The sequence below is a fragment of the Neopsephotus bourkii genome, unplaced genomic scaffold (genome assembly GCF_033783945.1).
Source record: "Neopsephotus bourkii isolate Nb327-2 ecotype Australia unplaced genomic scaffold, CSIRO-AGI_Nbou_v1 NB_1248, whole genome shotgun sequence".
NCBI lineage: Eukaryota > Metazoa > Chordata > Aves > Psittaciformes > Psittacidae > Neopsephotus > Neopsephotus bourkii.
In genome coordinates, this window is record NW_026901733.1 from 3990473 (window position 1) to 4057806 (window position 67334).

The 67334-nt window shown below is 39.8% G+C and overlaps 3 protein-coding genes across 4 annotated transcripts in view; 1 reads left to right on the forward strand and 2 right to left on the reverse strand.

Moving 5' to 3' along the window:
• Positions 1–45374: 45374 nt before the first annotated feature.
• TDP2 (tyrosyl-DNA phosphodiesterase 2) lies at positions 45375–54067 on the reverse strand. The gene is made up of 7 exons (XM_061364729.1): positions 53810–54067; positions 53639–53730; positions 49472–49639; positions 48056–48147; positions 47152–47270; positions 46614–46784; positions 45375–45782 (listed from the first exon to the last, which is right to left on the reverse strand). Exons 1-7 carry the CDS (start codon positions 54065–54067, stop codon positions 45501–45503), a joined length of 1182 nt encoding a protein of 393 aa, XP_061220713.1. The 3' UTR covers positions 45375–45500.
• Positions 54051–60735, forward strand: ACOT13 (acyl-CoA thioesterase 13). 2 transcript variants are annotated; one of them, XM_061364739.1, is made up of 3 exons: positions 54051–54247; positions 58630–58814; positions 60023–60735. In XM_061364739.1, the coding sequence occupies exons 1-3, from the start codon at positions 54167–54169 to the stop codon at positions 60174–60176; spliced, it is 420 nt and encodes a 139-aa protein (XP_061220723.1). In that variant the 5' UTR covers positions 54051–54166; the 3' UTR covers positions 60177–60735. The 2 variants fall into 2 exon arrangements, with proteins under 2 accessions (XP_061220723.1, XP_061220722.1); XM_061364738.1 differs by having other exon boundaries at positions 54074–54204.
• Positions 60736–67169: 6434 nt separating this feature from the next.
• Positions 67170–67334, reverse strand: part of CUNH6orf62 (chromosome unknown C6orf62 homolog) — a 7630-nt gene continuing 7465 nt past the window's right edge. The window contains exon 5 of the mRNA XM_061364737.1: positions 67170–67334. This exon is cut by the window's right edge and continues 1135 nt beyond it. The gene's annotated coding sequence lies outside the window, so the exon portion shown is untranslated.

A 67334-nucleotide genomic window follows, 5' to 3' on the forward strand; every position in this document is an offset into this window, starting at 1 on the left:
CAGTTTAAGGAGGTGAGTTAGAAATGGCTGAAGACTATGTAACTGCTTATAAATACCACACCTTACACCTATGGCATTATACAAGATGTGAGTTTCTTGGCTCACATACCTCTCAGCAGCAGCTTTGCAAAGTGGACTCATCCATGTTTTGATCCAACCCTGATTATGTCTCTCTCATTTTAAGAGAAATACTGGAAGTGGATTTTTATGGCTCACCTTCATCATTTACTGTCTGAGAAAGATCCAAGATTGACATCTGTGACAATTCATAGTCACTCCTTCCCTTCATTTGCTTCAAAAATCATAAACACCAAGCAACAGGGGCTGATGTTGCTTTATCCGGTTGGCATCGTCTACAGAAAGAGGCCCTGGAAAGACGAACAACCACTGTATATAACCCCTGTGTTTCTTAGCCACACTGAGAGAAGCAGCAGCAGCGGCAGCCGCCACTGCAAGAACCAGGTCAAGTTTCGCTGGAGTGTCACAGTGTGCTGAAAACAGCAGGGAGCTGTGGAGGCATTTTGAGATTTCAGTCCCATGTCAGCTGTACCCAGCTAGCAGAAGTGCTCTTACCAGAGTTAGTCGTCGTGAAGCACCTGGCAAATGGCTACATGTGAAATCACTACACGAGAGAAACCTGTATTGGCTGAAGAGCATTGATTACCAAAAGAGGAGGTTATCTCACTCAAGGATATTTCCTTGTGATGCTGCTGCCAATGCAAAGGCACAAAGGTGGCAGCAGCAGCAGCACCATTGCCTTGCTAGCCCAGTACAGCATCCTTCCTGGGGAATACTCAACACTTAACAGCATCATTGGCAATCTGAAGAGCTTGGCTGAATGAATGGCAACTTGCTGCTGTCATTGTGAGCCTGCTGCTATCACCATGGCAAGCAATCTTGTGCTTTTGCATATGTGTGTTAAAGCTATAGTTCCTCTTTCTTTCCTCTTCCACCAGCATCTGCATTCACAGCTAGCAAAGCACAAGGCGATGCCTGAAAATCATGTTCCCACACTGGCTGCAGCCACACTGATGATGTGTTCCCAGAGTACTTAGATTACTGAGATGCACATTACTATTTCCAAAGAAAGGCTCAACACCCTGCATGCTGAGAGGTAAAATTGTGGTCTTTCTTCCTTAACAGATTATATTGACTTTATGCAGCTTAAGGGCTGTAAATTCCTGCTGAGGGTGACATCTATTCAGGAGTTTTCTAGGCTCTCAGGCACTACCATATGTCTCACACATGACTGTCTCTCTTGAACACCAAACTGGACTCCTGCTCTTACAGAGCTTCCTCCTGCTGTGGTTACCACCTCTACTATCAAATTCAGCCAGGAGACCTCGCTAAGGGTGGTCCTTTATCCCTATATTCACCTGCAGCTTGATTAAAATATTTGTTATCAAGCATACATTAATAAAGGGAATTATCCACATCATGGGAAACATAAAAATTTATAATGTGGTGTTTTGCGTATGCCTAAAGTCTTAATATCATCAGTAATATCCAGAACAAGCATCCTAATCTGTGGAAGAGTGGGCGCACTAAACAGGGTCCATTTTCCTATTTCACATTTTGGTTATTTTTTCTTTCAGTAACTACAACTAATTCATCAAATCCTACTGCTTGTTTTAGCAATGAAAATTATGAAAATAAGAAGATTCTTTGTCTTTCTTTTGTGTTTCTGGACATTTTTTACTCCCGGATGACAGCAACTAACCACTGATAGTCCCAGTTATATGACTATTTCATAGCAACACCTGCTGCAGAAAATGAGCATAAAATTAAATGCCACATTTTGTTGCCATACCACCTTATCAGGCAAATGTATGCTATTTATCAGACAGCTGGAGAACGACAGAGATAAAGCTAATCAGTCACCAGTAAGGATCCTGGATATAGCCTGTCATGCTGCTTAAGGGCTATAAAATCTCTGTAAATTCTACCCTGTTATCAACTGTACATTATAAATTATAAATTATAAAACTGTACATTATAAATAAAATGTACATACATTATAATTTATAAACAATTTCCTTTAGTGCCTATAGAAGACCTCCAAAGTTAATTTCCTAGAACTGGGAAAGAGGTCCTGACTTATCTTGGATCTTTGTTGTTTAGCTCTATAAAGCTAAACTGTGTCAGAGATCTCTGATTTTACATTCCTATCTGTGGTGCTATCCAGTCCCACAGGTCAGCATTTACACCCTCCAGAAGTTTTTTGCTTTGCTACCTTTTGTGGTAGCAAAGACCCAGTTATGTGCTAACAAGAAAGAGCTACAGCTGAAGTACTTTTTTTCCCTTTCCCTTAAGGCTTACAAGCTCAAATGAAGGAATGAGAAGCACCCAAATACAGAATCATTTTGAAGAACACTTTTCCATTCATGCATTGCTATTATACTCCCTGCTGTGGCTTGTTGCTTCTACAGTGCAACATCACATCCTGATGTGCTGCATCATCCCTTAAGTGACTGCGCAATGTGAGTGATCTAACACACCATTAAAACAACTGGAGTACATTAAGGGCTTGCAACAGGGTTGTCTTTACCTACTGGCTGTGTTTATATGAATTTGTTGTCATCATAATTGTTTCCTCCCCTCTCCAAACGATGTTGAATTTGCACTCATTTATGTCAAGTCAGGTATTCTATTTCTCTTCCTTGTGCAGCTTCACTGTTTAAACCAATGCCCACAGAGACAAGTGGGACTCGGGTGGCAGCATTCTTCTCCCACCTCTCCAATGATGAAACCTTTCTATTCCATCTTTCCGTAGCTATATTAAACCTGCAGTTATTTATTCAACTACTTACCAACGGCATTTAAACAACAGTTATACAGTCATGGTATTATATACTAACACTCTTTAATACGCATATATTATTTTCTCTCTCTTCTGCATAGCAGTTCTGAGGCTACAGATTTAGTTACCCATTTTACGTGTCAAAATGAACTAATGTCAACAAGAAACAGCAAATTGCAAAGGTCCATGCCAGAAGATTGCTGATGACTCATTATGAAATAGACTTTCTAATATGTCTTTATTTAAAAAAAAAAAATTCTTCATTTTAATGCCATCTTGATGTTTGCTGTAAAGCTTTAGTTGCCTTTTTGTCACTGCAAAAGAGCAAGCTGGCTGTACTAGACATTTGTAATCCCAGTGGGGCATGTTTATTGATTGCGTAACTGTCAGTTTCTTGCTTTCAGTTCTTTGCTTTCATTTCTAATATCAGAAATTATAGACTTTATCTGGTACGGATTTACAGTCACAGACTTCTGCAAACATTCTTCTGAGAGTATTTCTCTATTGTCTTTCATTATTAGCTCATTAAGTATCATTCACACCAGAGAAAAAAGCATTGTAAGGACCTTTTTGTTCGGCATCTCTGGAGAGACCACTTGTACCTCAGAGATATTTAGCTTAAGCAAATTGAAAATCATTACTTCATAGCACGTAAGTGAGGCATGTACAATGCTTAGGAATTAGAGATATCTGAAGTTTTACAATTCTCTCTCCTGTTTAAAGGAAGCAACAGAACAAAGGGAAGGGGGGAGACTGCCAGAAGAGAGAAAGGAGGTGAACAGAAGTAAGCATATTGCATATGGTTTTAATCATTTATTTTTCACTGAAAATCCATCCTTAACCACTGAACTATAGCAAAATGCCCTTTTCCACAGCATAGCATTTCTACTTTAAGCCTGCAATAAGAAGGTTGAAACTATTTGCAGGTTTCTCACAAAGGAAGGAGCAAAAGCATGAAGGGGTCCAACTTCCACAATGCTTCTGCTTTTTCCTCTGCCTAATGGATGATAATGGCCTGTGAAGTGCAATAAGAGCACTCTAAAAGGCCCTACACAGGTGATACTGAACTGTGCTCTGGGCTCAGACATCATGCTGTAAAAATATAAGCTACTGACAGGCTGTTCAGAGGTGTAAGCTATTTGATCAACCCAGATACGGCTAATATTTTTTTCATATGCTTTGCCTATTTCTTATTTTCATGCTTTATTTAATAATCTGTTACCATACCTACAAATACAGCATTTCATCCCCAAGGAGTATGTAGACCTTCCAGCATTCCTGAAAGCCTCCAAGTTTATCTTTCCAATAGGGTTGTGGGCAGTGAATAGAATTGCAGCAAAATGTTCAAAGTTTGATTGTATTCCTGCCGACAACAGGTATATCTCATTGCAATGGTAACAGCAAGGCATCCGGAAATTTCACATGGGAAATTAATCTGGCTCCACTCTGCTATCTCACTGAGTAGGTTTTGGAGCAGAACAATGCACAGAGTTGTTGTTTGATATGAACACGGTATCTGTTTTCTAGTGATGGAGAAGTCAGACTTCCACCCAACTGCAGTGCTGCAACTCTGCCTCTGACAGTAATTCACTAACCACCCTCCCACAGTGAAGAACCCCTCACCCTGTTCCTGCTTCACTACCTCTTCTTATCAGTGCAATACACACTCCGTTAGCACCATGGCTACAGATAAATTTATTCACTAAACTGCTTTAAAATACTGCTTCTTTTTAATGCAAATCCTACCCCATGTCTCAGAGCCATTTACCCCTTCACCTGTAGCTGGATTACTGTTGTAGCAGTGGCAGTAAATCTTAGAGAATAAGATCCTAAATAGCTCCATATGCTATACACCCCAGATAGGTCTTGCCTGAAGAGGGATCACCCTGGTGCTCCTACAGCCCCAGTGCTATCAGCCTCCTCATGGCAGGTGTGTGTTGAAGAATGAGTTTACAGAGTAGTTGCTGGGAGACAACATGTGATGAGCTGACTGCAGTCCCTATTCCCCATCCCCCTGTGCCACTGGCAGGAAGAAGGTAGAGAAACTGGGACTGAAGTAAAGCCCAGGAAGAAAGGAAGAGTGGGGGGAAGGTGTTTTTAAGATTTGATTTCTCATTATCCCACTCTGATTTGATTGGTAATACATTAAACTGTTTTTTTCCCAAGTTGAGCCTGCTGCCCATGACAGTAACTGGTGAGTGATCTCTCCCTGACCTTATCTCAACTCACGAGCCTTTCATTATATTTTCTCTCCTCTGTCCAGCTGAGGAGGGGAGTGATAGAGCAGCCACAAGTTACACCAGCTGTTTAATCAGCCAGTCCTTAATTAGGTTCATCTTTTGAAGCAGTCACATCAAAATTGGGTGAAATCAGTGCAGGAATTACTGTACAGTAGAAATTCAAGATATGTTTTAACATTCCTTCTTACAGCATTGCAGCTGTTGATTTGTTAGAGTATTATGGTGATAACATTAGCCTAACAATTTGTTACCATGTTTAGTCTATCTGGCTTTGTGGAAAATGAACCAAATGAACAACACCTACCCGCTTTTAGCAAAAGAGGCATTTCTTCACCAGAATAAACCCCTCAAAGCTGCAGTTTTTAATACCTGATCTATCCAATTCACTTATGCATCTACAAACTCTTGCATTTTACCTAATAAAACACAGAACATGTCTTTTTCTATTGAAAAGTACACTTATATCTTCCTTATAATATCATCAAGATCACAGTGACATCAGATACTAACTTTGAAGGCACCTTAAATGTCTGTAAGGACCCTTGGTGTTGAAACAGATTTGTTACCTGATGTGCATGTGCTTTGAACCTGACATGAATACCCAGCAGCGTAATGCTGTTGTTATGCTATTAACATGAATCTTGTAGCCTTTCTTTTTATATATATCATCTAAATACATAATGTATTAGTTAAGAATTACCACTTTCTTAAATCCAAAATTTCAAATACTCTTATATCTGTTATTAGAAACCGAAAAGCTAATCCTCTCAAATCCTAAAATCCTTTTCCATATCCATTTTTATAAAAGGCTTTGAAAATGACAACAAATATCATACTACTTAGATCTGTATTATTTAAGTTTTCATATTGTCCGCACATTAAAACTGATATATGACAACTTTAGGAAGTAAAAAAGCCAGAGTTTTTTTTCCCAGTGATATGTTAATAAAGTTTCTGTCTGCTGTTTAAATCCATTCCCATGCCTATCTTCATGCACCAATCTCTACACAGCATGCAGGGTGAAGCAGCACTAGTCAACATGCTGCTGGCTGTTGTATGGCATGATTAAGCATATTATTTGGGATGGAGGGCAAATTGTTCTAGCAGCAGGCAGGCATTTAGCATCCACTTGCATCTGTCGAGTCTTTTTAGAAAATAAATTCTAAGTAATACTTTGTATTAACCCTCATCTATTTTAAACAATGAAGTTTTCTACTAAAATGAAAGCTAGGAGGAAATACACATGTGTGTGTATATAAATTGATATATATATAGACCCATATATGTATACATCCATATATATATATATATATATATATACACCCCATAAACTAAAAAAAAAGTGGGTAGGTAAGGGCCATAGATTTTAGGACAACATTGTCACAAGCTAAAGACATCCAACTTCGTGTTACAAGTGAAACATAGAAGACTGGAGACCTTCCTCATGATTGGAAGACTCGTCTTTCTTCATGCAGTTTATGTTTTTTAAGTAGTAATTTAGTGGTAAGATCCAGTGTCTGCTTTCTGGTTTTCAAAATGGACAGCATAAGCTAAGATTTTGATTTATTGGTGAAAAACTCAAAAATGGAGCAGACATGGCTTCTGGAAGAAGCTGTTGTGAAATGTCCTCAGGAGAAAAGGTGATGTCCCAACAGGCTCTTGCAATCATCTGAATCCAGAGAGATGAGCAACTGGAAGAATGAGCTTAAGAGCTATTGCAGATGGAATGCAATGTGTGTACACACACCACTCCCTGTACAGACATAAGAAGAAACATTCATTTTGCTGAAATGGAAGACCAAATTCACATAGGTATGGCACTAAAAAATGTGCAACTGTATATTCTAATAATATTAACCAGGGAATACCTAGTCTACATCCAGGATTAGGTGGAAGGGAGAAGTCAAGGTCAGATTAAACTGAAAAAACATACCAGAAGACCAGAGGGGAAGGTCTGTTGGATGTGCATTCCAAAATACAGCAGGAGTCTGGAAAGGCTCATGGAAAAGTATTGACCTACTGAGTAGAATGAGAACTACAGCAAGTGCCTATCTCAATGGGTTGCAGATTATTGCTCCTTTTCGGCACTGAAATTTTGTTGCAGAACTCCCACAAAATTTTCAGTCCAATAGAAGCAACTACGCAAATAGGAAAATATTATTTAGTGAGCATTAAATAATGGGATGAACATCAGAAAATCAGAAAAACCACTGGATCTTGGTTTGTATGTGAGGGGAAAACATATTTTTAACTCTTTCTCTTGGATAGTGTGCTTACAAGCCCGCCTTCCCATGACCAAAGATTCACATTTGCCCTATTCCCTAAAAAAAAAAAATGTCTTATAGTCCCAGGGGCTATAAAGATAATAACTTCACTACTAATAAAAAGTGAGTATCCATGTAAATAAACATCACGCTAAAGAGAATTAGTCCTAGTTGTAATAAGTCTTAACTTGAAGTGCACCAGGGAGACACAAGAACAGTGTTAAGCTTGCTTTCCTTCAAATCTTTCTTTTGTGCTTTTGTTCACATTGTAAAAACCAATCAGCTGCTGCTGAATGACACTGTATTATATCACAATAAAGCATAAACAAAATAGATGCTTCCAGAACATTCATCCTATTATACCTATTTAGAATCTGAAAAATTCAATGCAATACAAACATGTATAAACCATGTATCACAGAATACGTGATATAAATCACATATCACAGAATTCTCCCCTATTTGCTCCTGGCAGTACATGCTGAACTTGCTTAGCAAAGCCCTGTGTTATTTACATATAAAATATAATTTTGGATTTTCAGTGGACATTAATATCCCCTGACACTGTAGGGTTTAAATGATGAGTTAATACTGCCCTCTGCAGTTACTCTGGAGTCACAATCTCCCACAGCTCTTAACAACATCGGTAACAATGCTGTGGCTACCTTGATGGTCTAAAGAGCTAAGAAAAGCTTTTTTTAATTATTATTATTAAATTCTTGTATCTTGGAAAAACCCCTAGACATCAGGTCTGGGGAGGAGGGCATAAGTTCTTCTGGTCTAAAACAGAAGCAGGGAGTGTCTTTTTCAGGATGGGGGAAAGGCTGACATGCTGAAATCTCCTGTTTCTTCCAACCTGCATGACCAAACTAATTAAAGATATCACCACTCCCTACAAACCTTTCTGACCTGAATAACTGCAAGCGTACCTGGGTAAACACAGTCCGGGAGTGCAGCACAGGCTAGCATCTGCCCAGCTGGGGAGCAGCTCTGTGGGAAGTGACCAGGAGCTCCTAGTGGACAGCAAGTTCAACATGAATGAGCAGTGTGCAGCTGCAGCAAAGACAGCCGACAGGATGCTGGGCTGCATCAACAAGGGCGTCACCAGCAGAGATAAAGATGTCATTATCCCACTCTATTCAGTAATTGTAAGGCTATACCTGGAATAATGTGTTTGGTTTTGGTCCAAGCTGTACAAAAAAGATGTGGACAGAGTAGAGACAGTCCAAAGAGGAGCCACAAAGGTGATCAAAGGACTAGGGCATAGGGAAAATGCTTCTAGGCTTACCTAACTTCTGTTTTCTCTTGCTTGTCAGCCTCCCCTCACTTCAGGACTATAGACTTCAACTACACCATAAGAAAGTCATAAGTAAGCTTTAAGATCTTTTTACAAGAAAGATGCATGTTTTACAAAGTGGACAAAGAAAAAAGCAAAGACAGGCATGTTGATGGTAATGTCACTGCAAAAGGAGCCATTGCTCCTTACCCCTGTCACTTAGCTCTGCAGCCTTTTACAAATATATATTTATAATCATACATCTATTGACTGAAATCAAACCTTACAAAATATTTGAAAGAGAAAGCATGTTTTCAGCTGCACTATGAAGAAGCATTGCTACAAAGAAATTTCTAGACACCACATTGCCTTTGTTTGATGTGACACCTTTTTGAGTCTCCTTTATTTACCATTCCAGTTTTCATGCACTTCATAAACAGAGACAAACCATCTCCAGTTTGATACTTACTACAACCGTTTTCTTTCCATTTTGTTTCTCCTAACTCATTGCCACAACTGGGCACAGTGAATCCAAATACTCATTTCATTACACTTCAGATTTATAACTTGTTATTCAGGATGCATTAAAATCCTGTTAAAAATTTTCCTTCTGCTATTCTGAAAACACCACTGGAGCTGTACAGGAGGATATAAGAAAGTATTAAAAATGGCAAATGTAGTCATTCTCCAGCATAGCATGGAGCTACTAAGCCAAATTCTACTCTGACAGACTCTGATAAACCTTTAATAACTCATTGAAATGCCACTTTCTACACCTCTTGCTCTGGTTAATTAAAGTAGAATGTTGGTGTCTGTTGGCTGTAAATCAGTTGGGATCTTTGCCACTGTCTCAAATAAAGGCAGGATTTTACCCAGTTTCAGTTTTATTTCCATTATAATAGCTCCATTTTAGATCTCTAATTCACTTGATCTGTTCCCTAATGCATCCAGTGATTCATTTTTAATATTAATTTTGTTCTTTACCTTTCTTTGAAACAAATGCAAGCAACATTATGGTGAAACACCTAATGAAAAGATTTCATGAAACCCATAATGAATCACAGAAGATTTAAGACAAGAGCAATCCAGACTGTATTACATCATTACAATACACTGCAGCAATGGCATTGAACATCTTTCTGTTAAGGGATTTGCATCCTTCATTGTTTAGATGTGGCTTTACTGATAAGGCTAATTGGAGCTCTTTCTGTCTGATACCATATTCATCCTAGCATAATGCCTAAAATCCATTACATTAAGCTCAGTATTCCTAACTGAGTTAAATAGAAGCATTAAGATTTCTAAAACACAACATTAGAGAAATTTTAAAATATAACCCTATGATCTAATAACTTTTGAATTATTTGCAGTGAACAATACCAAAAAATTCTCTGTAAACTTTATCTAAATGAAATATACTCACTCTCCCAACAAGACTGAAAATGAATGCTTATTAACATATGCAGAGCACTAAATCATATTTTGTCTCTTCCAAAAACTGTTTCTGTAATTTCTGATCAGTTAATGGCTTCAGGACAGCTCTAGAGAGCATTGCTGTGATCATTTGTTACTTTGTTTTTGTTTCTAAGCTGGTTTTGTTTCTAAGTCCTGGCATACTTGTAGCATATCCCAACCCTGAAGAAAAGACTGCTGCCAGCATTTATTTGCTTTACATAACCCTTAATGCAGGCCCATGCAAGAACACCTATGAATATGCCTGCATTGTGTAAGGTCCCTTAAAATTAAATGTTTTGCTGCATAGTAGCAGTTTAGATTGGATATAAGGAGGAAATTCTTTCCTGTTAGGGTGGTGAGGCACTGGAATAGGTTGCCCAGGGAGGCTGTGAATGCTCCATCCCTGGCAGTGTTCAAGGCCAGGTTGGATGAGGCCTTGGGTAATATGGTTTAGAGCGAGGTGTCCCTGCCCATGGCAGGGGGGTTGGAGCTTGATGATCTTGAGGTCCTTTCCAACCCTAACGATTCTATGATTCTATGATTCTAGTAGAGATAGAGGGTGCAAAACAGTGGTTAAAAGGATTTGCCATTTATTGAGATCATTAATGAAGAAGTATTTAATTCAAATTTGCTGTCTTTCATGCTCATTTTTCTAGTGTGTTTAGTTTAAGTATCTTATTGAGTTAGCCAGAACTTACTTCAATAGCTTGTAAACATTGTCTAAAGCAGTCACATTCGCATCTATAATGCTATACTGTATAATAGGTTTTAATAGTTAATATTTAGTATCCAAATAAGGTATTGACCTGCTTTGCAAAAGTATACCATATGGAGAGAGACACCTATTATGACGCAGATATAAATTTACAGATAGGATATCACGTACCTGCTCTTTTTTGGAAATGGACATAAGTTATAAAAAGTGAATACAAGTGTGTAAACAAAAAGCTGTTCTCCTCCTTTGGATGTTCAGTTCTTGGGAGGAAATGTCCTTCTCAATAAAATACAAAATAATGAAAGGAGATGTTATTAGACATAATTTAGGACTAGAGCTATGGTTATATGGCTATTATCCTTCTTTTATTTTTTGTGATTGTCATTTAGAAAATCAAACAAAAAAGGCTCCAGAAGAAAACTGCTTGAAATAGAAAAATTACACAGATGTTTTCCAACATAATTAAAGCTGATAGAGCTCTGAATTTAATTAATGGTACATCAATTAGTCTAGGCTAGCCTGAAACCTCGCATTTGAGAAAAAGTAATCTTCAAAAAAATTGCTTCCAAAATTAAAGCAAACCATAGAACATTTCTAAAATGTCTCTTGCCTCTCTTTGGCTTCTTAATGGTCAAAAAAAAATAAAATATTTCTTGTCAGGAAAGCTCTTCCCACAAGCATAAATATCTGTGCAGTGGATATTGTTTGACTAGTGTCATGACCCTATAAACCCACTGATTCATATCCTACTTTGTCACTTTTAAATGGGCTTTCAACTTTGGTTTATGTCCTGAATCAAAATTAATCTAGTTTCTATTCTCTTTCATGAACCATCCCTAATACTAACAATCTTTTCAAAATACTAAAATCTACAGAGCTACAATGTCAAACTTTAAGTAAGGCTGAGGATGCAGGAGCTTTTTCTAAATAATAATAAATAATTCCTCACTAAAGGCAGAGCTTAAGCCTGGCATCCCACTTCTGAGAGGAGCCTTAGCCTCTGAGCCACAGCTGGGGGCAGAAGGGCTGGTTCACTGCTTTAAGTGGGGTTTACCATTTTTGGAATGCATTTGATGATAACCTTGTGGAGGAAGGGCTGTATCTGAAGCACACACCTAGCTCAGCCCCAGCTAATCCAGGAGCTGTTGTACAGGGATGCTGACAGTACCTGGTGGCAGGACACAGCTGAGACATCGAAGGGATCCTTGCAGAGTGGGGAAGTTAGTTAGAAAAATCCATCCTTGCAAACTTGAACTGAGCAGCATCCAGTTTTGTACCCACATCCTCTCCCGCTTGCCAAACTTTACTATTTAGTGTTTTAGATGTAAATTACCGGGTGCGCACAGAACTACTCAAATTGTGCAACCATATCATGAACTTTCATCATCTTTTCGCATAGTTGTTTTTTTTTTCCTATAGTTACTTTCCAGAACTAAAACTTCAAGCATCTGTTGGATTTTGGTGGCCTTTGATGGAGCTACAGAACTGATGGATAGGGCCAAAGCAGTTGAAATAAAGCCCATTTACAAGTAAAAGCTATTTTAAATAAAGTTAGTGCACTGTATATATTTACATCAAAACATCTGCATCTGTCATTCAACTGGATGAGCTTGTATTTCTACAACAGCTGGCACTTTCAGTACTGAGGAGACAATAAGATAGCCAGGGACAGATACCTTAAGGACTTGCACCTTAAATATGTTTCAGAAGCCAGTAACTAGTTTTACTTGCTGGAAGTTAGATTAATGTTATTATAGTTAATAAGGTATTGCCACCCTATTGCTGTTGCAATGTATACAAGAATGGCAGAAAAACAGAAAAATCACTGACTTAATGTTAATTCCTCATACTTCAGGCTTGTAATTTGAGGGTTGTATCAGCTCAATTTACATTTACATCAATTTTACATATTACATAGTATTGCAAATATTGTAGATATTTACATCAATAATATTTTTTACATATAACACAACATTTTTTACATTTACATTTTGCTTATCTTGAACTATGGGTAGTTCTTTGCAATTGTTGGTTAGTTTGAAGTTTATTTAAGCTCCAGTTAGCCACACAGTTATCAGTTCCAAGGGTTCTTTTCCAGGTTGATGCTGCTTACCAGCAGAGTAACGGTAACCTCTGTTTTGTTAGCCAAGTTGTCAGTTGAAATACTGAAGAATACCACACCCAAGACAGTAAACTGGGGATCTCCCTCCTTACATATCCTGATGTTCCCTTGGAGTGCACCTATAGCCCTTAGCACACCCATCATACCCATCATATTCCACAGTACTTACATCTTACTGGGAAGAAGTAAGTCATCAAGGAACATATGTTCGTGTTGGTACATGCATTTAAACAACAAAACTGTTCATTTGTTGGCTTTTTTGAAATCTATTGTACCAGGAGCTTGCTGTATTTTATACAGTTTTAAAGCAATCTTTGTAAAGACTTAACTTGGATCAATTTGGGGGTTGGAACTTGATGATCTTAAAGTCCTTTCCAACCCTAACTATTCTATGATTCTATAATTGCATTGTTGAAACACCTAAATACAGGTAAATTTCCAAAAGATTTTTTTCCATAGCTGTGAATGCAGGTAAAATGAGAGACTTTGTTGCCTGATAGAAAACAATTAATTGGAATAAAAGAATGAAAATAAAAGATAGCAAAAATGAGTGTGTCTGAAGATCGTAGTTACAAGTCCAAGATTCTCAGCTAGAGGATAGTTGGAAGGAGCAGAGCTGATGATAGGCAAAAAGGATTGTTGTTAGCCTTGAGGTATACCAGGCTCCGAAAGTATCCAGATCCCATAATTTTCCTGTGTTTCAATCAACACTGCTTGGTAACTGATCCAAACTGAAACTGAAGTGTCATTCCCATAATTCACACAAGTGCACCTTGAAATAGAAGTTTGTAAGGAGTCTCATCAAATTAAAAGCTTGATGTCAAATATAAAATACTTAATCCCTTCAGGTCTTCTCTTGGCTCTGTTCTCACTTCAGGTTCTCTGTTGTTTGTCACCATAAAACAGGTAATTCCCATCAGTGGTGACAGCTTCATCAGCTACTTGTCTTTCCATAAAAATTTACAGAAAAGGTGCATCTTCCTTCCAATAATCTTTACTTAAAAGAAAATTTGCAACTTCTGTAGGTAATGTAGACAAATGGAGATGAAATGTTTTATTAAGAGCCGTGCAGCCAGGTCAGAATTAGAAGGAGGATTAGACCTCAGACTCAGGTTTGAGGTCCCATGCCCTAATGTGTTTGCATTGCTTTCACAACAGCACCGTGTGGAAGAAGGCTTGCATGGCACTTCATGATGTATTCTTCAGGGGACATTTTTTTCCTAGCTTGACAAATTCCAAGCATCAGTAGACTGTTAATACGGTTTTGCTTTGAGCATAGATTAGGCAGCTAATATAACCTCATGAGTTTCTGAAAACATCAGTGCGCTTTGATGTCACTTCACACAAAAATAATACTGCAAAGTTTATTGTGGCAGATCCAGTCCTACACTGCACTTTCCTTGAACCACAGATGCAATGCTAAGAAAACTGAAAGCTATAGGTGACGTTAAGCTGGTAAAAAAAGGAATGGCTGCCTCCAAGTTATTAAACATCATTTCCCCATGTTCTCGCTGCTACTTGATAACTTGCCCTGACTGTATCCATGATTGCTTTTCATCACTTCCAAAGTTGCTTTTCTGCTTTAATTAGATAGGGAGAGTATAGATTATATGAGTCAGCCTTCATTTTCTTGAGCAGCGTGAAAGCAAAAGAGAAATGAAGTGGCTCAAGAGAAATATTTATCTGCAGCAATTTAGCATGCACTGTGAAAAGGAAGATGGAAATGTTTTGAAGGACACATGTCAATGAGTTTAAGACCCACTTGCCTGTACTTTCCTTGATAAAAATCTTTTCCTGGTACAAACGCCCATGCACCAGTGTGCAAATGGGTGGTTTGTAGTAGCTGTTAAGCGGAAACCTTCAATCCTTTCAGATTTGTGGCCGATCTAACTCACTCTGATTTCTACAGCTGACATGGCTGCCCACGTAATTTTTGTTTCATTGCTATAAATACGTATTTCACCTAGGAGCGTGAGGGGAAGGATAAGAAAAAAGCATTCCCTTGACAGGTTCTTGTTTATGAAAAAATATTGTAATGTTTAACTCCAGTATGCATGAAATGCAGAAAAGATACATGTGCTTCTTAGCAGAAAATAAGTGTAAATTCAACTCTCACCACCTCATTATCTGAGTTCACTGATTTCTGAAGGCTATTGTGTGGGGTCAGAGAAAACATCTAAGGCAAGATGGGAAAACATGGGTATTAAATAGGGCTTTTTTGTCTCTAAATTGATTACAAATTGCTGAAAGTGAAAGGGGAAAAAGAGTTTTCTTAGCTTTCTGTAGAATAATTTTGAATGTGTTTTAGAACAAATATGTTTTGCCACATCACTGATGCTAATTCATTTAAGGGAAATAATAGAGTGCTAGGAAGGAAATAACACTGATATTTAGTGTTCCTCACCCCTATTATATTTTTTTTATGAATCAGGGCTCTCAAGAAAGTCCTAAGGGTTATTTGGGAGTTAGGAAACGAAGGAAGAAGCTGAAAGCATATGCTAAAACCTGTTAAGATTGTGATCAGTTCTTACTCACACCAAGTTCCCTAAATGAAGCTGAGTCGAAGAGAAGCGAGATAAATAGCATAAGATTACAGCTGGAGGTTCTGGTTTCAGTCCCAAACATGAATCCAGATTGCTTCATTCAGTGCTGCCAAGTTCAAGCTTTCAAATTCGCTAGTCAACCACCCAGTATCACAAGACACCTTAAGAGTGCTGAGGTGCCAGAACATCCCAGAGATTGCCTTTAGCTTTATTTAAAACTTCCTTTGGGGCATCCTCTTCAAATCCTTCTGAACACTTATCTGTGCCAAAACCTTCCTTAAATGTTCAAAAATATATTGCTCTAAAATACTTGGTTTTACAAAATAAACATTGTGTTAATCCATTTTTGCACGCTAAAAATGTCAGTCATTGCTATCTGACTTCTTCCTAACTACTTGTGAGTAAGGATGGAGTTTTCAGGTACATAAACTGTCCATTTCCACCTCTTTTTTGCACTTTCTTAAATTCCATTTAGTTCTTACAGGTAATCTTCTAGTGTGCTAGGAGGCTCCCTAAGTCTTGCGTTTGTCCCCAGAACCTTCCAGAGTGGGTTCAAGGCTCCTCGTGAAACCAACAAAGGAATTTTAGAAGAGATCTTAGATGTGGCCCTGGAATTGATATATATGAAATTGTTGTCCAGTCTCTGACATTAAATCTGAATGCAGCCCTGAGCTCCATCAGTTTCTATTGTCAGTCTGGTCTTTCAGCTAGGCATTTCAGGACACCAGACTGTTGTGGGACTGTACTTCTCTTCTATAGCCTGCAGCGTGTCCTACTTAGCACTGACAAAATGTAACTAGTGCTAAGACCATCATAAATACTTACAGGTCATACGTAGTATGAACATTCAATTCCTGCTGACATCATATGTAAAGTCTGGTAGTTTTAATGTATGTAGAGTGGTAACCTAAACTACTCCCTTAAAAAAAAAAAAAAGTTGTTTAAACAAAATACATGCTTTTTCCCTGGTTTCTTTATTAGGAAAATGATTTCCTTATTTCTAGTTTTCCATAGTTCTCTCAGGATTCTGTTAAACCACAACAGAGTAGCTGGGGAAACGTTGCTTAAGAGGAGCAAATAACACTAACATGTGCAATTGAGAAGATTAGTTTGCTCATGGGAGTTTCACAGAGCTTGTATCAGCCCTCCCCCAGCTTCATGAGCCAAGACAGTGCAAGTGCAACCGTTTAACCAAACTGCCACATTTACAAAACACAAGGCTGGATTCTTGTAGGCACACTTGAGGAATTTGATTTGATGCGTACTAAAGCATATAATAACAGCCATCACTTTAAATATCTGTAATTTCTTCCCAGGTGTACATCACAAACACTTTGCTTTTAGTTATGACTGTGCCATTGCATTACTTTTGAGACAACGACACAGTGTTTGACTCTACCTAAGAGGCACAGACTGCCCTGTGGTTTGCTCTTGCTGCAAGCATCTCACTTTCATGATGTGCCTCTCTTTCTCCATATCCTTGTGCAGTGCTCATATTACTGTATGGGTCTTCAGCTTCAAACCCTAAACTCCTGCTCTGCCGGAGGAACTGAGAGTCCCTATATTTCCTTACTGATCAATGCATTCTTGACTGTACTTGAATTTTCCATAAAAAGAATAAGACCTAATTATGTAAGAGAATGCTGGGGTTTCTGTATGTTCCAGTATGGTTAAAAAGAGCTGAAAATTTTTCCCTTATTACAGAACTAGATTCAAAGGTAGATCTTTGCTGTTAATTCCCACAGGTTTTCAAAGCGACCTCTGCTCCACTTCCACATAGTCCATTTACTGTAGATAAAAATTAAACTGCATAGGAGGCATATCAAGTTCACCTACCTACTGGACTTGCTCCAGTTTATCAGTGTTTTCTCTTGGTCTGGGGAGACTAACCTGGAGACAGATAGTAATTCAGAGGGGACCTCAAATGCCTGATAGAGGGAAGTGATAGCAAGGGCTAGCGGCTAGCTAACAATCAACAAGGGCTATGCTCTTGCTGACGCAGCCCATGATGCAGCTGGCTTTCACCTCTGCAAGGGCACGCTTGGCTCATGTTCTACTTGCTGTCAGCCAGGGCTCCTTCTGTGAAGTTGGTTTCCAGCTGGCTGCCCCAGCCTGATCAGTTGCGTGGGATTAGTCTATCCCAGATGCAGGACCCTGCAGTAGCTTTTGAAATTTCTTATGGGATTTGTCTCTTTCTACCTAAGCCTTGACCTCCTGCCTGTACGCTGCTGTTTGGCATCTGTGAATATGCTGAGGTTGTGCTACTTCCCATTGTCCAGGTAATCAAGATATTTAAGGTACTGATGCCAGTAATAACTGTTGAGGGATACCACTAAGGACTGACTGCCGGTGGGGCTTCCTACCACCGGCTGAAAACCTTGGAGCCTGGCAGGCCAGCTGATTTTCCATCCGCCTGTCAAAACCACGTGTCACCAATTTGGTTGAAATATGAGCGTGTGAAACTGTAAAAAGCCTTGGTATAGTCAGGGTGAGAAAACAGCCACTCCTGTCCTCTAGCCAACTGAACCAGTCATTTCTTCAGGTTGGTCAGATCCAACTTGCCTTTAGTGAATGCAACCTGGGTGTTCCCAGTCATTTTACTTTTCTTCCTGTACCTATTATACATGACTTCTAGGAGGATTTTCTCCATAACCTTCCTGGGGACCAAACCTGGTCTGTAGCTCCCTGCATCCTCACAAAAGGGTAGTTTCTGCTGTCTGCTGATAAGGAAGTAAAGGAAACTTCAGCTTTTATTCACCTACTACACTAGCAGCAAATGCCTAAGAAACTATATCAGTTTGCTACTTGCTCCACCAACTCTGCACTGTTGCACAGTGCAGAGGGTAATACATGTATATGTTCTCCCCTGGGAACAAGGGCTTAATGCTCTAGGTCTGTATTTGCTTAGATTGCCTGACTATGTTTGTCCCTTCCCGCTGTTCCAGGTCTATTGGAGCTGAACATCTGCCTGAAAACAGCCAGATGGGTGTGAATCTGGACTTCATCAGTCTCTACTGCTGTAGAGCAGTGCTACTGAAAATTATTAGACCAAAAGTCTTCTGTTGCCGTAGAGCCTTCGTTAGTTCTTCTAAATATATGGGTGAATGTCGGAGTGGGAGTCGGGCCCGGAGTAACGACGCAACCTCAATATGAGTATGATCGTCCTCCTCTATTGTCTGCATACGCAGTGCTTATATAGGATTTAAAGTAAGCCGCGCCTAAAGCAAAGTTATCATTGGTCCCCAACAACTGTCACGCGCCACGGTCTCTCTTCTGATTGGTGATCGCCTGCTGTCACACACCACGGTCTCTCTTCTGACTGGTGATCGCCCGCTGTCAAGCGCCACGGTCTCTCTTCTGACTGGTGATCGTCCGCTGTCACACGCCACGGTCTCTCATCTGATTGGTGATGGCAAGCTGTCCACAGGGTTGCTTACATTGCTCAAGCAAGATGTACTTCTGGAAAGTCCCCGGGGCACTTCTGCAAGAGTTGTTTACTGTTCTCAGCTAAAGGCGTTCAAGAAAGGTCAAGAGCCAGGGCTAGGCCCTGGCCTTTTCCCTTACACCCTAAAGACTGGGTTGCTCACTCCAAGGAGTGCAGGTCTTCCTCTGTCATGCAACCATCCTTCCACAGGTGAACACTTAATTCTTTTGTCTTTGATGCAATCTTGTTCTATTAATTTATTTCTTAAGCAGCTTTGTAACAGGAGACTATTTCCTTACTGCCATTCAAAACCACCACCTTACACAAGCAGCAGCTGTCTTGATGCCAGAACCACAGGGCCACATTAAGTTGCATTGCAGGTGGTTTCAAATCTCATTAAAACAGTCACCATCATCTGCTGACCCTGAATCTTCTAATTTTGGGCTTACTTTAAAAATGGTAATCAATGATGTTAATTATAGGTTGTCATAGGCACAGGGAATGCACTCATCTCCCACCAGACCATCCTCACCATTGGCAATAGCTTAGGGATGTGAAGTTTTTAGACTTTTGAAACTGGGTTCTGAGGGGGCTTCTTATGATTTTGAAGAAGTCTGTAATGCCTTTTATCATCCTCATTGTAGTTCAGTCCTGTTCTAGACATTCAAGAGGATTTAGAGAAAGAAATTGGGCCTTTCAGTCATTTTTGCAAAGATAATGAAGATGTATTCAGCTCCTGGCAGCCAAAGTACAGGGGAAGGATTTGGAATTATTCTGAACACATTTTTCTATTTCCCTCAGAAACAAGGTCAGGAGAGATTATTGTTTTATTGATTTGTTCTTTACTCATCTTTGAAGTAGTGTCAAGTCATCACGACAGAAACGCAACAGAGTTTGGAGAACAGAGAATGAGGAAGAGAATCAGTCAAGGAAGAACTTGCTAGGATTTCACCATGGTAATTTCACAAATGCCACTTTGCAATTCATCTATTATTCTCAAAATAGCTCTAATGTACTCTGTAGTTCACACAGAGAGCAGGAAAAAATTGTATTAATCACAATGCAATGAACTGCTGGCTCCTAGATTAAAAAAAAAAAACAGAAACTAGAGACTGAAAGACACTGGGGAAGAAACTGGCCTTCAGAAATGCTGAATATTAAAGTCATGTATTACTTTTAATTAAGATCCAAAACTGCCAATCAAGCTCAAGTCTTTGTTGTGTAAAGTACTGAGAAGATACACACCAAGAGATGGGGCATAGTCTCTGAAACACACAGGCAGGTGTCACTGAGGCTTTGACACACCAGATACAGTATTTTGAACTCAGTAATGCATACGTAGCTCAGGAACTTCTACAGTAAGCAAGAGGCCGTAAATGCAGTAGGCAGTGTCTGTTGGAAAGAATCCATCCATGCCCCTATCCATCCATGTCCCTGTGCTCTCTTCTATGGGATTTGCAGCCATGTTAAGCCTCAAGCCACCGAAATATGGTGCTGCTGCCTACCTACAGATACCAACCTTACAGTTGCCACCTGGCATTAAGTTCTGAAGCTTCATAACTTCAATTTCCTCTGCAACAACGGTATGATAGACCTTTTTTCAAAAAGAGAAGCTGGTGCTTGCTGTGATACAATTCCTCTTTATGGGGTCTAAGAGAATGCCGTATACATTTCTAATGAAGTAGAGAATCCACAACACAAACATGAAAATGGAAAAGCTTTCCTCTGTACCTCAGTTTATGCAAGAGCAGGCACACATAACATTTGCTCAAATGGTTAAGTCTCCTCATTGCTTTGGGCTGCAATTAAACTAGCTTTAACTATCATTGGCTTACTAATGCCTTAGCTCAGGCTTGAACTGACAGCACAGATTTCTGCTCTCCAATCTGAGACAGAACAGATTTTAAGAGCTCCATAAAGTCAAGTAGTAAATGCATAGTGCTGCATGACTTTTTAGATGGCCTTTAATAAGGCCTTTTAACACAAAGGTTTTTATTTTCATTTTAATTTTATTTAGAATTAAAAACCAACAAACAACCAACTCTGAATAGGTACAAACTGTCTGTTAGCACCAAAGTAATTCTAATGAGTATTTCCTCCTTAAGTGGTAAAATAGAGAAAGTTGTAAAAAACCCCAGCCAGCCTGGAGAGGAAACAGCTGCTACATATCCATGAAATATTGTGGGACTACTGCCATCTTCTGGGACATGAAACAAAGGCACATCAATATTAAACAGTATACTCTCATTTGCAAGAACAGACAAGGTTTAGGGTTTAAGACTCAGAATAGAAAGAAATTCTTGAGGGCTGGCACATTTGCCCATATCATATTCCATTTCTTCACAATTTACATATTTGACTCCTAAAAACTAGTTTTATAAACACAGGGAAATTATGCTCCTTTAATGTCAGTTGCAGGGCAGAGAGTTGTAAGCACTTGTTGCATTCTACTTCTGAGAAGTTTCTCAGAGTGACTGCATGGGAATAGTGTAACATTTGCATTTATATCACACTGATTGGAGTGCCTTGTTATGGTTCACGATAAGGGCTTCCTGAAGTATTGTTATATATTATACACACTTGTAACTCAGTAGATGTGTTTCTGTGTGATGCGTTTTGTGGTAGCTTTATTGCATATTTCAGGCTTTTTCTTCTTCATGAAGGACTCTAAGCAGTAAGAGAGTTGGATTCATTTATTCATTTTCATTTTCTAACTTACAGCATGTTCCATGGGCTTGTTGAGGCCCTGGATTGACTATGAACAGAAAAGTCTGTCATAGGAGCTCAACACTCAGTGTATAAGCTATGAGTGGTTTTGTCATGGCTGACCACAACGGACTGTTCCATATTTCAGCATGGGAGCATGATCAGGAGGCAAGTAAAAAAAAAATCACATAGCACCAGGCTTCTCAGGGATGAGTTAGACTTTAGGACCACCGAAAATAAACACTTAATAATGAATATATAATTTTCAAAATTAGAAGTTAACTAAATGAATAAATAAATAGGACCCTTAATTCTCCAAGTGATACATCGCTCCCTTTCAAAACAAACTGCAGCTCCTGCCCAAGCTGAAGTTCTCAAACAGCCACCTATTAGATTAAGCTATTTAATACACACACCTGATACTGAAGGAATATAAAAACACTTCTGCCTACCCTCTTAAATATTAGCTTGTTTCATAACTCGACTTGTGATGTTTTTATTTATTTCACCAATTTCTCCCCAGTCTCTGTCCACTTCATGTTGGATGCCTCCCAGCCTGAAATTACAATTGACTTCTGGGCTGGTTTTTGCAGGATAACACAAGCAAAGAAAGAAAAAATGTCACCTGGTCAAAAGTGCTGCCCTCTAGGGGTGTGTGGCAGGAGAATAACTGCTGCCATCTTCCCACAGCCCAGCAAGATATATGAGATCTCCGGTGGCCTTTGGGACAGGGCTACCAAATGCATGTCATGTGAGTTGTAGAATACTTGGCACCCTGCCTTGGGTTTATCTTTGCTGTTAATACCAGCCATCAATCTTGTTCCTCCCGAGGCTGACTGTTCCTATGAGAAATTGCTTTACTTCTGCTCACTCATTACCTCTCACTCATAAAGGACGATTTTATACTGTCGGCACAGCTATATCAGCCTGTTGGCTCAGCAGAAACCACATATGTCTTGAAGAAGTCCTCCACATTAAGATAAGGCAGCAAAGGAAAGATGCTGCAGAGCCTTCAGGTAATCTGGATGTGAGTTTATAATTGGCAAGTGAAATACACCACTCTCCAGTAACAATTAACAAATAAAACATCTGGGAAAAGACCTGTGCAACATTTAACTGTTGCTAAGATCCCATTTTGTTAAAAACCCCAGCATGTTTCCACATTTTATCATGCCAACTAAAATGAGATACAACCTGGCAATTCTGAGCAAGGTAGTTTATTAGTTACATGATGTAGTTTCTATAATATGAATCTCGTTCCTGTGATGTCCCACTGTTCCACCATGATGTTTTTACTATGACAATCCAGAGAAAACAAAATCCATGTTCCATGCTTGTCCTTTGGCACGATTGAGTAGAAATTGTGTTTAATATTCATAATACTGCATTTATACTACTTGCTTCATTTTCATCTCTGTTCAACTGGGGCTGTTTAATGTGAGAACCATGAAAAAAAAAGTTTCCATCAGTTTTTATATCAAGCACTGATTTTGCTTGTGGTGAATAGTACTTTTCAGAGCATAAGTTCCATAAAACTGTGGAGACAATCTGTCCTCTATCAGTAAGTGTTAGCCAAGCTATGTTGTGTCCCAAGGAGACATGAAATACAACTTAAACAACTGAAAATTATTTATTGACTTGTTATCTCTGCATCTTATGCAAAACTGTTCTCTGCATTCCAGCATTAATATTTTGAACAGCTACTACTATGTTGGCACCATCGTTATTTACATGAAGGAGGGGGGTTTATTGCTTCAGGCTGATCCAACACCTTCTCATGTGTTTGCAAAGCAAAGTTATTTCTCACTGTGCCTCTGTTCCCTAGTGGAAGACATACAGTCTGTAAGATCATTTAGGTATGACCTTTGAGCTGTTAATAGGAGAACAGTGCATAGCACAAGTATGCATAAAAATAAGCCTGCTCCTAGAAAGCCTACTATGTTCTAAAGAGGCTGAGATGCTCATTTACTGCAGTGGTAGAGAAATGTGTGTGGTCTTGCTCTTACTCAGTTTTGTATAACAGGAAAATGACACTGGAACTGGCAAGCTGGTTAATTAAAATTTACTGAGGAGCTAGGAGTACCCAAAAGGAGCAAATCCTCAGGCGTGCCACCCTTTTATTGTCTGCTGCCCTACAAAGCATTTGTACTCAACAGGGATGGTCCAGCTGATGAAGCCTGTGCTGCTCATATAGGACGTTTCCCAACAGTGATCCTTATTGTCACTAGAAGTTATGTTCAGGAAATGCTGCAAGGTCTTCTCCCATGAAAGGGAGAAGGCAGTTTTCTATAAACAGCTCCTACTCTTGGTTTACTTGGTTGAAAGAATTAAAAAAATCAAGAAAAATGAAGGGGGGTTGGTAATGGATATAATGGGCTTTATTTCAGACTTGCGTATCTGCTAAGTTTCCAACCAAGGTATTTGTTTTGAGCAAGGTATTTTGAGATACACAAAATAGTCCATTTAGGAAATGTGGAATGTTTTAACTAATGTTCTTTCTTTGGTCTTTAAAAAATTCAAAGTAAACTTTGATGTGACTTTCATGTGGAAATTTTTTTAAGTGAGGGAAATTTTGACATCAATTTTGATACTTAAAAAAAAACAACCAAACCCAAACTAATGAGACATCACATTCATAAGCCATTCTAAAAGTAATCAAAATACAAACGCGTTGTCTTTTCTGTAGTGTGGTAAAAGCTCCTATGCCCACCCACAAAGGAGCATGGAGAGACAATGGCAGCTGGAGGAGCCCAAATACCTTACCCTAGTGGCTCCCAGTCCCACTGCAGGAGCCATGAGCCACCTCCAGCAGCCCAGAGGAGCACAGGAACACAAGCATACAGGAACCCAAATCAAGGACTCAGCCTCAGCCCCAGGGTCCAGGTGTGACACCCACCATTGTAAGGTAAACCTGGCGCACCTTCTGATCTGAGGGAGGCTGCTGCCTGCCCAGGGGTGTGAGGCACTTGGTGGGATGCAGTAGAAGAGCACTTTGGAAGAGACTATTTAGGGAGAAACCAAAGAGGAGAGAAAGGAGGGATTTAGGTGATTTGGGGAGAAACAAGTACGGGGAAATTAGGTGGGTAAGGGGATTAAAGGGCTGATGATGTGTCAATAGTCAACTGGTCAGGTCACTTGTCTGACCATGTTTTGTGCTCTATGGAATACTCCTGTAGGGTGCTGAGTGATTCCAGTAATGTCCACTTGTATCCCCAGATAAGTCTGATTAGCAAAAGCCTAGGCTAAAAGCTGTGGGTAAATCAAAATTTGCCTGAGGTGGGTTCCTCTGGTTTTATTATTGCTATAACTCCAAATGAAATGATAATCATGAGTATTTTACAATGATCATCAGGAGAAATCTAACCATCCTTTACTGACTATACATGTACTCATACATTGCCTAGAACCACAAATGACATCCATTGCTGTCCTCAAAGTCAAGCTGAGCCAAAATGAATTTAATATAATTGCAAAGACAATTAAAAGCCTAAGTTGTGTAACTATTAAATTATGAGTGTTTTGTGCTCTGATTCAGCAAGGTTAAACCTAGTTCTAACTAAAAGTGGTTGCCTTGTTCTATTGATTACCAACAGATTTAAAGTAAACGTAGATTAAATGTTGCCCTGAAATGAAGCCATTGAGCTGTATCTATGCACTCGAGAATGTTGCAATTTTTGCAAATAGCAGCGAATTCCTCTGAAGATACAGAAGTTGTTTTACATCACTTTATCTGCAAATTTTGAAATGTCCTATAGAGAAGAATTATGCAATATCTGATGCAGAAAATAAAAATCCTTCTGTTGCAATATGCAACATTTCTCCGTTTTAAATATTACCTTTTAAATGTGCATGCAGCACATCTTTTTTCCCCGTTAATGAAGTTTGACAGTTTGTGGCAGGATAGAAAGGGAATTTATTATATTTAGCACAGAAAACTCATTTCTCATTTTTCCAGTGCCAAGCAGCTGCAGCAAAATTGCCTAAACCACTGTATCAATTCCTCACCATTGTGGTTCTTCAGGTCACCCTCAAGGGTCTTCAATTTCCTTATGTTCAGAGCTTGGCACCTGGTAATTTTCAGAAGCAGGAAATATAAATAAGCTATATATTTTTATTTGGAGAAGGATTTTTCTTTATTTAAGAAGAAATAAAACTGTCAGGTTAAAAATATTAAAAATCAGAAGCTTGACTGCAGTAATCACAGCAGCGTCAATGCCAATCTTGTTGAGCAAACTTGGGAATGAAAATTTTCTGCATGACAAAGAAACCTCCCCTCTCCCTGAAAGAAATTGTCCATGTGCAGGAGAAATTGAATTTTTAGCTCAACAACCAATGGAGTTTAAGAAGAAGTTATGGTAATAAGGCTGAAATGTACCCAGCATTATTTTTCCTTTAAAACTTACTCAGTATTCTTGCTGCCTGTGGTCATATGCTTTGTATACCAGCATTAATAATTGAGGAGATGCTACAGTAAGCAATAGTACAGAATTCAATCTATTTCCTTAAGAATGGCTTCAGATATTTGCTTTGGGCTCTTGCCATGGGTGAAAGAAGGGTTTCCTTTAACTCTATTTCTACTAAACATATATTTCCTAAGTCGTTATCGGTGTATGACCTGAAATAAAGTACTTTTTCTGTTCCAGTTAAAATCTTGCTATTAATGGAAATATAAGGTTCCTGAATATGAAGACAGAAATTAAAAGCAATAAAAACACTAGACAAAAAGCATGTTGAGAAAAAAACTACTTCATATTTATTCAAATAAACCCTCCAAAGTCTGACACTTTCATATGTTCTCAGACTAATTTGTTTTACCATGGTAAATGCAGGCAATCAAATTCGCAAATTTAATACTGCTGTCACAAATTTAATTACCATGGTGTCATAAAAACATCAGTTTTGTTCTCTGCTCTGAGATAATCTCTCCTTCTGAGATAATCCTTCTGGACCAATTGTGGAAGATTTCCCACTGTTACGTCAGTAGGAAAAAAAGCATGCTCATGATGCATCTACAGATTTACTACTGTATCTGGTTTTAGAGCCTGCATTATGAAACAACAGTTGTACATAAGCAAATGTATGTCTTCTTGGACTTTATGGCTAAGAAAATATATAGGTCCTTCCTAAACAGACATCTTTTATAATATACTTTTTGTAGTCAGTGGTTGACTGCTTTCCTGAATTATTTTCATAGCTTGACAACTAATTTTGTTTTATTTTTTAAGATTTAAATGTGGTATTTTGGATCTCTGAAAATTGCATGAATGGAGCTGTTAATGGCTTCATGTTGTCTTTGTTACTGATACTTATTTTATATTAGTGAAATCTGTCAGCATTTAACTTCAAAAAGCTTGTTTTGAAAATTAGGTGGTTGGATGGCTGTTGTTTTAGCTGTTGTCTTAGCAAAACCCCAAGACTACTACTTTATAGCAAAGCATGCCTGCACCCCTCTTCACTGCTCTTCAGAAAATGCTGTAACTGAGCCGACTGGCTCAGTTGAGCGAGGGAACAGCCAAGCATGCAAATACATATGAGATCGCTAGATGTCCTCCTGCCACAAAATTTGCTCTCATTCTCAGTTAGCAGACTGCTAACATTCTCTTAAAACCTGCAATCCTGCATAGCACTAAAAGATTGCTAGTGCAGATTTGTGCAAACAGCCTCAGGGTAGGTCAGAGCACTGCACTTATTTTTGTTACACACAGATTACAACTTTAAGGGATACAGAGGAATTTTCTCACATTAAGTATTGCAAAAGCAGAGCTTTATGACTAATTGATCACACAGCAGCCATGGTCTTAGCATGGTTCCTAATTTCTTTGCCTTTTTCCATAGCTTCCAGGTTCTTAGATGTTTCTGTAATGCTCTTAACACTCCCCAACAGGTAAAACAAGAACGTGGTTTTTGCACTCGCCTGCTCTTTATGTCTCAGAAAAAAAAGTCTTTCAACTATATCATTTCAGGCAGCATTTCTAAACCAGCCAGATAATTTTCTTGGCTTCTACTTGTTCGTGTCCAGCAGAATTGTGGAGCTGTATTACAAAATGCTGAGCCTGTAGTGCTATGGCTCTCTAAAGCCTTTTACTGAAAATAAGGAACACAGCAGCACTAAGAAACACATCACTAAATCATGTATGTGGGTTTGGGAATTGTTTCACTGCTTTTACCCTATTGATGTGACAGCATATTTAGAAAGCCAAGGTATATTGTCTTTGCAAGGAAGCAGAGCATTCTGACTATAAAATCCTTATGTGAAACACAACACTTTTTTATATCAAGTAAGACTTTTGGTTTCTGATCATGTTTCTTATTTGAATTCATTCGTGTTCTAAGAACAAAACTACCTGCATATTTGTTACTTGGGGTGATGGTAAATCTTCAAATTGGACAGAAATGTGTAGATTGCCAGTTTATTTATCAAGGGAAATAAAGATTTTGAGGACATGGAAAACTGTTGAAATGTTTACCAAACTGGAAAGGCTTTCAGCTGAAGTAGAAAATAATGTCCAAATATTTTGTTTGACTTAAATCTAACTTTAAAAAAAATTACCTTGTATATCTTTTTTGCTAAAATAAGTGAATAAGCCAAAACCAACAAAAAACTTTCATGTTGGGTTAAATAACACACACTGGCTGACAGACATTTGTTGCTCCAAAAGAATAAGTATTATCTAACAATTGCTTAGAATTGACTCCCCTCTTCTTTGTCCTGACTTTTGTATTTGGTCTACTACACAGGCAGTACTATCTATTGTTAGGTTCTGTGCTATGCTGGGACCTCACAGGCACTTCAGTGCTGTGTTTCATATTTCCTAGAATTTACTGGTCCAATCTTTATGCTTTTATTCAGGGAAGAATTCCCTCTGAAGTCAAATGGGATATTCCTCAAATTAAAGGATGCATGGGTAGATATCAGTCTGTCAAAAGTAATTAAAGCTTCCATACATGGGAAGGTGACCCACTTAATCCTGTAACCAAAGACTGTGCACTGGAATATGGGTGGTGATGTGACTGTTCCAGGTAAGTGTTGTTTTCAGATAAGCATGAGGAGGTTGTTTGCTTGTTTTAGAATGCAAACTTCACTTTAGAGGGATAATAACCGTTCTTAGATATAATTCGCATGTGGGTCACATGCGTATGATTTCGTTCAACAAAGGACAGATTCAGCAGATAGTGACTTGCAAGTGTAAAAGATAATAAAACAGTACTGATGCAGTGGGGGTCCAGAAGGCACTCACATTTCATGCAATATTTAGGTGGAATGCATGATGTTCTAATGGGTAAATAAAGCCTTGTCTTAAACAATGGCATGCTTCTGATTTCTAAGGTTCATTTGAAAGCTAGAAATTTTTTTTCTGACTTGAAGCTTCCATGGTACTCATGTAGTAGTACCGAACTGGCTGAGAAGAAGCAGATGGTGTTCAACACTCCTCCCAGGCAGATTCATGTTTTATCATGCCAGTTTTGTCATCAATTATATCAGAGTATTAAAACAATGATGAATCTCGTTTGATTAAGGCCTATCACTGGAATCATCCATGTGCTAGCTATGTATGTGATGATAAATTTATGCTTGGGAAATGATGAGCTGATCATACATTTCAGTGTATAAAGTAAGGTTACTACAATCATGCACCAAAAGTTTACCAAAAGCATTAAGTTTCATCAGCATATCACATTTTTGGAAATTCTTCTACCATGCCCAAATCCAAGGTCCTGATCCATGTGGAACAGACTAAGGAAGTTAACCCGTAAGAGGCAAACAGCCCTTGATCAGATCATGTACACAAATAGGATATGAATGTTATCATGTCACATCTTTTGTACTTAGCAAAGTTAAATAGAAGCATTGTCCTTATTGCTTACTACTTATGCACTTTTTTCCAATTAATAGTTTGTCCTTCTAATTATAGAAACATTCATGTGCAAATCACAATTTGGCAATGCAGGTTTAAGTAGCTGTTCTGGGGTACAGTAATGCTTCAGATGTAAAGAGCTCATGAAGCATTTCACAGCTTCATGCCTTTTTCTTATCCTAACCACTAGAGGGCAAAAGACATAGAAATTACTCGGACGTGGTATTCTTTCATATGGTTTTATGAGTATTGCACACTACAGGAATAAGTCAATGCTGTATAAGAATCTACAAAGGCTTTTTGCTTAGTGGACTTCAGATGTCTTATATGGGACACAAGTTTGCTATCTTCTCACAAACTGAAGAGATAAAGAAGTAATAATTAATGGGCATAATGAACTACAAGAGACAGAGTTCAACGCTGTGGGTATAAGTGAAGCTTTCATTAACTCAAGAGTGATCTCCTTTAGGAATGTGATCAGGTTTTTCAGTCTCTTCTTTGCTAACTGCCTTGAGGGGCTGTGTGGCACCGACCGGCTCCACACAGCTGCCTTGCTGCCATGAGAAAACTGAAAAGCAACTGCAACAACCCCAGAGGGAGCGCTGAGACCCAAGGAAACCTTACATATGGTGGGAAATGGAGCAGATGAGAGTGCTCATTCACTGTGTAACTCCACTCACTTTGTCAGTTATGTGAATGACATGTGGAAAATAATTCCCTGCATCTCCAAGGCTTTAACTCCAGTAAACAGTAGTAGTTCCATTGCCCACCTCCTGACTTTCAGTATGGCCTGTCCTGGGCCATTGCACTGCAAACATGGAGAGAAGACGGAGTAGCTGAATATTAGTAAAATATATGTATATATCTATCTTACTGGCAGACATTCACGAGCCTTTGCTGTATATTACATTGTAAGCTCTATGTTCTAGTCTTCAAATTATAATGACTAATTAGAGGTATGTGAACACTGTAATTATCTTCTGGCAATAAATTGCAATACATATTCATAGTTACATGGATTTTATCTTCTGTGAAATGGTCCTTATAAAAACAGCATATCAGAAATTAATCCTTAAAGATGAATGGAGAAAATGTCCTTTTCCCTTTGTCTCTGGTTTATATATGTGTTCCCATTAATTATGCCTGATTTTCTGTTGGCACTTTTCTTCTTAATGCGATTCAGTTTTACCTTATCTTTCCATAGACTTGTTAGTAGGTAGGATCATCATTTATACTATGTAGCACAAATACTTTATAATCCACTAATCTTGACAAAAAGGCAATGCCTTATCAATAAAAAAATCCATGAGGCATAATGATTCCCTGCTAATAACTTACTAGGTCAGATCACCCAGTTTGAAGTGTCTATTACGCTTTAATTTCACCAGATTTCTTCCTTTGGAAGCTGCTACTCTTTGTCCTTTATTGAGGTTATTTTTATACCAGCAGCTCATCCCTTGCCAAAAGCAACTGCACAGTCATAGGTCAAACAACAGACACAAAGAAACAGCAAGGAAAATTCCTGGATTAAGCTAGAATTTCTCCATTATTAGAGTGGTCACACAGTGGAACAATTTGCCCAGAAGCTCAGTCCTATTCAAAACAACTGGAGAAGACTCTGGTCCAGCTCTGAAGAGAGCTCTGGCTCATGTGGCTGCTGATGACCCAAGTTTGCTCAGCAAAATAAGTGATGTAGAGCAAGTGTAAGGAGAAAAGGCTATGGTGAGAATAAGAAAGTACTTTAACCAAAAAGCTCTAATTCTCCTGCCTTTAGACCAGTGTCATACCAGTCCCCCCCGTCCGTATTCCAGTGCATTTACACATAGCCTAGCCAAGAGGAACTCCAGCTGAGTCCATATTGGTGTCATGTAATTTGTGCATGTATAATTCCCAAATTTCCAGAGCTTGTGCTAGGAAACTGGTAAAGTTGCTGTACCTTACACAAGCTTGCACTATTTAATTACATTTAGAAACAAAACAAGCAGTGATCACAACCAGATGGCAGAAAATGACAGGATAAAGTTAAACTTACTTCTACACAACCTCAATTTTTTGTCTGGTTAATCACTGATCTTAATATAAGTTTAGGTGAAGACAGTAGCAACAGGTAAATTAAACATTGTGAGTTGATTAATCAAAAAAACATTGATTTATAACTATTATGGCTCTTTGGAAATTCACTAAAAGCTTTGTATGATCCCTTGTATAACTGGTTGATGAAGTCTGTCATTCAATACATTAGGTACATACTATTGATAGTTTCTAGCATATTCCAGTGCATATTGGTGCTTTCATTCAATATAACAAACTACATAGCAAATAAGTGCAAAAAGGGATGCTTTCCTTCTAGCAAAAGAAGCCATAAACTAATTTATATAGAGTGTAAAAGGTAGTAAATATTTATATTTTGTTATTTTATACTTAAAATGTTAATTTGTAAAATCAGTGATATAAAAGACGCTTGACCTATGCTGAAGCATGGTGGGCTCATAGAGATAATGCATGTAATGAATATAAGTAACAAAGTGGATGCTACATAATTTGTCTATCTTACTTCAGAAATAATATTTTAGTACAAATATTTGGTGGAATACTGCCAAATGCTCCAACCACCTGCAAAAGATTTATAAAAGCCGTACCACATTAACTGTGCCTTTAAATGCACATCATCTGTGTCTCAGCTGTGCTCTAAATATGTCTGTGGAAGTGGTTTAGAAATCTCAGAGCTCACCATCCAGTTGTTCTTTTACCATTCACTTTTTTCAAGACTTAATTAAAGCATCAGCCATGACTAGAGAAGAAGGACATGTCTTTATTTCTGTGGTCTAATGATAATCTAGCATTCATTATAAGCCACATAGCAAATTATAAAAAATAGCAATGCCCTGAAGTATTTATCACACAATAACAGTCCACAGAGCAATAACACCTTATATATTCGCATCTGGCGGACCCCCCACCCTCACTCCAATTGTTGCAACCTCTCTGCTCTTTGGATGCTCTGTTCTACTTCCTCTTTGCTTGTTTTCAATGGCACTTTTTCAAGATATGACTTTTCCGTTTTTTGGAACTATAAAACTACCCTATCAGGTGGGTCCGTTTGGAGCTGATACCTAGTTTAATGACAATGAACGTGAAAACTTCTCAGCACTATCTTTCCTCAAGAATACAATTCAGTTACCTAAACAGATAATTCTCATTCACTTAAAGTGAGAAACATTAACATACTAAAATAGACTATCAATGCCTGCTGATTCTCAACACTTTTTTCTCATTTCAGACATAGTTTTTGACTGTCATATGTTTTCCATTTAAAACCTTGCCCCGCTTTGCAGCAGAATTAAATTTGGCTTTAATGATTGTCTTGCTGTAATCGGTGCTGCCCAGATTCTTCTTTCCAAAAGCTACACCCTAGTGGTGCTTTCTTACTTGCCCTGCACTTAGACTAAGAAAACAAATTTCAACTCAAAAGATCAGACTAAAATTATTCCATAATATTTTGATGTTGAATCGGGTATTTCTTGAAACCGACTCATTTGTTGGCAAAGCACAATAGCGATAGAAAGCCAGGAACAACTTCACTGAATCATCAGGTTGCTTGGAAATCTTTACGGTATTGTCAAAAATAAGCTTGGAGAAATGAAAAACATTCCTTGGAAAAAAAAGAATCTGAATATTTGTGGAAAAATATTCTCATTGCTCAGAAAGGCAGACTCTGTGTCTCCTTTTGCTGATATATCACTTAACTGATTCAAAAAGCAAATAGGCCCCAGCAGTAGCCTTACTGAAAAGGGACAGCAAAGCATGATGCCTCATCTAATATTTTTACAACCATCTTATATGGGCTGCCAAGGGCAGCATCTGTCTCATTATTGCCATAAAGCTGACTGAACAAATCCTTAGGGATTAGTCTTAAAGGATATTTTTTGTGTGTGGGAGAGAAGATGATATAAAGTACTTTATTCTATTTTCCCTCCCCTGAGAAAGATTAATAAGAACAATTCTCCAAATGTCACTTTCGGACTTTTTGTGATGTATATGTGCATTTTAAAGATAGGCACTAAACCAGATATGTGCACATTTCCTGGTTTATTCAGAGAAACCAACATTGTTTTCTGACTTCCATCATTTTGTGATAATATATATCCCCATTTATGTTCTGGAGTTCACTGCTGAGATTTGGACACAAAGTGAAATACTATCTTAAAAAAGCTCATTTTGTAGGAGTCTTTAGCTACAGTCAAATGTCTTAATATATCTATGAGCTTTTTTTCCAGTCCAGAATTTTGCTCAAAATGCTCTCCCTTTATCAGTGCAAGTGCATACAAAAAGCAGTCATTTTGCTATACATTAGACTACATAATTCTCTGTGGTAGTGTTATCACAGATAACTTCAGGTGGCTAGACATTCTTCAACCAAACCTCCACATTCTGATGGGAAAATTGCAACTTCAACTTTCATCTGGGTTGAAATGTACTGCAATAGTAATAACATATGGGACAATTTACACAATTAAAAACTTCTGGGGCTAAAATGGTATAAAACATTGTTAATATTTTAGTAATATGGAAATATTTCTGGTCTGCCATTTTAAAACTGTAAAGAGTTCATAGTTAGACATCTTTGCCACCTTCCAATGTGTGACTCCTTCAGCTGCCATGAAATGTACCTTTGTTTAATCTGAAGATGACATTGCCGTTAATTTCTAAACAGACATATTTTACAAACCCAGTTTTGAAGTAGCTCACAACTACATGAATGGGGTTATGAATACCTGTAAAAATAATGTGGTTACTTTCAGGATTAGGCTAGAGTAATTTATGGTATTGGTGCATGAAAAAGTTGGGTTTTTCCTCCTACTTTAAATTTGTCAGTAGTAGCATTTTTAAAATCTGTGTTGTGCTCTGAAAACCTATTCGTCCCAGAACCATGCACCAACCAAGCCAATATAACTGTCTTGTGTATGCAGACCTTCACTTTGCATTCACAAAGGGGAAGCTCTACGAATTACAGAAAACTGAAAAGAAGTAAAGTATCTCTCTCTCCAGATCTAGGGTGGGGTAAAATATGAAATCACTGTGGCTTATGTGTTGTTTGCCATACACACAAGCTGCCGCCTGGAAAGCTAACAGCTGGTAGAGAAGGTTTGTTTTTCCTTCACAGCCAGCAGTTGCTTTTGATCAAATAAGCTCAGAAATGTTTTGAATAATGTAGAAACACCCTCTGAAGGATACAGAGTAAATCGTTCAGTCAAGCTTCAACAACAACCACAAAAAGTGCTAGCAGATTCTTCTTCAGCAAGAAGAAAGATAAGTTTTGGTGCAGCTATTTCTGACTAAATTCTGAGTGAAGTAGTCTTAAGAGAAAGTTCCCAGTTACGGGTTACCTATAAAAGATTGAGAGATTAACACTGAAGGCATTTCCTGGTTATAAATAAATAATTTGTGACCACACTGTGCTCAGAGCACAAACAGGACCAGGAACTGAAAGTGCCCCTAGCTCTCCAGTATATACATTTATCATTGGTCTGGTGCAATGAAGATAACTTGATAAGGATCATACTGTGACAGTTTTTCTTTTGCACTGGCTGCTGAACAGACAGTAGCTGCTTCCTGTGGCCAGCCAGCTATTGATCTAATTCCCTTCTGCCAGTGGTGCAGTTAATGGAAATTCAACAGGCAAATGAAAGCTACATTTTGTCTTCGTTTTCATCTGAAATAGAAGTTGATCTTTTGTACTCTAGACTGCCATTTACCAATCATTTTCCTTCATTGATGTTTATGAGCAGAGGTATAAAATGATTCTCAAATGTAGTTTAACTGAGACAACAGTTGACATTGTGACCGTGACTACTGCTGCACCATCAGCGGCATTAATTCAATGAATCAAGGTTTGCTTCTCATTCACCTTTGTGGCAGCACACAGCAGAAAGTATCCTTAAAAGGCAACTATGCTGTAGCTGAAGAAATGCAGCAGTTTGTCAGCATAAGGACTGAGGGGAGGAAAAAGTGCCTAAAGTCTTCAGCAAACAGCAACAGAACAGTAAAGTCTTTCTTATTACTTTACATTCAAGGGCCTTTCCCCACATCATGTCTCAGAAATCATTTCAAAATGCTCATTTTTACTTACTTCTTAATATTTTTCTCACTAAATTATTCGTAACAAAATGAATAGAAGGAAGAGCTGTCATACACAGCAAGAGGGAAAGCCAAGGCACTCAATTCATTTGTAAAATGGTAAAGGACACCAATACTATGGGAAGCTATTTTTTATATGCAATTATCAGCTCATAAGATACAGTATATCTCATCTCATTTCAACAACAGCTGATGCCTCCATTTCCCCCTGGAACCCCCTGCAGTTGCCATTATAAAAATCATAAATAATATGTTAATGAGATATAGATTGATTATGTTGGAAAAGATGACATTTTCATCCATCGTTCTAAATGATGTTTAATGATGGATTACCAACCAGTAATTCCTCTGGTACAAGATTAAGTAAAATAGCAGGCTGTTTCACCAGGCAAGTCCAAGGAGATGGCAATAAATCTGCTCAATTATTGTTATTACCAATCCTGTTTTCACTGCTAAGGATATTATTATTTCGTTTAGACTTGTTCATGCATCATAGCTTATTTCAGTCAGTAAATGGGAGAAACTGCTCTATTTCATTCTCAGAGCTGCAAAGAACTGAGCTTTGAGAGAACACAGTGTATGGAGATCAGCAGGCCTTAAGTAGACATAAAAAAGCTAGCAATCTATCAGACCAAAAATACACCGTGAAAAGCACATTTTAGAAAGTAGCATTTTGTTTGCAACCCAGCTTACTTTACTTATGTGAAAATTCTCAATCAAAGCATACTGCCTGAGAAGCTGTCCCATTGAAACAGAATTACTGGATCCTCCATGATTCATACTTCACCTTGGTCCCGCAATATATTGAGAATTAGGTCATTCAGACTATCTTTTGGGCAGGGAAATTAGACTGCAAATAAGCATAACAAAAAATGTCCCTTTTTTTTCCCCTGCCTCATGCTCAAGAGGGGAGAAAGCATGCAAAGAACTAAAAGAAGTCTACCACAGAAAGTTATTTTCTTTGCCAGCCAGCCTGGCCTTGCAGTTCTGAAAAGCTCCCCCTCCTTGCAAGGAAATCAAAAACGTTGCACTTCTCTCGGTGCCCATGTTCTCCCTGGGATGTTTTGTAACAGCAGATAAGACTACAGTATGGAGCATATCTAGTGCCTAGCTAACCAACTCAGATGTGAGGGAACTTCTAGATAGATGAGCAAATTTTAACCATCTATCCCAGACTGCTTATCAGTGGAGCAGGTGGTCTGTGGAAACACATCACACATAAGTGTGAATGAACCCTGTTACTTCAGCACTTAATTTTCTGTAAAAGAAGGGAAGATGAGAGTAATGGCTCCTCTGCTCTCCAAACATTAGAAAGGCAACAGCCTTGCAGTAGCAAGCTGTAACCTGTTCCTTGCAGGAGGGAATTTCTCCAACCCTGATCCAAAACTTGCTTCCCAAGTTTTCACAGACCTGACTCTTTCCCTGTGCTTATGGGCATCCCCAAAAGAAAGATGTCAGTAAAGTAAGATTTTCCTCAAAGCACAAGATCATTTATACTCTAGCTGTGGAAACTACTGAAGCAGCTAGATGAACAGGAGAGATGCATGGAACATAGAATTTATTTCTCTCCTAGTTTCATCTCTCAGGAGTCAGCAAATAAGGGAAAGCTGCTGAAGTGCAATGGAAAGTTTGCTTCAGGAAAAAAGTTTCCTCCCTGACTTGTTCCTGTTTCACAGCCCACCAGATAAGCTTTTATCTGACCAAAACAAGGGCATGTTGCAGAATAGTGCCACCATGGAAGCATAATTATGAGTATCTATGCAGTGCTGGACTAATTTAGCACTAGGGAAAGCAGTATGACTAGGTCTTAGAAAAAAATCGTTAGTCAAAAAGGCAATGAGAATTGTTAGGAATTATTGGGGCAGGAGTGGAAGTAAAATAAGAATATAATTGCAATCACTGCATTTACTAACATGACCTGTTCAAAAACAGTATAGCAGAGTTAGAGAATGCAATACAATCAAGAGGCAGACCAGCCTAACCTTACCCTGCTAACAGAGCAGCAGCTAAATGCTGATTTTAAAAGAACAATGAATTCACCTCAGATGTTGCACTTCAAGGATGCACAGCATTGTAGAATTTCATCTTGGGCACCTTGACAGTGTTTGATCTGTACAGAACTCTGAATGTATCCATGTTATCAATCTAGAACGATCACTCTGAAGATAAGCCCAAAAGCCAAATAACTCAGTTAAGGACAAATTCCAAAGCCATGTATAGAACCCCCACACACCTGAGTACACTTATGACAAGGATACATCCCAGGCACAAACTCTCCAGACTGCATTTGTTTGGTCTTGTTTTTTAAACTCTCCCTGCAGGCCTTGGCACAAGGAGCAAGCACCCAAGAACGGTGCACACTGCTGACTACTGTGAAGGGAGGGAACAGGGTATTTCTGCCATCATGGTCTGTCTTGCTTGTCAAAACAGCTTTGTCTGGAAGTTGCATAATGAAGGACGTCAGCACAGACCTAGGAGCAGAGCATGTCAGTGTGGTGGCAGAACAAGCGGAGGGTAAATAAAAATTGTAATTCATGTAATATGAACAGATGGCATTTCATCAAAGTTACTAATAAAAATGGTTCAAAAATGTTTATATTCTCTTAGCCTACACAATATCTACCCATATCTATTTTTCACCTTGAACAGCCAATAGATTCTGATTATTTCTATTTTCTCAAACCAATTTTTATCTTTCCAGACTACTATCCTTTTCTTCCATGTAGAACAGACAATGGCATTTGACAATTCGTACTTTCTCATGATGTTTCCTCCCTTTTCCAGACTGTTTTTCACTTTTCTAGATGATAACTTGCTGTTATAGCTCCTTAGTTTTGTGATGTCTCAGGATGTCTCCAGTTTTTTGACACTCTGATGCACTTCAAAGATGCCAGCTGAGTTTCTCCAGGATGCTTCTGGTTTACAGGCTGGCAGGCATTTTCCCTGTCAGTATTTCAGCAGGCATCTCCTGTTCTGCAGTTCTTCCTTTACAACCAGGTTGCCTTTATGGCTGCTCCCATCAGTTGCTGAGTTTGCTTAGTCTTTAATAAATTGACAATGCTTGACTGAGGAAAATGGTAGTTTGCAGGTGCTACAGGATGACTGGAAAGGAAAGGTGTTCTGAAGATGTAAAAATGTCATCTCTTCAGCATACGACTGTTCATACCTCCTCTTTTTACTTTCTTTGCTATTCCCCCCTTACCAAGGCTTTCAGCAATAGGTTGCATGACATTCCCTCTAGCTACTCAAATCTGCCTTGATACAAGGAGTCAGTAACCAATGTACCTGCTGTGTAACACAAGGAATTCAGCCTCTGAACTGTAATACTGGGTGGATATATATGAAGGAACCTAAAGGAATTGTCTGCTGGCATTTTTTTAATTTATTTTTTTTTCATGCTATGTTTTTGTATCAGTTTTGATTCCTCAGTTTCTGTGATTTCCATGTTTAGGCCAGACTTATGGAGACTGAAGTCTGCTTATTTGATGTAAATCCAATTATTCTAATAACAAGCCATAAGGATCAGTAAGAATGTTATAGTTTTTTCCGATGCTGACTAAGACTGCTTGGCTTTGAAGAGGAAGTGTGTGTGGGGAGAGGAAGCCTGGCTATCTTTCCATGCCTTGTAGCCTTCCTGTAAGCACCGACGCAGTGCTTATTTACAGACCCAGTGGGGGAACATGCTTTGCATGGCTATCCTAATTTTACTGACTGTAAGAGCACCAGATATAGCTTCACTTTTTTATTATTATTATCTTCTGCAGGAAAGATTATTCACTTCTATACTTGATGCTAGTGCTTTTTGAACCACCTGAGCAAGTATGCAAAAGTCTCCTAGACACAGCACAGGCTTAGGGAGATAAGCCCTCTTCTTGTCCTGTTGGGAGGTACTTCCCACCATTTTAGTGAAAGCAGGGGGAAAGGATGAAAGCAGCAACTATCACTGTTTGCGTTCTCTGCATGGTCATAGCTGGTCCAGTGCCCTTGACTTTCTTGAACAGACTTCCTTCTCCACTGAACAAACAGGATGCAGCTAGTCCCATGCAAACACAAAGGTGTCAGCAAACAGCTCCCACTCCAGAAACCTAGCAGCAGCAGCTATTCCCTACTCACTGCCTGAAAGACACTGTGAAATGGAGAAGCAGACCAAGAAAACAGGATTACCACAGATGGCTGAGGCTTAAGTGGTATTTTCTTGCTGGACCAGTTCTTGCTTTTCATAACACTGATGAGCTGATAGGCTTAACATTGATGAAATAATAGGCTGAGTGTGCTGTAGTAAGCTATCTAAAGATCACTAAAGCTTCCAAACGTGGTCAGTAGGTAAATATTAATCTGGTTACCTACAGCTGTTTTCTGCTGTATGTGCAGTCAGCTGGTCAGAAACCAGCCCTGCTAAGCTGTCATCAGACAGGACAGCTAGCTCACTGACACACATCCAGTGGATACCTGAGAAGCAGCCCCCCTCTCCCCACCAACTCCTCATCACTTCCAAATGGCCGTTCTGCCACACACTTGGTGCCGGTGGCAGGGAAGTCCTGACTGGAGGCATGACATCGGTGCAGCTTGCAGTGAAGTTCCTCTCATTGCAGGGGACTGGCACAGCCCTCTGGGTACCCCGCACCCCTTTCCCCTTCTCACCTAGTGTGTTCACAGCTCAGCCTACTGATTTGAAGTTTTCCATGTGACATCTGTTCCAAAGAGCTCTGGGAGATGCACTCTATTGGTTACCAAACTTCTGTTAGGTTGTGTTGTGCTTTTCCAGAAATATCCTTTCTCCACACTGCCCATCTTGACTGGATAAAAATCTTGACCTGTTTCAGTTCAAGGAAGTGTCTTGCCAACACTGGAAGAGGGTTGCATTCACCTCCGCAGCATCTGAGACAGACTTTTTTTCAATTCTTCAATAATTGGGAGAACTTTTGAAAGCCACTTTGAGGTGAGTTCCCTTTCTTGCTTGTCCAGCATTGTCAGTTGTACTCGCACAAAGTATCTACTACCATGTCCAGGTAACGCTTCTCCCTCAGCAAATGATTTCTGAATGGGTTTTCACTGGATTCTGTGCCCCACCAGTAACCGTATCAGTTATGTAAGTGCAATGACTGTCTCCTTATGTTAGTAGGCCGATTTCTTGTAATACATTCATAAATACATAACGGTAACGCACTAGTGATTTTACAGTGAGTTGTTGCAGGTACAGTATTATTTTCATTTCAGTTGTTGTAATTTAGCAACATTTCTGCGTGCTGCAGCTCCTCTTTAGGCCTCCTATTTTGTCAGCCGTTACCAAAATGGCAATGGTGCAGTGACGGCTTCTCAGTTGCTAGAAGTCTCTTCTCTGAGCTGATGTTGCCCAACAAGCCTTGTGTCCAAGAAATAAAAGGTGTTATTTATGAGTCTTCATTAATGAGTCCTTATTATACTCTAAGTGAACAAAATCCTGGCAAATCTACCCTAATGTTGTTAAGTGAAGTCATTGTAACCCCTGCTTGGGGTTTACCTTGGGTATTTCAAGATAGCACCCACAGGCACTATGTCTTCAGCAGGATTTTGTACCAGATTGACTGCTACTGGGTAAAAACACATCAGGATATGCAGACGTGATAACACAACCTTTGTGGAGTTTTGCAGCCATGCTGAGCTGATGCAACTGAAAACCATGCCACTTGTCCATAAAAACAGTCCATTTGTTTGTGTAACTGTTCTAATGTTTCACTTTGTACATAACAATAGGCTTTGCAGGTGTTGACATAATACAGGTTATCATGTTTCTATTTTGATTTAGTAATTTTGGATGTGTCTTGTCTGTTCTTGTATCAAACTAATGTCTAAGCCTGTACAGGATGTGTGATCTTAATAGCTTTAGTTTTCTATGCACTTCCTCATTCTAAAACGAATTTTTGTTAGTTATAGTTTCAGATTACTGCCTACAACAAATAGCCTCCATATTCTTTAGGTATACACTTCCTGTCATGATAACATAGCTATCTGCAGCTATTGTGGGTTTGCCTGTTCCTATCTTTATTTTATTTTTTAAATCCATCTCCTTATTATGTGCAACCCTAGATGGTTATAATTCATTTTGTTGCACATATATCTCTTCTCTTTCTGTAAATTCAAGCTCTTTGGGCGTAGAAATACTTAAGACTGGCTGCATCCTCAGAAGAAACTGCTTCTCTTGATACCTGAGTCGAAGTATTACTAAAATAATGCCTCCAATAGTGCCTGATTTTCACAAGGCCCATTGTTGCTGTTGGTTATTAATAGGAGACAATTATTACATTTTCTCACATTCACATGTTTGTATAAGTCTTTTGGGATGTATAGATGCCATAATATCACGTTCTTCTAGGCCAAGAAATCTTTTGATTGGTTTAACATTGTTGTTTCTATCCCTTTAAGTTTCAGTTGCTCTGTTCATCAGATCTTTTACCTTTTACAGCACTGATTAGATTAAGATGCAAATTAATTTAAGGGCTCTGACTGCTCTTGTCAGTAATTTGGATCTTATTAAGTGGTTTAAAGTATAATTAATTAAGGATGTATTGCTTCATATCCAACAGTCAGAAAAATATTCAGCATTTACATCTTAAATTTATTTAAGCCTTATCACTTTTTCTGTAGTTCAAGAAGAGTTTTAAAGGCTGTATTCATGATTTCCACATTCTGAAAGAGAGACTAACCACTAATTGCACTGAATAGAGTCTTCCTCTGGCCTTTTATAATTAGAAAATTAATTGGCCTTTACAAAGTGCTACATCTTTGCTTGTTCCTAAGGAAAAAATTATGTACCCACTCACTATCTATTTCCCAGGTTAAGAAAGACTGCCGATCGGTAAGTCAATGACAGAGATGGGTCTGGAGTTTAGGCACCAATCTGAGTCACACACTGCTCTGAATCTTTTTTTTATTCTGTTCTTTCTCCCCCATACTAAATCCCTATTCTAGAACAGCAGCAATCAGTCTTTTTTTACTATATGCCAAAATAGTCCAGAAGGCTTAGCCATACAAACAAAAGCAGACATAATACTGAATGCCACATAAACGGATGTTTATTATGAGTTTATTGTGCTTTCTCCTTCTCCAACACCTTTATGAAAGTTAAACCATTATGCCCTGCCTTCACCTTCCCCATAAATCCTTTGGCTGTAACTATGAGGGTGGGGTAGGAGGGGTAAGTGGTTAAAACAAACCCCATATTTCTTTAAAGGCTCTTGGTGAAGAAGAAGAGAGCATGCAGCAAGTCAAAAGCAGTGACTGGACCAGCCCCATTTTAAACCTGAAAGGAAAATCCTGGCTGCTGTAGATATTTTTCACATTTTTATATAAAAAAAGAGATCATATGCTCAACATGAGTTAAAAAAGTACCAGCGACTTCTCTCTCCTTGTTTTTGAAGCTGAATTACTCTAAAATAAGGGGGTATGTTGAGAGTAATCAGGACAGGAGGATTTGGACATCATTCCCAAAACAGGCCAGACCCTTTCACCTTTAGCAAAAAGAATTTGGTGTTTAAAGAAGCAAAAGCAGAAGTGGAGACTTCTGCAGCTGATGTCGGTGGAGATTAATTAAGCTCCTGAGGTTTATTTGCTTGTTTAGTAAGGTCACCTAGCACTCCTGTTGAATCAACAGAAAACCACACCTTCCACAGGCCTCCCCACTCCTGGGAGAAGGAACTGGTTCAGGATCCTGACTATTCAGCATCCTGTTGGAGGGAGGTTTATATTGGACTTTAGGAAGCATTTCTTTACTGAGGCGGTGGTCAAACATTGGAACCTGCTTCCTAGAGAGGCGGTTGATGCCCCAAGCCTGTCAGCATTTAAGGCGTTTGAACAATGCCCTTAATAATGTGCCCTAACACTTGATCATCCCTGAATTGGTCCATCAGACTGGATGATTGTTGTAGGTCCCTTCCAATGGAAATATTCTATTTTATTCTATTCTAAAGACAGGGACCCACAAATACATCTTCTGCTGCCCTGTATTGCACCGAGCCCCACCTGCCACTTTTGCAGGGTGCAAGACAGAGCAATATCTGGACACATTCCTCCTTTCCCAGCACTTAGCTGGCTGGAGGCAGAAACATTAGGCAAAGCAATAATGGCATCAATGGACTTTTCCTTGCTGGGCAGGTAGGGCCGCAGGGAGGGGTGCCAGCGCTGTTGCCTATATGTGAGAAGCTTGCTCTTATTTCTAAGTTACATTGGGTGCGGGTGCGCAGGCACTTGCAAGGGGTGCTGCAGGGTGGCCAGACACAGACATACAGTTCCAGCCGGCTCAGATGGACCCACCACAGGACACAGCCAAGCCCCACAGTCAAGGTGGTACCTCCTCAGAGAAAGCTTATGTAAGACAGAGCAGAAAATGCGGGGCAGGCAGATGAGCAGGGCACACCAAGGTCAGAGGAGGTGCTTGATGGCAGAGCCTGTGGAGGGCCCACCCCAGAGCAAAGGAAAGGGGAGAGGCAGGGCACAGCCAAGGTGCATTTGTGTGCACCAGTCCTTCCCTCCTCTTGCCGCTCCTTACTTTGCTGAAGGGACAGAGCATGACCTGTAGAAGTAACATGGGGGAGGAGAGGAGCATGGGGTGATGCTGAGCATGGAAAAGAGGAGAGGAAAGGTGTTTCCCCCTAGCATGTTAATGTTCATCTTCTTGCTTCCCAATACCCAAATCAGTAATTAAACGCACAGATAAATAACTTGGTCATAAACTAATTTCCCCAAATCAAGTCTGATTTGCCCATGACGGTAATAGGTAAGTGATCTCCCCCATATGTATCTTAACCCATGAGCTTTCTTGATTCTGTTTTTCCCTTTTCCTCTTCCCATCTCACCATTAAAGGGGATACTTGAATCAGGCAGCTGGGTGGGAGCATGACTACCCGCGGAACCAACCCAGCACAGATGTTCAGCAACAAAAAGTTGTTTGTAAACTCTGGACTTAAGACAAACAAGTAATTTAGGCTTATCAGTCTCTGTGTTCACTTTGCATCGACTTGAGTTGTCTGTGCTTCCTCACTGTAACTACAATAAACTTCACATGAGAAAGACCTTTCCTTTTAAATCAGCTTATTAGTTTGCACATCTATAAAATCACTGCTTCAATGAAATTGGCTATACAATTCTTTAAGTAAGAAAGTCTGTTTGATCTTTTGCAAAGTCAGTGAGACCTAGAGCTGCTCAAGCTTTGCACAGCAGCTTGAAAGAGCATTGTTTCTAGAAGCTCACTGGAAAGATAAAGCTTTTTCATCTGCAACTCATACCCAAGTTAATAAACAGTTAATATAAAGTAAGGTATATACTATCCCAAGTGAATAATTTCCATGCATTTGCCTATAATCCTTTTCTTGTCAAACAGAAGTCACATTGTTCTTAAAACTGTTTCATATTAGTTTAATTCTTACTTAAGAAACCCTTTTCTGTGAAAATCTAGTCATTCTTCCCTCAGGTACTTTACTATCTTGCCTGAAAGGGTACGTATTTTCAGGGTACTGAAAGGGTGTTGTACATCAACACAAACTTCAGAAGCTAATACAAAACACCCTACATAAGACAGGGTTGCAAAGGACAGTGGACATGGTTACGAATGAAACAACACAAACACAATAAAAGTATTCTTAAAAAAATAAGAAAAGCAGCATTTATTACGAGATTATAATACATGCCAAATAAAAGGGGCTTTTAGACCACCAACTGTGTTTATGAATTGTCTTTTTCCTCCCATTTTAAAACTGGAATTGGTTTATTGTATTTGCATAATTATTAAAAATAAATATTTTAAGACGTGATTTGAGAACAGATGCATACAGTAAGGAAATGGTTTGAAATGAAGCCATTCCAGCAAAAGCAAGAGCAGAGGATGCATTAGGGTAGAAAATTTAAATATGCCCTACTTAAACTGAGAAGGTAAAATTTTGTGAAAACAAGAACAAATCACCTAACAAACTAACAATGCCAGCCTCTTTCATAGGATCACATCAAAATTACACAGAACTCCCCAGTGATCACTAGGAAATCTGCCACAGTCTAGTTTTTCCAATCCAATTAAGTCCATACTTCGTGGAATAATATGACCCCCTCCCCCTGCAGGCCGAAAGTAGATGCGGTCAAATCTCATCTTGCACTTGTACGCTGCATGCAGGTTGGTATTGGAGTTGGTGTCCCAAGTATAGCGGCAGTGTTGTGGTTTACCCAAAAACTCCCACATATCCATAATGTTGTTAGGTAAGCTTCCTAGTTTAGCAACCTGAAAGTAGAAAGCGGGGGGGGGGGGGGGGATACACAAAACCCTGAGTTCACAAATTTTCCCTTCAAAACCAGATCTGAGTTGTCACAACATCACTTTTTCTGCAAAACATAAGTTGTGGAAAACAAAAGGAGTGGGGACGTTTCTAAATAGTGGTATTTCTCAGGATACTCTAAAGCATGACCAATTTCTGTAGTACTTTCTAAATCCAAAACGTGTTACAAAATATGCATTAAAAAATACCTCTGAAATTTCGAGATATGGGGCTCAACACCAAGTTCTCTGAATCAATGTCATTCCAGTTTACTGCAAGGGAATTTTATGGCAAGGAAAGATGAAACACTGACCTTTTATTAATAATGCTTAAATTTTACTTTTAATATCAGCAGCCAAAAATTATTTCTAATTTTAAATGTCTCGATGATGAGGGATTAATTCTGAACTCCAGAGATCTATTTCTCCAGAGCATTACCCCTCTGAGAACTGGAGAGTTGAGCAAGTAATGATCAGGTTCTCAAAATGAGAAGATGCTTTTGAAGTCGAAACTTCAGCAACTAACCCTGCATCTTCTCAGATATAAATATTGCTAATAAAGCATTTTGTTATTGGGGCGGTGGAGGGCTCCTCATATGTATCACCTCAACTATAATAATGCCTCAGCATAGCAATGCCGCAGCTTCTACTTACTCACACTTCCACTTTTTAAGAATAAATGTCTCTTAATCTCTAGTGTGTCTAAGGAGGTCATTTCTCATGAAAACAACAGAAAAGCTTGAGAAGATTTTGTCAGAATACCTTCCCAAAATAACAAGGTTGCTTATTTCTATTTACCTCACTGTCTCTAAGGTTTGTATCCCCTCCAAATATAACAGTGGTGGACTCAGACTCCTTCTGCATTTCTTTAAACACTATTTGTAGTTGCTTCATACGCTCGTTGGAGTGATCTTTAGTGCTTTCCAGATGAGAAGTCATAAGGCAAAGTTCATTACCAGATATGCTCACCTGTGTGTGAAATGAAGAGGCAATGTTACTATCCACACTACGATAAAAAGTTAAAAGTCTAATATTGAAGTATATTACTGACAGAGCTCTGGTCAATACTAATTTTACATTGAAGAAAAGTGGCTTACAGTAGGATAAAAGACTTTTTGCCTTTTTTTCAGACATTATGAGACTTGAAAACAAAGTATGACCAGTAACTTATATAAAAGATTTAAGTTTGCTAGTACCAAATGAAGCCGAATTTGAACGTTTGAGTTTTGAACTGTTTGAGACTGTCACAGAGTAAAGCCAGTCCAGTCTTTCCCGAGATATTTTTTCTCTTTTGAAAGCAGAAATGTAGCTGTTAAGTACATACTGTCTCACTCACATGCACAACCAAAAGGTTCCTCATCATAGAGGTTGTTGGAAAAGGTATTATGTCATGTTTCAGTAGCTTCACTCTTGATTTCTTCAACATTATGACAGTGAAATAGCCATCTGTGTTACCTAAAGAGGAACAAGGAAAGACATGGTCAAGGGTATCTTCTGCTGTGCCATAAAAAAGGTTCTGAAAGAGACATTTTTGCCATGATCCAGGAGAATCCCATTAATTTTAATATGCACAAAGTCATTAGTTAGAAGTTTCACAATAGGGGTGTGACTTTTTTAAACTTTGTAAATGCAAATATTTAACATATTACTTATCTATGGAATTTTTTTCTTTTTTTTTTTTTTTGTTACCCTTGCCATCAGTTTCTCAAAATGCAGAAAAAATAAAAAGAAATCTGGAGAGAGATTTTTACAAAGGTGACAGGAGAAGTGGAAATGGCTTTAAACTTATAGAGGGGAGATTTAGATTAGACATTAGTAAAAAAATTTTTACTATGAGGGTGGTGAGGCACTGGCACAGGTTGCCTAGAGCTGTGGCTGCCTAGAGCTGTGGCTGCCCCATCCATAGCAGTGCTCAAGGCCAGGTTGCAAAGGCCTTTGAGCAACCTCGTCAAAACACTAGTGGAAGGTGTCCCTGCCCATTACAGGGGGGTTGGAATTGGGTGATCTTTAAGGTCCCTTTCAACCCAAACCACTTTGATTCCAAACCAACAGGCAAGCAAGATTTTCACATGCATAACTTGCATTATATCCTGACAGTAAAACACAGAAAGTAATTTAAGAGCTTCTTTCTTGACTTTATTCCTTTCATTCCTGCAAATGGTCAGAGATTTTAGCAAAGGAGACAATAAAACTGAACTTACTTCTTTGGTTTCTATCTGAAAGTGAGGGTTATTTCTTACCTGGAATCATAATGTAACTGCCTGCTTTCATCTGTAGAAGACAGAGATACTGTGGGACAACCTCTTGTAAAAACACAACATCTGGACTGTATCTGAAATCGGCAAGATGAGATTTTAAATTAACTACTGAAATGTAGTACTGTTACACTCTGAGGCCAAATGGAACAGGGTCGGGGGTTCCGGCACACTTTGTCCTCCGCTTTAGATACTTTAATAATCTGTTTTTTTAAAAAAGAAAAATCTCCATCTTATTTAGTAGCATGTAAACATATCACAACTGCTAAAAGCTGACATGTACTGATGTTGTAAAAGAATGCACTACTTCCTTTCACCCTGATCTTGCAAACATTTGCACAGGTTTCGTACGCTGCATACACAAGGAATTCAACTTCAGGAGCTGCAAAGTAGCTTTGGAACATATTCTACAACATCTAAGTTCTCCAGGAGATTCCAGCTGTCACCTCAGTCCCTTACAACAGATCCTCTCAGGTAACCTTCCATGCATTTTCTCCAGTCTCATCAATGACGAGCTCTTTTATTTCTTAAGAGCTTTCCAGTCAGTAACAGTTTGTGTGAGGCAGCAGTCCTGAAAGTACTGATTTAGATATAACTTTACAGCTGTCCCTATATTTGCTATACTGCTAACAGCCCTACTGTAAGCAGGTAAAGGACAACCCTATCACCTTACTTACAAAACAAAAATATGTCACCCCAGGTTAAAAAGTCAAGTGGGAATTTATTTAGTTAAGGGGTTTCTGCTGGTTTAAGAGGAACTTAAATTATTACTTAATTCTATTAACAATTACTTTATTAATTTACACTGATAAAGTTACTGTGTTAAGATAAATCAATTTATGTAATCATTAAGTTGCTCATAAATATATTCATGAAAGGTTTCCACTGGTGGAACTATAATACATAATCACAAATTCTACTGCTTTTATCTTACCTTGCACATTTTCTTTTTTAACAGACAAGTAACAGTTACAGCAAGAAACCCACTTTTCAAATTTTACTTAAAAAGTCTCATTTTTTTCAGTTTGCTCGAGAGTGAAGTTATTCATACTACTGGAATGAGACAAGTGTCTTGCAGTTTTACACTTCTCATATACAGGATGGAAGTATGAAATATGCTCTTGATACATGACTACAATTTGCACAATACTCATTATAAAAAAGGCTTTTAAAAATAGGCACCACAAAATATATAACCTTTGGGATGCTGCATGGGCTCATACCTCTTCCAACCAGTATGTCACTGTTTCTTCAGCTGTTTAGGATTTATAAAGCGATTGTATTGTTTTATCTAATGTTAAGATAATCTGGGCACGAAGATTTGTAAATATCTAAACCAAGAAGCCTGCTTTTTCTTTTAAAGCTAGGTACATGACAATACAGAGATGAAGCTGTACTTACAATGCCAGGTAAGAACAAATTCCTCTAGCTCGTTCTTTTAGATTTCCTGGATCCAACCCATCAATGTTCCAGGTTATCACTGAGAAGCTGCTGTCATCTTCTTGTTTCCTTGCGTCTGCACTATTGACACTGTTATCACTAGTAGTTGCATCTGCTGTGAGGTCAATACTAAAGAGAGAGTTTACTTGTTTTACAACATGCATTATACTACTCTTCCTGCAATTACCTCCCTTATCTTCTAAAACAAAATGTTTTAGACCCATCTAAATATCCCACCCATATGTGGCCATTAAAATTTTCCAACAAGTAAGTTAACATGTATTGATCTCAACATTATTTAAAAGCACAGTAACATACAGACCTCAGTCATCCATAGCCTTAGTACACAGGAGAAGTGGATTTTCCTCCTCCTTATACACACAAAATAACATTTACCGTTCTGATTTAAGTTAGTCAGACAGCCACCAATGTAATCCAAAGCACTTGAATAATTCAACTCTTTCCCCGTGCTAGAGACAGGCTGGGTGTATTAGTTTTTGAAACACTTTCCAGCATACTAGAAACGAAGGACTGCAGCCAGGACTTGCTTTTATGTGCTCATCTTTGTAGTACAGCCAAGTGTGTTCAATTGCCAAACCCCTGGGGAGATAAATGTGTTAACTCATTACGTAACAAATTGATAGCCCTTTTCTTTGGGAATATTCACATCAAAACGCACCTCAAAAACATAGACCCTGTCTACCCTGTGACCAAAACAGTGTTGATATCACAGGGATGTGTTAGCTGTTGTGAACAGTGTTTACACAGCATCAAGGCCTTCCCTGCTTCTCCTGTTGACCCTCCAATAGGCAGGCTGGAGGTGCACAAGAGGCTGGGAGGGAACACAGCCAGGACAGCTGACCTCAACTGACCAAAGGGATATCCCACATCATACAATATTGCGCTCAGCAATAAAAGCAGGGGGAAAGGAAGAGGAAGGGGGAACATTCAGGGTTATGGTATTTGTCATCCCAAGTAATCATTACATGATGGATCCCAGCTCTCCTGGGGATGGCTGAACAGCTGCCTGCCCATGGAAAGCACTGAATTACTTGTTTTCTTTTGCTTGCACTCACAGCTTTTTTTTTAACTATTAAACTGTCTTTACCTCAACCCATGAGTTTTCTCACTTTACCCTTCTCATTCTCTCCCCCATCCCACCAAGGAGAAGTGAGTTAAGTGTGTGGGTCTCAGTTGCCCACTGGGATTAAATCACAACAGTGATCCAAAGTAAATTCCTTGAGTAAAGGTAAAGTCTGTAACAAAATACATTAAACAGTATAGCTAAGACTAGATAAACTGTATTTTGGCAAAGTAAGGATACCAGAATTTTCTTTTAAACATAGAATTTGTATGCACACATGAAAATAAGGCCTGGAACCAAACCAAATCTATTCCCTAGATCTTAGTACTGGTTTTGTACTTAGTGCTGCATAAACAACCCAAGAGTCCACTACCATGCACATGTAATCTAAACTGAACAGAAAAAGGAAAGCAGAGGAAAAAGAGGAAGCTAAGGGCTATTTAAGTAGGTAAATAATGCAGTATATGCCTCCAGTATCTCCATTATGACTTTCTATATTTATACTGTAACCTGAAGGCCTGAGATGAAATATAAAAGGAACAAACTCGCCACAGTTTCAAGTTGACAAGCAGGTATTCTTTATTGCGGCGCACCGGGAGACACGGGGGATAGCTCCTCCTAACGTGTGTCCCTGTATTGCTATACAGGCCATCCTTATATGGTCACTGGTCATATTACATCATTTTCCAGAAAGTTTCCAGCATGCATACAAAAATGTGATAATGGTCTTTAAGGGTCGTTTACTTTTCCCAACAATCTTCATAACCAGCTTAATTAACATTACAGACATAGCAATCACCCTGTCCTTATCAGTTAGTTTAACTGCTCCCATCCTGGACATCAGCTAGTCCAGAATACTCCCCAGTAGATGTTTACACCAGGTTAATGGGTTTATTAACACCACAAACATAGCGATCATCCTGTCCTTCTACTTACCAGTTAGTTTAATTGTGCCCATCCTGGACATCTGATAGTCCCAGATACTCCCCATCCCCAGGTCCTGTTTTTCTGTTCTGCTTTTCTTACACCTTTTGTACTAAGGTCCAAAGGGCCTGAAACTATGTCAACTACCTTCGAGCACCGCAGTTATTTTCCATTACAAAGCCATCAAACTTAACATTTCTTAGAACTGATTCCATTTTGTGCTTTTGTGCCTCTTTGTCAATATGCTGTTACCAAATACAGTTTATAACTATAAAGATCATAAGAGGTCTTATGATCTCTATAGTGCAAGGTCCTACGTTTGGGCCAGGGCAATCCAAAGCACAACAGGCTGGATGAGACCTGGATTGAGAGCAGCCCTGATAAGAAGGACTTGGGGTGTTGGTTGAGGAGAAGCTCATCAAGAGCTGGCAGTGTGCGCTTGCACCCCAGAAAGCCAACTGTATGCTGGACTGCATTAAAAGGAACATGGCCAGCTGGTCAAAGGAGGTGATCCTGACCCACTACTCTGCTCCCATGCAGTTCTGCGTCCAGCTTTGGGGCTTCCAGCATCAAAAGGACATGGAACTGGTCAGGCCACAAAGATGACCAGAGGGCTGCAACACCTCTGCTTTGAAGACAGGTTGAGAGTTGGGCTTTTTCAGCCTGGAGAAGAGAGGGCTCAGGAGAGATATTATAACAGTCCTCCAATACCTAGAAGAGGCCTACAAGAAACCTGGAGAGAGACTTTTTATAAAGGCATGCAGGGATAGGATGAGGGGGATTGGCTTTAAACTGACAGAGGGGAGATTTAGATTTTAGGAAGAAAATCATTGCTTTGAGGGTAGTGAGACACTGGCACAGGTTACCCAGAGAAGCTGTGGGTGCCCTATCCCTGGCAGTATTCAAGGTCAGATTGGATGGGTCTAGTTGGAAGGTATCCCTGCCCATGGCAGAGGGGTTGGAACTAGATGATCTTTAAGGTCCCTTCCAACCCATTCCATAATTCCATATATAACATACAAGTCTAACATATAAAACCACAGTAAAAAAACTTCCCTCAGGACTGTCTATGGCAGGAATCTGTAAAAGTGCAATTCTACATGCAGTTCAGTACCCTTGGTATGCCCTATGGGTATGCTGTCAGATAATCTGTGTGTACAAGGCACAGATCTTAGATTCTAGCTTCCACAGGTACATTTAACAATGTGTGCATGTACGTCAGTTTGATTTATAGAAATATAAATGCACATAGAATCATGGAATCGGCTAGGTTGGAAAAGACCTTTAAGATCATCAAGCCCAACCTTTACCTCAGGACTGACAAGTCCACCCTTAAACCATGTCACTGAGGGCATCTACAGTATTTCTGTACACTTCCCTGGGAAGCTGTGAATGCTCCGTCCCTGGCAGTGTTCAAGGCCAGGCTGGACAGAGTCTTGGGTGATATGGTCTAGCAGATGTCCCTGCCCATGGCAGGGGTTTAGAACTAGATGGTCTTAAGGTCCTTTCCAACCCTAATTATTCTATGATTCTAAACCTGTTCCAGTGCCTGACCATCTTTTTGGTGAAGAAGTTTTTCCTTATATCCAATCTAAACCTCCCCTCTCACAGCTTCAGGCTATTACCTGTTGTCCTGTCAACCACATGAAGTATATGACATAGATGCACAGTTTACATATATACAAATGTGTGTGCAGTAAAATCTGCATATGCATTACTGCACAAGACAAGGCAAATGAGCTCATCCCTTCTCCAAGACTCAATCCCAGAGGAAGGTGGCTGAAGCATCCAGTGAAGCAAAGTGCATCTCACAAGTCTGACAGCCTCCCAAGAGAAGCTATTCCCCTCGAAGGGGATAGTGATGGGGAGCAATGAGAACTCTTGCAGAAACGTCAGTGTGAAGACCACAAACCACCTGCCTCACAGCATGTCAGCAGAGGTGCAAGATCAAATGGGGAGAGGAGTGGGGCTCCTCAAGGGTACACTATGACCCGGCGACAGGTCTCTCGGGTGTCGGGCACCCTTGCCTGCACCCAGAGGTACAGGCGGATGGAGACGCACCGCTCCCCTCAGCCCGCCTGCCAAGCCCTCCTGCTGTTCCCGGCTCCACGACCACCTACCAGCGCCCGGGCCCCGCGCAGGCCGTCGGCACCCCGCCCGCCGCCTCATCCTCCTTCTCCATCGGCGGCTCGAAGTAGGCGTTCAGCGCCCTCTGAAACACAAAAGCAGATGACAGGGAAGGAAGGGGCCGCTGTCGGGGCAGCCCACCGTGGCCCCCGGGCCAGGCGTACCTCTATGTGCCAGTCGTTGCTGGCCAAGAAGCTGCGCGCCACCGCCGCGTCGCTGCTGGTGATGGCGGTAAACTCGGAGCACAGCACCCTCCTCCGCTTAGCAAGTGGGGACTCTTCCTCCTCCTCTTTCTCCTTCTCTTCCTTCTGCTTCTGCTCCTCCGTCGCCACCACCGGCAGCTGCTCCCCCGCCTGCGGGCACCGCGTCGCCACCGCCTCCTCCTCCGGCTGCCGCCTCTCCGCCGCCGCCGCCGCCTCCATGGTTGCCCGGCGGCGGGACGCTGCGGGCGGAAACTAGGGGGAAAGCTCCGCCCGCCGGGGTTGCTGTTCCGGAGCAGGGGCAGCAGCGGAGCTGGCAGCATGGGGTTCACGGTGGAGAGCCTGAAACAGGCCATGAAGTACATGACAGAGTCGCAGGGCTTCGACCGGGTGCTCAACAAGGTACGGGCGGCCTCAGAGCGGGACATACGGGAGGGCGTCCCGCCGGCGGCAGGCAGGTAACGGCAGCCTCTGACCGGAAAGACGGCGGTTGGCCGCAGCGGGGCTGATCGTTTAAAAGCCCCTTTTTCCCCTCCTAGAATAAAAGTCTAAGCTGGGATGAGGTGTTGTGGTGGGTTGCCCTTGGCTGGATGCAGGTGCTCTCCAGAGCCACTCAGCTGGACAGGGGAGAGAATATACGGCAAAAGGCTCGTGAGTAAAGGTCAGAGAGAGATCACTCACCAGTTACCGTCATGGGCAAAGCAAGCTCGACTGGGGGGGGAGTTTATTATCAATAACATCAGGGTGGGATAATGAGAAATAAAACCAAATCTTAAAAAAAAACACCTTCGCCTAACCCCTTCCTTCTTCCTGGGCTCCACCTCACTCCCAAATTCTCTATCTCCTGCCTGCCAGCAGCACAGGGGAACAGGGAATGGGGGTTGTGGGCAGTTCATCACACGTTGTCTCTGCTGCGCCTTCCTCTTCACATTCTTACCTTGCTCCAGTGTGGGATCCGTCCCACGGGAGAAAGTCCTCCATGAACTTCTCTAAAGCGAGTCCTTACCCCAGGCAGCAGTTCTTCACACACTGCTCCAGTGTGGGTCCTTTCCATGGGTGCATCCTTCAGGAACAGACTGCTCCAGCATGGGTCCCCTCCATGGGGGCAGCCCTTCAGGAACAGACTGCTCCAGCGTCAGTCCCCTGCATGGCTAAAGGCCCTGCTAGGACCCTCCACCAGCATGGGCTTCCCGCAGGGTCACAGCCTCTTTCAGGCATCACCTTCTCCAGTGTGGGGTCCTCCATGGGCTGCAGTTGTAGATCTGCTCCACCGTGGACCTCCATGGGCTGCAGGTGTAGATCTGCTCCACCATGGACCTCCATGGGCTGCAGGGGCACAGCTGCTTCACCATGGTCTGCACCACGGGCTGCAGGGGAACCTCTGCTCTGGCACCTGCATCACCTCCTGCCCTCCTGCACTGGCCTGGGTGTATGCAGAGCTGTTGCTCTCACATGTTTTCACTCCAGGGTCTGGCTAAGCTGCTCTATCGTGGCAGGGCAGTAGCTCCTCAGGCTCTGCCTCAGGCAGGCAGCAGCATGACAGACGGTGCCCTTGAGCCACACAGGCCAGGCCGCTGGAGCTGGAGGAGGCCAAGGGCTGTGGTGTGTTAGCTGAACCGTGACCTGGTGTCATGGCTGCGGGCACTTCAGCAGCGCAGTGGTGTAGGCCTGGATTCAAGATCTCTAAACGGGTTGTGGTGGTAACATATGAAAGCACAATTGTTATTCACTAACTTTTAAAATACAAGAGCTACCTTGCAGAACCTCTCTAAGGATTCTACTGAATAACCTGCTGTGACTTATTTAGTAACTAGTATTCTTCCCTTCATAGTGCGTGTGACTAAGCTAACTTCCAGGACCATGAAAGTATGAAATAAATTATTACTGTGTTTAAATATTAAACATAGCTCGTTACAACATCTCACAGTTTACCTTGAAGTCACACTGAAAGCACAAGCAACTCACTGCTCTGTGCAGTTCCACAAAAGGCCCAGTATGAAGAAATGTATTTGACTGGTATGGCTTTATTGTAATGCTACATTATGATCAAAAACATTGAAATGACTTTGCTGTGTTGTCCTAAAATCTGTAGTGTAGCTTCTGTGTAGGGTGGTCCTGTGAAGCAGTTTCATTAAATTTTGCAACACTAGAATTCTCCATTTAATTTTGTATTTATTTGTGTGACTGTGACATAAAGGGATGCTATAAATATATCTAAGAAAACCAACCAGGTCAAAATGTACACGTTTTGCAATACTGAAGCATTGCTTTCATTGAGAGCTTCATGATCCAATATATTTAATAGAAAGTAACTGTTTGCAGAGCAACTCATCTTGTTTCCCCAAGATGTTTTGGTCTTGTATACAAAGCTTAAGAAACTCATTTATATATAAAGCTTAAGAAACTCATTTATTTATAAAGTCAAAATAGTTCTTAGTCACCCCTTCACTGTGATAATTTACTCTCCTTTACCTTAAAACTTTACCAGTCTACTAAGTGGAGAGCAAATCATAGAACCATAGAATAGTTAGGGTTGGAAAGGACCTTAAGATCATCTAGTTCCAACCCCCTACCATGGGCAGGGACACCTCACACTAAACCATATTCACCCAAGGCTCTGTCCAACCTGGCCTTGAACACCCCCAGCGATGGAGCATTCACAACTTCCCTGGGCAACCTATTCCAGTGCCTCACCACCCTTACAGTAAAGAACTTCTTCCTTATATCCAATCTAAATTTCCCCTGTTTAAGTTTTAACCCGTTACCCCTTGTCCTGTCATTACAGTCCCTAATAAATGCAGTATTTCAGCTCATAATGGCATCTGTCTGGAAGTGAGCCTTAGGAGACTGGCTTCGTAAAACAGGCTTGCTCTGAAATACTTTTAGACCTTTTCTTCAATCTCCTAGAATTATGATGCTATGAACGAAAATCATAACAACAATAGAAATGCAATTTTGTTTGAATTTAAACTATTTGCTGGGTTTTTTTCCCGGAGATACCTGAAACTTTTCTTTCTGTAATTAAATGACTCAAGATTTTTCCTGTTCTGGATAAGACAGATTCCAGTCTGAAACTTTCCAGCTCCAGCAACAGACTTAGTTTCTGGTTTCATTCCAATGTGACATCCACATGACATGGATGGCTTAACGAGTGTGGGTTTTAAAGCCCTTTCTCCAAGGAAGTAGTGCATTGCAGTAGTAGCTGGGAGGTGAAGCAGCATACTGTTCATGGAGACAGAGGCGTGGGAAGACAAGCACAGGAGGGCTGTGAGAAGTAGAGACCAGCAGTTCTAGCTGTGTAAGTCCTGGAAGCATTCGTACATAGAACTATTTTTGTCAAGGAGAGCAGGCAGCTAGTGCCAGATCAGAGCAATGACAAATGAAGCCAGATGTTTTCCTTGCCTTGCCGATGGATTTCAGCACTCCCTGATGCTACTGGAAGCCATCTGCTCCCAGACAGGCATCAGTGAAGTCCTCATTAGATCTGTCAGAAACTTAGACCTTCAGTCGGTGCAGCACAGGACGCCTGGTTTAGGATTTAGGATTTCTGTTGATCAAGGTGCTGTTTCTGTATTAGGACACTGCCTCAGTGATTTCCTTCCCCTCTGCTTAATTCCAGCTTTTTACATTCATAGACTGTGTACTACATCATCATTTATCTTAGTATAATTTCTCTGCAAAATTTGGATAAATTTTGGCCTTTCAGAAAGAGACATTGACTGAAACTGAGCACTTACACTGTGTCATAAATAAGGAATAGCAAAATGAGAAACATTTAACTCTTAATTCCATGTAAGATTAAAAAGATTTGAGTCAACTCAGCTGACACAGTATGGAAACATAACTTTTAAAAGAAATGTAAAAAATCAGTAGGAATTATAATAAATATGCCCATATTTCACTGGTGACAGTCTAAAGGTACTTCAAAGTCTTAGTTGTAGATGTAAATGTATATGCTGAATTTATCTCAGTTTTGCATCTGCTTTCAGATTTTGAACATATTTTGGATTTTGACTATAATGCTACTAACTGAATCACAGTAACTTTGTGGTCTCAAAAATCCAGCTGCTTGTGTTGGTTACAGGGGGAAGCATGGTGCCATAGATGTACTGTAATTTTCTATTTAATACCTATGGGCTGGAATAAAAGTTTATACACAAATCATAGTGCTGTGATACAGTGTGATATAACCTTGGATACTTCTGCCAAGAAATATGAATTTCAGTTCAGGGAGACCAGTCTGATTAGCATTTCTAGTGCGCCTGTCCAAATACTGATTTTTACTGAGGTTGCTCTGGTAGAATGATTATTAATGAATTACTGTCAGAGGTTGCTCTGGTAGAATGATTATTAATGAATTACTGTCAGTCTCGTTTCCATTTAGTGAGCTAACAAATATGCCTTCACAAGTGTGGTACACACAGATAGAGCAGTTTTGTGTTCCCTCTAATCTGGCTTTTCAGTCACAGATTAAAGCAAAAGGAAAACTGAAGAATAATGTTGTCTCCTAAGCAATTCCTGAGAGCATAGCAAGTATTGAAGCTTTGTTAAGCTGTCAGTTTAAATGTTTATCTGCACTAGAAAGACGTTTGTTTTCTAAGGCAACAATCTTGTGCTCAAAATTTATGGAAATACCTAATATGACAGTTTAATTACTATATTTTCTATCTTCTGTCTCATGAGTCCAGAGTTAAACAAGATTTACTTTCCGTTTGATTCAGGGCAGTATTGGCTGTTGGTACTATTGTGAGTAAGCTTGCTTTATTCTTGTTTTGGTTATACAGATGAAACTTCTTTCTGCAACTCCTGGAAAAATTGTTTGTGAAATGAAAGTAGAGGAGGAGCACACAAACAGAGGTGGCACATTACATGGAGGTTTGACAGCCACGCTTGTGGATGTGGTGTCAACAGCAGCGTTGCTGTACACAGAAAGAGCAGTGCCCGGGGTCAGTGTGGACATGAACATCACGTAGGTATCAGCCACGATATTTACCAGAACATACTAACTTTTCATCCCCTAACACAGTACTGAGTCCATTGTACATCATTTCTGTGCTGTAGTACTCACTTAAAAAAAAAACAAAAAAAGGTGTTTTCTGTGATTTCAGAAGTCTTTACTTGAACAAGTGAGATATTGCATATTGAATATTGCTATAATGCAACCTCTTCCTTTTGGGGAAGGAGTTTTTTAAAACATTGACACAAGGGAGATATGTCAGTAAAGGAAAGAACAGAGACACAGAAGCTTTTTGTTTGTTTTGGGTATTTTTGTTGCATTTTTTAAATCACAAGAGGATCAGCAGCAGCTTCTAAGAATGAAACAAGACTGAAACCATACCCTCTGTCAACTAGTGGGGCTTGTGCTACACCAGTATTAGGCGTGACTGGCAATACTTTTGGTATGGTGTCATAGATAAAAATGGACTGGTTGATGAAAGTAATCTCAATAAGATTTATATCCAGCAATTATACATCTTCCTCTGTAATTCTAACATTTGGATATTGTTCCCTTACCTCAGATCATGGTTGGATCATATTCATCCTAATTCTTTCCAGGCTATTTGTAGGGGAATTTCTTCCTATTCCCTGGAGAGGTTGTTTTAAAAGCACACACTTCTACTCATGAAAATAAAAACAAAGAGTTACCTAATGAGTGGAAACAGCATCAAACCCGGGAAGTTTTGAAGGCCTCCCAGATTTCCATTACCTTTCTCTCATCATGGTGTGGGAAGCAATTAACCTATGTTTGGGTTCCATAACAGAAATGACCTTCTGGAGTCTTTGTAATAGAGACATTTTGCAGCTGAACCAGCCAGACTAGTTTAGAAAGGCTATAGGGAGCTAGTAGCGGCTGCAATAGGACTCGGAGCTGACCTTCCAACTGAGGTCTTTGGTACCTGTTTGTTTCTGCTCCAAAATGGACTCTTCCTCAGAATCAAGCCAATGGGTTTCTTTCAGTCCTCTATTTTCTCAGAGAATCCTTATACTGAATTACCACTGCAGCACTTAGAGGAACTCAGGGACTTTAAGAAGTGGTGATTTGCAAGCAGGCGGTTATGATATGTCATTATTACTCACTTTTGTTAATTCCCTTCCTGATAATCTAAAACCACAGGAATAATCTTGGATTTGTGCTCTGTAAAGCCTCTTACCTGTTCCTTTTGCTCTTCCTTGAAGATATACTTCTGCTGCTAAGATGGGAGAAGAGATACTGATTACAGCTCAGATTTTGAAGCAAGGAAGAAATCTTGCATTTGCCACCGTGGATTTAACAAATAAGGCAACAGGAAAATTAATTGCACAAGGTAGACATACAAAGTATCTAGGATAAGAAAGTAATTTAAAAAATAATAATGTTGGGCATAAGAATCCCATATAGAATTATTTTTCTCATTATGCAGTAAGACATTTGCACAAAGTTGTGTTAATCTATATGAAGTGAATTTGTCCCACTCATAATAAACAAACAGATTTCTTAATTACCACTAGAGTGGCTACAAGCCTAAAATTAGTGCCTATTTTGAGATGAACAACAGAGTGTGATAGCATGGGGATGCATCTGGCTCTTTTGGGTCAAGATAGTAGAGGGAACAAGCCTTTGGAGCAGCCATATGGTTTATCAGCATGACAGTGTTTTAGAAGATCTGTTTTCCTTGCCTGTGGTGTGGTTGTATGATACAGTAACCCTGACTTCAGGCCCATCGCAGTCACAATCAAAAAACACTATATATGCTTACAAACTAAACTACTCGTTGTGTAAGGTGGTAGTAGTACAGAGTTCCTGTAACAAGAGTGTGAAAATGGTTTGAGTGTGTGAAGCAGGGTAATACAAAATGTGATTTACTGATGCTGTAACAAATTCAAAAGTATTAAATAAAGCTTCCTGAAACTACCTTTTTAAAGATCATTTAATAGTTTTGTAATCTTTTTGCACTGAATAAAAGCTTGCCATCATGGAGTGGTTGAGAGAGTGCGTGATAGAACCCTTGTATGCAAATTCACCTGAATGTCATCATCCCCCTGTGGTTCCTGAATGTGAAAATGCAGTTATGTCACTGGGGCTTTTCACCGTTAACTACCTGAGTTCTGGCTATATTTGTTTAAATATCATCAGTTCAGAGACATATCAAACTGGCTGAGCCTTTCGTCAGGCTAAGGCTGTAGATTGCCTGACCTGGGTTGAATGTGGTACAGTTAAGCTGCTGTTCTTCAGCTGAAAACTTGTCTCCTCATGCACTGTTGTGGACAGGTTAAACCACTTTCTTCAGACTGATGACAAACGATCCCTGGCAGGGCTATCACAGTGCAATAAAAACAGTGATGCTATATATGCAGTGCAAGTTTGCATAAACCATGACGTTAGTTTTTAGTCTCTTGTGGAAGATCTGAAAAAGTTAACCTACACTACTAAAGGGCATGCAGAATTCTTTTTGTCATTGTTGACAAAAAGTTGACTCATTGTCTTCAGTGCTTTGAATTTTGTTATCAAATGTGCAGACTTTTTATGCATTCCTAAACCTAAGAAATAATTTCCCATGAGTTAAGTGACCTGTTCATGCAGACTGATTTTCAGCATGAAGTCGAACAAGATTACCAGTCTATCAGACTCTCCAGAAGACTTTTCAAACAAGTGATACAGCTGATAACCTTTAATGGAAGCTCTCTAAAGAAATACCTACAGTGGGCTTAGGCAATCAGCACATATTTTAGCTGCGAGTTTATAACAGTTATTTGTGGTATATATGTTCTCACCAAGGCTTTTTCTCTGCGGCTGTCTTCAGAAGCTTACGTGCCTTACATGCCTGTGGGTAGTTGAACTAATAGCAGCATCCTCTCTCAGCAGTGCATCTGTAATTATTTTTCCCCAGTATTTGCACTCATGCTTAAAATCATCTCTCATTCCTATTTATAGAAACACAGTGCTTTGCTAAAGCAGTTCCCTGAAGATTACAGGAGCAACTCGTTGCAGGAGCAATCTTTTCTGCTTAGCAGAATGATATGCTTCACTCTATTAAATTGTCTCTCACTTTACAGCCTGGAGCTCTATTCTGTCTTAAATATCTCCAGCTCCTCTACAATTACTAGGATGAGCAGACAGAGAAGATCTGTCGTAGCATGTGGACACACCAAGTGGTTTAGCAATTGCTGTTCTAGTTGTTTTCCTATTAACATGTTCTGCCATCTCCAGTCGTCTTTTTCTCATTCTTAAATTTACTGTCTGCCTTCTTCCCTAGGTTATCCATGTAGTAGGGTGCAAGGAAATGGAAGTGAGGATTAAAACTGCTCCCCCAGCTACTACAAACCCCACTGGGACACAAGAGGGATTTTGTCTAATATCTGAAATAAAAGGCAGAGGGGGAGAACAGTGGAGGTGGCAAATATGTGCCAAAAGATTGAATGCTCTCAGCTCTGTGTGCTGGGGCTTCTCTGTCCTTGTGTGACTGTCCCACTGCAACTTCACATGACTTCCCTCAATCAAAGCTGGCTGCCTTGGGAGCCTACCATAGTTAAGTGGTCCCATTCTATCACTGAGCATTCATCATATCTACATAATTACAATTTAAAAGTGTTCAGGCAAATTAAGAGCAGCAAACCTCAACAGGGAAACAACAGTATCCTCCTGTTCCCTTTCAAGCCTGGTAAGGATTGTCTTAGGCTGAGAGGAAACTGAGAACAACCCTTTCCTGAAGTAACAAGTGAATTCTCTTTTCCCTTCTAACAGACTATTCAGCACAGTGTTTTAGTGCCACCTAATTAATAAGAGGGACAGCATTATTATTCAGGCCAGTTATTTTAAAATGGTTCATTGAACTGATTAAGACAACCTTGTCTGTTACTCCTCCACCAGCAGCAGCATGTTGACCTAATTTAATTCACAATGTAACTTAGGCTTGGAGATGATCTTAGAAGGAATTGTTGCCACTGAGCTTGCATAGCTTTGGGAGTAAACTGTCAATCATCAAGCTTAATGCTTGGAATTGTTCTTTACTGATTTCACCCTAATCTACATGTTGAAAAATCTGAGTCTTGAAGTAAGGGAAAAAATTACTGTTCTAAGGACAAATGGTACACAGCTCCACCTGGCATCAGAACAAATAATCTCCTGCGGAGCTGACCTGGTTCTATCACTGCAAATTTAAGCATAATTCCCTTACAAGCAAGGAAATAAAGTGGCTTGATGAGACAATCTTGTGCGTCTTACACGAGGTTATATATCCAGTAAGTGACAGACATCTGTAAGCTCCATATCTTACAGATGCAAATGACACCATCCCTTCTATATTGTGCTCTGGTTTTTTTCTCCTAGTATTTTTATTTTTTTAACATACCAAACACCTGCGCTGTACTCCTTGATGCCTAGAGTTCTGTCCTTATGGAGAGCCACACTTTTCACATAGTGATATGTGATGTGGTGGCACAGTTTGGGTCTCTGTGAAAGTAACTGTAGCTTCTCCCTTCATGCAATACATGGGTCAGCCAAGTGTTCCATGCTGGTTTTGCTATTGCACAAGTACATTCAGACAGACACCCAGATACTTGCACTAGGGTACAACTGTGCAATACAGAGCCCTTGAGACAATGAGGAATTGGGACAGAGTTGCTCCTGCTGGAATTTAAAACCAAGAGTCCAGATACAGGACAAACACACACCATAGATTAAGGTGATGTGAGGAGGGATATAGTCATTAAGGATTCCAGCTCTCAGGAAGAAGCAACTAGGGAGAACTAGGCTGTTAAGTAACTGTTCTGAACAGCAGTTTAATTCTGTTCAGCTTCATTGACTGGCTCTGAGCCACTTCGAGGGCATACAGAAAAATTTCCAACTGTATTTTATCACTAACCATTTTAGAATTCTGTATCTGCAGAATCCATTTGAACAGCAGAGAGACTCCCAAAACCTCTCCCTTACCTCAGTGGCCATGGCAATGAAGAAAAACGTTACTTTGATTCCTACTGTGTTACTCAAGTGCTCAGGAACAAGGTGATGACAGTTACTACTTTGTGATTCTGTAACACATGCACTGAATAACTGCTATTGCCAGATCCCCTGGTCCCAAGCTGCCTCAGTTGTGGGACACTGCAGCATATGCAGTTCTCACCTAAACCAGAGTAAATTGCCTGCAAGCTCTAATAAAATAAGACACATTGGCTATCCTCCAGAAAACAAACCAACCAACTAACTTTTGTTCACCAAACCAGTGCCTCGCTGTGCCACTGTAGTGGCGTCTAATCTTTGATTTGTTTTGCTTGGAAGCAGTAGCTGCTTGGGTAGATTTCAAGAGTGCAGAAAAACAGCTTGTAGAGTGGGTGCTCTAGCATGAAGTAATTGTGCTCAAATTAAGGGACCTTTCCATATGTAAATCCTTTCCAAGCAGAAGTAGGTCATAGATAACTTCAGCCCTAAAAAGCATTTCAGTCAGCCATGCAGAAGAGGAATTATGTTCACCACTTCGCTTGCCTCAGCTAACATGTAGAGCTGCTGCACCCTTCCACCACATCCATATTGTCTCATCAGCTTCATGATGAACTGCGGTGCATTTATCAGGAAGCAGCACCTACTGCTCTAGATAGAGCTACCATTTCTTCCTCAGCATTCCTGACAGGAAGAATGAAAGCCAAACCCTACACAGAAATATCCTTTCTGTGTGCTAGCAATACTAAGGGACAAGTAATAACACTGGCTTTATGGTTAGGGAAAGAGTGGTTTACATGTAAAGATTATCCAAATGAAAAATTCCACTAAAGGACTTGCAGAATAAACACCACTGAGGCTAGTACTATTCTTCAAACACCCACGCTAAACTGTTCCCCTTTTGTAAGACAGTATTAAAACCCTTTATCTCACAGCTTCATTTCAGAAAGCTGTTCCAGGATCTGTAAGCTTATGCAGCTTCCAAATTTGCTGCTGCAGTAAGTGCAAAGATAAAAAGGGAGAAGCTTTTCCAGGCTAATAAAAGAAAATGGCAGTTAAATGAACTCACAGCACGTATCTGCTTAATGCATGTAAATGTAGTCTAGTAATTCTCGTCTCTAACAGCTACCGTGCTAGCAGCAGGAATCTTAATGTAGTCTCAAATGAAGCCTGTAACAGCGCATTAGAGTAATCTCACACTTAAGGAGCAAAAAACCCCCTTAAGTGACCATTCTCAGCCCTAGAGATCCAGATGTAACAGGAGACGGTGTTCATTAACTGTGAGTAACTGAAAGACTTTGCATGTGATGAGCACCAGAAAGCACCATGTTCTCCCAGCAGCAAAACAGGCATAGGCAGGGACAGACGCCTGCAGAGCTCTCAAGCCAGGAGTATGCACAAGCAACAGGAATCTATGGCACTTGTAGTAGGTTTGAAAGTAATTTTAAAGCTAATACATTATGCCTTAACACACCAACAAAGAGATGCCGTCACTCACAAGGACCAGCGCACCTACCTGTAGTGAAGACTGATCCGTATTTACAAACAACAAAAAAAGCAGAGGATCAAGTATGTCTTTCAGAGATACGCTTTTAGAAGTCTGGAAAATTGAAACTGGCAAAATTACCATCTTTCCACCAGCTTTGTTTCCAATAGGCTTAACATTCTGATATGAAAAAAGAAACAAATAATCAACTTGTAGCAAGGGATCAGTACCTTCATCTAAAGCTTTCAGTGCTCAAAGGTCAGTAGAAGTTTTGAGTAACCGATTTCTTTTTGCAAGAGAAACATCCATAGCCCCAGTGTGTTTCTAGTGCCTGATCTATCAACACAGCAATTTTAGTGTAACAAAATAGCTTCTGAGAAGCATTTTGTGCTCTGAGGCATATGACAAAGGCATATCAACGGCAAACTAGCTACAGACCTATTACATTTGGGCAACGCTTGTACAAGCGGTTCTATCCATCCTGCTGTATTTTTGATACCACTTGTGCAGTTTAAGAGGTCTGACAAATGAAGGGAAACTATACAGCCAAGTACAGGCTATGACACTTAAGAAGTTTCTCCTCGTTATCTGGAAAGCACCTGGCACAAGCTTCCCATCAACATTTTTTTTCAATGCAAGGTTTAATGGGCATCTGCCTGCTTCGTTTTGCTGCCTCTAAGTTAATCCCATTGGCACTTGCCAAGTTGACATGACAAATCCTTAAGCAGTAGCCTGCCAAAACTCCCATATTCAGGTGAGATAGAGCATATTTCAATTCTTGCTATTAGCATATCCAAAAGAGCCACAACAGTAGGTAGTAACCAAAATTGTCTTATAAAAGAGCTTTTTCTTTAAAAACAGCTTCACTGAACCAACTAATCTGGTTTAGAGTCACAAATTGGTTTGTGAACATTAGTTTGTTCTAGGCTCTGAAGAAAGCCTACCAAAAAGCCACTAAGCTGATGCCAAGAGGGCCTGAAACCAAAAGCTTAGGTATTGTGAACTGCTCCCCTTCACTTCTGAAGGGCATTTTGCTGAAATAACTGAATAGAATATTCTGAGATTGAACTAGAAGCTCCAGTGAAAGAGTGGGACAATTTCAGGCTTAAACTTTTCCTTCAGAAATCATCCTGCTTAAGCGAAGAAAGATACCTTTCAAAGATGCTAAATCTTACCCTCATCAACATGTAAAAAGCATTGTATGCAGCCATTCAGGCCAACACCTCAAGGCTGCTAAGAGAAACCAGAATGAAGAAAACTAATGCAAGAACTACTGTAATTTCCTTTGCTAACCAAGATAAATACAACCATATTCTCACTGCTGTGAGATGATGTCCAAAATGACACATTAAGAAACAGAGGGATTGTACTTGGAAAGCAAAATCCAAACTCATGAACATACAAGACCTTACAAACCCATCTTGAGCTTTATGTGAACGCTTGGTATTTTGTCTTACAGGTCATTCAAAGAAGGGAAATTTTAAGTACTATTATAGCAGGTATGTTGATTACTAAATATTCCAGAAAGTCTCCAAATTCTGTGAAGCAGCATTTTCAAGATATTTCTTTGTGACTTAAGGCATTTAGAGTGAAGCTGCAGCTTTCAGGTGGTGTTTTTTCTAGGGTGCTCCAGTTTAACCTGGAGGACTTTATGATCAAAGAACTAGAAATATCCACAATATAATGGTACAACAGTATGTCAGTGATACATTTGGCATATCACTATACAACAGTACGCTAATTATATGTTTCACAGCTACTTTTCAAAACAAACATTTCACTCACATGTGTAAGAACACCTCTGCCACTAATCTTTGTTAATACTATTTAAAAGTCTGTATATTTTCAGTGTTCGTAGTGGGTGATACTGTCAAGATGCAAGACTACTAAAATTCAGTTCACAGAATTTCCATAAATACAGCCAGTCATCTTTCATCTAATTTATTTAAGTTCCAATTTTTTTTCCAATTCCAAATAAAAGCTAAATACAAGTTTTAAACAGGTAAGCACTAGTTTTACCCAAAGGGAGCAGGCTTATGCAGTTTTACTCCAGTAAAGTACTCAACCCTTAAGCAGAGCCTTCTTTGTCA

Excerpts from the sequence above, each read along its gene's own strand:
- TDP2 (XM_061364729.1), bottom strand. The coding sequence starts at position 54,067 with ATGGAGGCGGCGGCGGCGGCGGAGAGGCGGCAGCCGGAGGAGGAGGCG. Across the intron at positions 48,148-49,471 it reads ATTTGTTCTTACCTGGCATT|ATACAGTCCAGATGTTGTGT; the intron begins GTAAGTACAGCT and ends TGCCGATTTCAG. Across the intron at positions 47,271-48,055 it reads CAGTTACATTATGATTCCAG|GTAACACAGATGGCTATTTC; the intron begins GTAAGAAATAAC and ends GTTCCTCTTTAG.
- ACOT13 (XM_061364739.1), top strand. The coding sequence starts at position 54,167 with ATGGGGTTCACGGTGGAGAGCCTGAAACAGGCCATGAAGTACATGACA. Across the intron at positions 54,248-58,629 it reads TCGACCGGGTGCTCAACAAG|ATGAAACTTCTTTCTGCAAC; the intron begins GTACGGGCGGCC and ends TTGGTTATACAG. Across the intron at positions 58,815-60,022 it reads AGTGTGGACATGAACATCAC|ATATACTTCTGCTGCTAAGA; the intron begins GTAGGTATCAGC and ends TCTTCCTTGAAG.